Source organism: Telmatherina bonti (assembly GCF_933228915.1).
Source record: "Telmatherina bonti genome assembly, chromosome: 4".
NCBI lineage: Eukaryota > Metazoa > Chordata > Actinopteri > Atheriniformes > Telmatherinidae > Telmatherina > Telmatherina bonti.
In genome coordinates, this window is record NC_136622.1 from 39,496,348 (window position 1) to 39,566,904 (window position 70,557).

Below are 70,557 nucleotides of genomic sequence, written 5' to 3' on the forward strand. Positions count from 1 at the left end.
GGGAAACTGGTCCCAGGCTGGAAACTGGTCCAAGGCAGGAAACTGGTCCCAGGCAGGAAACTGGTCCGAAACTGGTCCCAGACAGGAAACTGGTCCCAGGCAGGAAACTGGTCCCAGGCAGGTAACTGGTCCCAGACAGGAAACTGGTCCCAGGCAGGAAACTGGTCCCAGACAGGAAACTGGTCCCAGGCAGGAAACTGGTCCCAGACAGGAAACTGGTCCCAGACAGGAAACTGGTCCCAGGCAGGAAACTGGTCCCAGACAGGAAACTAGTCCCAGGCAGGAAACTAGTCCCAGACAGGAAACTGGTCCCAGAAAGGAAACTGGTCCCAGGCAGGAAACTGGTCCCAGACAGGAAACTGGTCCCAGACAGGAAACTGGTCCCAGACAGGAAACTGGTCCCAGGCGGGAAACTGGTCCCAGACAGGAAACTGGTCCCAGAAAGGAAACTGGTCCCAGGCGGGAAACTGGTCCCAGGCTGGAAATTGGTCCCAGGCAGGAAACTGGTCCCAGGCAGGAAACTGGTCCCAGACAGGAAACTGGTCGGAAACTGGTCCCAGACAGGAAACTGGTCCCAGACAGGAAACTGGTCCCAGACAGGAAACTGGTCCCAGGCAGGAAACTGGTCGGAAACTGGTCCCAGAAAGGGAAACTGGTCCCAGGCAGGAAACTGGTCCCAGACAGGAAACTGGTCCCAGGCAGAAAACTGGTCCCAGGCAGGAAACTGGTCCCAGACAGGAAACTGGTCCCAGGCAGAAAACTGGTCCCAGACAGGAAACTGGTCCCAGGCAGGAAACTGGTCCCAGACAGGAAACTGGTCCCAGACAGGAAACTGGTCCCAGGCGGGAAACTGGTCCCAGGCAGGAAACTGGTCCCAGACAGGAAACTGGTCCCAGAAAGGAAACTGGTCCCAGGCGGGAAACTGGTCCCAGGCAGGAAACTGGTCCCAGGCGGGAAACTGGTCGGAAACTGGTCCCAGACAGGAAACTGGTCCCAGACAGGAAACTGGTCCCAGAAAGGAAACTGGTCCCAGACAGGAAACTGGTCGGAAACTGGTCCCAGACAGGAAACTGGTCCCAGACAGGAAACTGGTCCCAGGCAGGAAACTGGTCCCAGACAGGAAACTGGTCCCAGAAAGGAAACTGGTCCCAGGCGGGAAACTAGTCCCAGGCAGGAAACTAGTCCCAGACAGGAAACTGGTCCCAGACAGGAAACTGGTCCCAGGCAGGAAACTGGTCCCAGACAGGAAACTGGTCCCAGGCAGGAAACTGGTCCCAGGCAGGAAACTGGTCCCAGACAGGAAACTGGTCCCAGGCAGGAAACTGGTCCCAGACAGGAAACTGGTCCCAGGCAGGAAACTGGTCCCAGACAGGAAACTGGTCCCAGACAGGAAACTGGTCCCAGGCAGGAAACTGGTCCCAGACAGGAAACTAGTCCCAGGCAGGAAACTAGTCCCAGACAGGAAACTGGTCCCAGAAAGGAAACTGGTCCCAGGCAGGAAACTGGTCCCAGACAGGAAACTGGTCCCAGACAGGAAACTGGTCCCAGACAGGAAACTGGTCCCAGGCGGGAAACTGGTCCCAGACAGGAAACTGGTCCCAGAAAGGAAACTGGTCCCAGGCGGGAAACTGGTCCCAGGCTGGAAACTGGTCCAAGGCAGGAAACTGGTCCCAGGCAGGAAACTGGTCCGAAACTGGTCCCAGACAGGAAACTGGTCCCAGGCAGGAAACTGGTCCCAGGCAGGAAACTGGTCCCAGACAGGAAACTGGTCCCAGGCAGGAAACTGGTCCCAGACAGGAAACTGGTCCCAGGCAGGAAACTGGTCCCAGACAGGAAACTGGTCCCAGACAGGAAACTGGTCCCAGGCAGGAAACTGGTCCCAGACAGGAAACTAGTCCCAGGCAGGAAACTAGTCCCAGACAGGAAACTGGTCCCAGAAAGGAAACTGGTCCCAGGCAGGAAACTGGTCCCAGACAGGAAACTGGTCCCAGACAGGAAACTGGTCCCAGACAGGAAACTGGTCCCAGGCGGGAAACTGGTCCCAGACAGGAAACTGGTCCCAGAAAGGAAACTGGTCCCAGGCGGGAAACTGGTCCCAGGCTGGAAATTGGTCCCAGGCAGGAAACTGGTCCCAGGCAGGAAACTGGTCCCAGACAGGAAACTGGTCGGAAACTGGTCCCAGACAGGAAACTGGTCCCAGACAGGAAACTGGTCCCAGACAGGAAACTGGTCCCAGGCAGGAAACTGGTCGGAAACTGGTCCCAGAAAGGGAAACTGGTCCCAGGCAGGAAACTGGTCCCAGACAGGAAACTGGTCCCAGGCAGAAAACTGGTCCCAGGCAGGAAACTGGTCCCAGACAGGAAACTGGTCCCAGGCAGAAAACTGGTCCCAGACAGGAAACTGGTCCCAGGCAGGAAACTGGTCCCAGACAGGAAACTGGTCCCAGACAGGAAACTGGTCCCAGACAGGAAACTGGTCGGAAACTGGTCCCAGACAGGAAACTGGTCCCAGACAGGAAACTGGTCCCAGACAGGAAACTGGTCCCAGGCAGGAAACTGGTCTCAGGCGGGAAACTGGTCCCAGGCGGGAAACTGGTCCCAGAAAGGAAACTGGTCCCAGGCAGGAAACTGGTCCCAGACAGGAAACTGGTCCCAGAATGGAAACTAGTCCCAGGCAGGAAACTAGTCCCAGACAGGAAACTGGTCCCAGGCGGGAAACTGGTCCCAGACAGGAAACTGGTCCCAGACAGGAAACTGGTCCCAGGCAGGAAACTGGTCCCAGACAGGAAACTGGTCCCAGACAGGAAACTGGTCCCAGAATGGAAACTAGTCCAAGGCAGGAAACTAGTCCCAGAAAGGAAACTGGTCCCAGACAGGAAACTGGTCCCAGGCAGGAAACTGGTCCCAGACAGGAAACTGGTCCCAGGTTGGAAACTGGTCCCAGGCAGGAAACTGGTCCCAGACAGGAAACTGGTCCCAGGCAGGAAACTGGTCCCAGACAGGAAACTGGTCCCAGGCAGGAAACTGGTCCCAGACAGGAAACTGGTCGGAAACTGGTCCCAGACAGGAAACTGGTCCCAGGCAGGAAACTGGTCCCAGACAGGAAACTGGTCCCAGACAGGAAACTGGTCCCAGGCAGGAAACTGGTCCCAGACAGGAAACTGGTCCCAGAATGGAAACTGGTCCCAGACAGGAAACTGGTCCCAGACAGGAAACTGGTCCCAGGCGGGAAACTAGTCCCAGGCAGGAAACTAGTCCCAGACAGGAAACTGGTCCCAGACAGGAAACTGGTCCCAGGCAGGAAACTGGTCCCAGACAGGAAACTGGTCCCAGGCAGGAAACTGGTCCCAGGCAGGAAACTGGTCCCAGGCAGGAAACTGGTCCCAGACAGGAAACTGGTCCCAGGCAGGAAACTGGTCCCAGACAGGAAACTGGTCGGAAACTGGTCCCAGACAGGAAACTGGTCCCAGAAAGGAAACTGGTCCTAGGCAGGAAACTGGTCCCAGGCGGGAAACTGGTCCCAGGCAGGAAACTGGTCCCAGAAAGGAAACTGGTCCCAGACAGGAAACTGGTCCCAGGCAGGAAACTGGTCCCAGGCAGGAAACTGGTCTCAGGCGGGAAACTGGTCCCAGGCGGGAAACTGGTCCCAGGCAGGAAACTGGTCCCAGACAGGAAACTGGTCCCAGACAGGAAACTGGTCCCAGACAGGAAACTGGTCCCAGGCGGGAAACTGGTCCCAGGCAGGAAACTGGTCCCAGACAGGAAACTGGTCCCAGACAGGAAACTGGTCCCAGACAGGAAACTGGTCCCAGGCAGGAAACTGGTCCCAGGCAGGAAACTGGTCCCAGACAGGAAACTGGTCCCAGAAAGGAAACTGGTCCCAGGCGGGAAACTGGTCCCAGGCAGGAAACTGGTCCCAGGCAGGAAACTGGTCGGAAACTGGTCCCAGACAGGAAACTGGTCCCAGACAGGAAACTGGTCGGAAACTGGTCCCAGACAGGAAACTGGTCCCAGACAGGAAACTGGTCCCAGACAGGAAACTGGTCCCAGGCAGGAAACTGGTCTCAGGCGGGAAACTGGTCCCAGGCGGGAAACTGGTCCCAGAAAGGAAACTGGTCCCAGGCAGGAAACTGGTCCCAGACAGGAAACTGGTCCCAGAATGGAAACTAGTCCCAGGCAGGAAACTAGTCCCAGACAGGAAACTGGTCCCAGGCGGGAAACTGGTCCCAGACAGGAAACTGGTCCCAGACAGGAAACTGGTCCCAGGCAGGAAACTGGTCCCAGACAGGAAACTGGTCCCAGACAGGAAACTGGTCCCAGAATGGAAACTAGTCCAAGGCAGGAAACTAGTCCCAGAAAGGAAACTGGTCCCAGGCAGGAAACTGGTCCCAGACAGGAAACTGGTCCCAGGCAGGAAACTGGTCCCAGGCAGGAAACTGGTCCCAGACAGGAAACTGGTCCCAGGCAGGAAACTGGTCCCAGACAGGAAACTGGTCCCAGGCAGGAAACTGGTCCCAGACAGGAAACTGGTCGGAAACTGGTCCCAGACAGGAAACTGGTCCCAGGCAGGAAACTGGTCCCAGACAGGAAACTGGTCCCAGACAGGAAACTGGTCCCAGGCAGGAAACTGGTCCCAGACAGGAAACTGGTCCCAGAATGGAAACTGGTCCCAGACAGGAAACTGGTCCCAGACAGGAAACTGGTCCCAGGCGGGAAACTAGTCCCAGGCAGGAAACTAGTCCCAGACAGGAAACTGGTCCCAGACAGGAAACTGGTCCCAGGCAGGAAACTGGTCCCAGACAGGAAACTGGTCCCAGGCAGGAAACTGGTCCCAGGCAGGAAACTGGTCCCAGGCAGGAAACTGGTCCCAGACAGGAAACTGGTCCCAGGCAGGAAACTGGTCCCAGACAGGAAACTGGTCGGAAACTGGTCCCAGACAGGAAACTGGTCCCAGAAAGGAAACTGGTCCTAGGCAGGAAACTGGTCCCAGGCGGGAAACTGGTCCCAGGCAGGAAACTGGTCCCAGAAAGGAAACTGGTCCCAGACAGGAAACTGGTCCCAGGCAGGAAACTGGTCCCAGGCAGGAAACTGGTCTCAGGCGGGAAACTGGTCCCAGGCGGGAAACTGGTCCCAGGCAGGAAACTGGTCCCAGACAGGAAACTGGTCCCAGACAGGAAACTGGTCCCAGACAGGAAACTGGTCCCAGGCGGGAAACTGGTCCCAGGCAGGAAACTGGTCCCAGACAGGAAACTGGTCCCAGACAGGAAACTGGTCCCAGACAGGAAACTGGTCCCAGGCAGGAAACTGGTCCCAGGCAGGAAACTGGTCCCAGAAAGGAAACTGGTCCCAGAAAGGAAACTGGTCCCAGGCGGGAAACTGGTCCCAGGCAGGAAACTGGTCCCAGGCAGGAAAGTGGTCGGAAACTGGTCCCAGACAGGAAACTGGTCCCAGACAGGAAACTGGTCCCAGACAGGAAACTGGTCCCAGACAGGAAACTGGTCGGAAACTGGTTCCAGACAGGAAACTGGTCCCAGACAGGAAACTGGTCCCAGGCAGGAAACTGGTCCCAGACAGGAAACTGGTCCCAGAAAGGAAACTGGTCCCAGGCAGGAAACTAGTCCCAGACAGGAAACTGGTCCCAGGCAGGAAACTAGTCCCAGACAGGAAACTGGTCCCAGACAGGAAACTGGTCCCAGGCAGGAAACTGGTCCCAGACATGAAACTGGTCCCAGGCAGGAAACTGGTCCCAGACAGGAAACTGGTCCCAGACAGGAAACTGGTCCCAGGCAGGAAACTGGTCCCAGACAGGAAACTGGTCCCAGGCAGGAAACTGGTCCCAGAAAGGAAACTGGTCCCAGACAGGAAACTGGTCCCAGGCAGGAAACTGGTCCCAGACAGGAAACTGGTCGGAAACTGGTCCCAGACAGGAAACTGGTCCCAGACAGGAAACTGGTCCCAGGCAGGAAACTGGTCCCAAAAAGGAAACTGGTCCCAGAAAGGAAACTGGTCCCAGGCAGGAAACTGGTCCCAGGCAGGAAACTGGTCCCAGGCAGGAAACTGGTCCCAGACAGGAAACTGGTCCCAGACAGGAAACTGGTCCCAGGCAGGAAACTGGTCCCAGATAGGAAACTGGTCGGAAACTGGTCCCAGACAGGAAACTGGTCCCAGAAAGGAAACTGGTCCTAGGCAGGAAACTGGTCCCAGGCGGGAAACTGGTCCCAGGCAGGAAACTGGTCCCAGAAAGGAAACTGGTCCCAGACAAGAAACTGGTCCCAGGCAGGAAACTGGTCCCAGGCAGGAAACTGGTCTCAGGCGGGAAACTGGTCCCAGGCGGGAAACTGGTCCCAGGCAGGAAACTGGTCCCAGACAGGAAACTGGTCCCAGACAGGAAACTGGTCCCAGACAGGAAACTGGTCCCAGGCGGGAAACTGGTCCCAGGCGGGAAACTGGTCCCAGACAGGAAACTGGTCCCAGACAGGAAACTGGTCCCAGACAGGAAACTGGTCCCAGGCAGGAAACTGGTCCCAGGCAGGAAACTGGTCCCAGACAGGAAACTGGTCCCAGAAAGGAAACTGGTCCCAGGCGGGAAACTGGTCCCAGGCAGGAAACTGGTCCCAGGCAGGAAACTGGTCGGAAACTGGTCCCAGACAGGAAACTGGTCCCAGACAGGAAACTGGTCCCAGACAGGAAACTGGTCCCAGACAGGAAACTGGTCGGAAACTGGTTCCAGACAGGAAACTGGTCCCAGACAGGAAACTGGTCCCAGGCAGGAAACTGGTCCCAGACAGGAAACTGGTCCCAGAAAGGAAACTGGTCCCAGGCAGGAAACTAGTCCCAGACAGGAAACTGGTCCCAGGCAGGAAACTAGTCCCAGACAGGAAACTGGTCCCAGACAAGAAACTGGTCCCAGGCAGGAAACTGGTCCCAGACAGGAAACTGGTCCCAGGCAGGAAACTGGTCCCAGACAGGAAACTGGTCCCAGGCAGGAAACTGGTCCCAAAAAGGAAACTGGTCCCAGAAAGGAAACTGGTCCCAGGCAGGAAACTGGTCCCAGGCAGGAAACTGGTCCCAGACAGGAAACTGGTCCCAGGCAGGAAACTGGTCCCAGGCAGGAAACTGGTCCCAGACAGGAAACTGGTCGGAAACTGGTCCCAGACAGGAAACTGGTCCCAGACAGGAAACTGGTCCCAGGCAGGAAACTGGTCCCAAAAAGGAAACTGGTCCCAGAAAGGAAACTGGTCCCAGGCAGGAAACTGGTCCCAGGCAGGAAACTGGTCCCAGACAGGAAACTGGTCCCAGGCAGGAAACTGGTCCCAGACAGGAAACTGGTCCCAGGCAGGAAACTGGTCCCAGACAGGAAACTGGTCCCAGACAGGAAACTGGTCGGAAACTGGTCCCAGACAGGAAACTGGTCCCAGACAGGAAACTGGTCCCAGGCAGGAAACTGGTCCCAAAAAGGAAACTGGTCCCAGAAAGGAAACTGGTCCCAGGCAGGAAACTGGTCCCAGACAGGAAACTGGTCCCAGGCAGGAAACTGGTCCCAGGCAGGAAACTGGTCCCAGACAGGAAACTGGTCGGAAACTGGTCCCAGAAATGGAAACTGGTCCCAGAAGGGAAACTGGTCCCAGACAGGAAACTGGTCCCAGGCAGGAAACTGGTCCCAGACAGGAAACTGGTCGGAAACTGGTCCCAGGCAGGAAACTGGTCCCAGACAGGAAACTGGTCCCAGGCAGGAAACTGGTCCCAGGCAGGAAACTGGTCCCAGGCAGGAAACTTGTCCCAGACAGGAAACTGGTCCCAGGCAGGAAACTGGTCCAAGACAGGAAACTGGTCCCAGGCAGGAAACTGGTCCCAGACAGGAAACTGGTCCCAGAATGGAAACTGGTCCCAGACAGGAAACTGGTCGGAAACTGGTCCCAGACAGGAAACTGGTCCCAGGCAGGAAACTGGTCCCAGACAGGAAACTGGTTGGAAACTGGTCCCAGACAGGAAACTGGTCCCAGACAGGAAACTGGTCCCAGACAGGAAACTGGTCCCAGGCAGGAAACTGGTCCCAGGCAGGAAACTGGTCCCAGGCAGGAAACTGGTCCCAGAAAGGAAACTGGTCCCAGGCAGGAAACTGGTCCCAGACAGGAAACTGGTCCCAGGCAGGAAACTGGTCCCAGGCAGGAAACTAGTCCCAGACAGGAAACTGGTCCCAGGCAGGAAACTGGTCCCAGAAAGGAAACTGGTCCCAGGCAGGAAACTGGTCCCAGAAAGGAAACTGGTCCCAGGCGGGAAACTAGTCCCAGGCAGGAAACTAGTCCCAGACAGGAAACTGGTCCCAGGCAGGAAACTGGTCCCAGACAGGAAACTGGTCCCAGGCAGGAAACTGGTCCCAGACAGGAAACTGGTCCCAGGCAGGAAACTGGTCCCAGACAGGAAACTGGTCCCAGGCAGGAAACTGGTCCCAGACAGGAAACTGGTCGGAAACTGGTCCCAGACAGGAAACTGGTCCCAGACAGGAAACTGGTCCCAGGCAGGAAACTGGTCCCAGACAGGAAACTGGTCGGAAACTGGTCCCAGACAGGAAACTGGTCCCAGGCAGGAAACTGGTCCCAGGCGGGAAACTTGTCCCAGACAGGAAACTGGTCCCAGGCAGGAAACTGGTCCAAGACAGGAAACTGGTCCCAGGCAGGAAACTGGTCCCAGACAGGAAACTGGTCCCAGAATGGAAACTGGTCCCAGACAGGAAACTGGTCGGAAACTGGTCCCAGACAGGAAACTGGTCCCAGGCAGGAAACTGGTCCCAGACAGGAAACTGGTTGGAAACTGGTCCCAGACAGGAAACTGGTCCCAGACAGGAAACTGGTCCCAGACAGGAAACTGGTCCCAGGCAGGAAACTGGTCCCAGGCAGGAAACTGGTCCCAGGCAGGAAACTGGTCCCAGAAAGGAAACTGGTCCCAGGCAGGAAACTGGTCCCAGACAGGAAACTGGTCCCAGGCAGGAAACTGGTCCCAGGCAGGAAACTAGTCCCAGACAGGAAACTGGTCCCAGGCAGGAAACTGGTCCCAGACAGGAAACTGGTCCCAGGCAGGAAACTGGTCCCAGAAAGGAAACTGGTCCCAGACAGGAAACTAGTCCCAGACAGGAAACTGGTCCCAGGCAGGAAACTGGTCCCAGACAGGAAACTGGTCCCAGGCAGGAAACTGGTCCCAGACAGGAAACTGGTCCCAGGCAGGAAACTGGTCCCAGACAGGAAACTGGTCCCAGGCAGGAAACTGGTCCCAGACAGGAAACTGGTCGGAAACTGGTCCCAGACAGGAAACTGGTCCCAGACAGGAAACTGGTCCCAGGCAGGAAACTGGTCCCAGACAGGAAACTGGTCGGAAACTGGTCCCAGACAGGAAACTGGTCCCAGGCAGGAAACTGGTCCCAGGCGGGAAACTGGTCCCAGGCGGGAAACTGGTCCCAGGCGGGAAACTGGTCCCAGAAAGGAAACTGGTCCCAGACAGGAAACTGGTCCCAGGCAGGAAACTGGTCCCAGACAGGAAACTGGTCGGAAACTGGTCCCAGACAGGAAACTGGTCCCAGACAGGAAACTGGTCCCAGGCAGGAAACTGGTCCCAAAAAGGAAACTGGTCCCAGAAAGGAAACTGGTCCCAGGCAGGAAACTGGTCCCAGGCAGGAAACTGGTCCCAGGCAGGAAACTGGTCCCAGACAGGAAACTGGTCCCAGACAGGAAACTGGTCCCAGGCAGGAAACTGGTCCCAGATAGGAAACTGGTCGGAAACTGGTCCCAGACAGGAAACTGGTCCCAGAAAGGAAACTGGTCCTAGGCAGGAAACTGGTCCCAGGCGGGAAACTGGTCCCAGGCAGGAAACTGGTCCCAGGCAGGAAACTGGTCCCAGACAGGAAACTGGTCCCAGAAAGGAAACTGGTCCCAGGCAGGAAACTAGTCCCAGACAGGAAACTGGTCCCAGGCAGGAAACTAGTCCCAGACAGGAAACTGGTCCCAGACAAGAAACTGGTCCCAGGCAGGAAACTGGTCCCAGACAGGAAACTGGTCCCAGGCAGGAAACTGGTCCCAGACAGGAAACTGGTCCCAGGCAGGAAACTGGTCCCAAAAAGGAAACTGGTCCCAGAAAGGAAACTGGTCCCAGACAGGAAACTGGTCCCAGACAGGAAACTGGTCCCAGGCAGGAAACTGGTCCCAGGCAGGAAACTGGTCCCAGACAGGAAACTGGTCCCAGGCAGGAAACTGGTCCCAGGCAGGAAACTGGTCCCAGACAGGAAACTGGTCGGAAACTGGTCCCAGACAGGAAACTGGTCCCAGACAGGAAACTGGTCCCAGGCAGGAAACTGGTCCCAAAAAGGAAACTGGTCCCAGAAAGGAAACTGGTCCCAGGCAGGAAACTGGTCCCAGGCAGGAAACTGGTCCCAGACAGGAAACTGGTCCCAGGCAGGAAACTGGTCCCAGACAGGAAACTGGTCCCAGGCAGGAAACTGGTCCCAGACAGGAAACTGGTCCCAGACAGGAAACTGGTCGGAAACTGGTCCCAGACAGGAAACTGGTCCCAGACAGGAAACTGGTCCCAGGCAGGAAACTGGTCCCAAAAAGGAAACTGGTCCCAGAAAGGAAACTGGTCCCAGGCAGGAAACTGGTCCCAGACAGGAAACTGGTCCCAGGCAGGAAACTGGTCCCAGGCAGGAAACTGGTCCCAGACAGGAAACTGGTCGGAAACTGGTCCCAGAAATGGAAACTGGTCCCAGAAGGGAAACTGGTCCCAGACAGGAAACTGGTCCCAGGCAGGAAACTGGTCCCAGACAGGAAACTGGTCGGAAACTGGTCCCAGGCAGGAAACTGGTCCCAGACAGGAAACTGGTCCCAGGCAGGAAACTGGTCCCAGGCAGGAAACTGGTCCCAGGCAGGAAACTTGTCCCAGACAGGAAACTGGTCCCAGGCAGGAAACTGGTCCAAGACAGGAAACTGGTCCCAGGCAGGAAACTGGTCCCAGACAGGAAACTGGTCCCAGAATGGAAACTGGTCCCAGACAGGAAACTGGTCGGAAACTGGTCCCAGACAGGAAACTGGTCCCAGGCAGGAAACTGGTCCCAGACAGGAAACTGGTTGGAAACTGGTCCCAGACAGGAAACTGGTCCCAGACAGGAAACTGGTCCCAGACAGGAAACTGGTCCCAGGCAGGAAACTGGTCCCAGGCAGGAAACTGGTCCCAGGCAGGAAACTGGTCCCAGAAAGGAAACTGGTCCCAGGCAGGAAACTGGTCCCAGACAGGAAACTGGTCCCAGGCAGGAAACTGGTCCCAGGCAGGAAACTAGTCCCAGACAGGAAACTGGTCCCAGGCAGGAAACTGGTCCCAGAAAGGAAACTGGTCCCAGGCAGGAAACTGGTCCCAGAAAGGAAACTGGTCCCAGGCGGGAAACTAGTCCCAGGCAGGAAACTAGTCCCAGACAGGAAACTGGTCCCAGGCAGGAAACTGGTCCCAGACAGGAAACTGGTCCCAGGCAGGAAACTGGTCCCAGACAGGAAACTGGTCCCAGGCAGGAAACTGGTCCCAGACAGGAAACTGGTCCCAGGCAGGAAACTGGTCCCAGACAGGAAACTGGTCGGAAACTGGTCCCAGACAGGAAACTGGTCCCAGACAGGAAACTGGTCCCAGGCAGGAAACTGGTCCCAGACAGGAAACTGGTCGGAAACTGGTCCCAGACAGGAAACTGGTCCCAGGCAGGAAACTGGTCCCAGGCGGGAAACTTGTCCCAGACAGGAAACTGGTCCCAGGCAGGAAACTGGTCCAAGACAGGAAACTGGTCCCAGGCAGGAAACTGGTCCCAGACAGGAAACTGGTCCCAGAATGGAAACTGGTCCCAGACAGGAAACTGGTCGGAAACTGGTCCCAGACAGGAAACTGGTCCCAGGCAGGAAACTGGTCCCAGACAGGAAACTGGTTGGAAACTGGTCCCAGACAGGAAACTGGTCCCAGACAGGAAACTGGTCCCAGGCAGGAAACTGGTCCCAGGCAGGAAACTGGTCCCAGGCAGGAAACTGGTCCCAGAAAGGAAACTGGTCCCAGGCAGGAAACTGGTCCCAGACAGGAAACTGGTCCCAGGCAGGAAACTGGTCCCAGGCAGGAAACTAGTCCCAGACAGGAAACTGGTCCCAGGCAGGAAACTGGTCCCAGACAGGAAACTGGTCCCAGGCAGGAAACTGGTCCCAGAAAGGAAACTGGTCCCAGACAGGAAACTAGTCCCAGACAGGAAACTGGTCCCAGGCAGGAAACTGGTCCCAGACAGGAAACTGGTCCCAGGCAGGAAACTGGTCCCAGACAGGAAACTGGTCCCAGGCAGGAAACTGGTCCCAGACAGGAAACTGGTCCCAGGCAGGAAACTGGTCCCAGACAGGAAACTGGTCGGAAACTGGTCCCAGACAGGAAACTGGTCCCAGACAGGAAACTGGTCCCAGGCAGGAAACTGGTCCCAGACAGGAAACTGGTCGGAAACTGGTCCCAGACAGGAAACTGGTCCCAGGCAGGAAACTGGTCCCAGGCGGGAAACTGGTCCCAGGCGGGAAACTGGTCCCAGGCGGGAAACTGGTCCCAGAAAGGAAACTGGTCCCAGACAGGAAACTGGTCCCAGGCAGGAAACTGGTCCCAGACAGGAAACTGGTCCCAGGAAGGAAACTGGTCCCAGGCGGGAAACTGGTCCCAGGCAGGAAACTGGTCCCAGACAGGAAACTGGTCGGAAACTGGTCCCAGACAGGAAACTGGTCCCAGACAGGAAACTGGTCCCAGGCAGGAAACTGGTCCCAAAAAGGAAACTGGTCCCAGAAAGGAAACTGGTCCCAGACAGGAAACTGGTCCCAGGCAGGAAACTGGTCCCAGGCAGGAAACTGGTCCCAGACAGGAAACTGGTCGGAAACTGGTCCCAGAAATGGAAACTGGTCCCAGAAGGGAAACTGGTCCCAGACAGGAAACTGGTCCCAGGCAGGAAACTGGTCCCAGACAGGAAACTGGTCCCAGGCAGGAAACTGGTCCCAGACAGGAAACTGGTCCCAGAATGGAAACTGGTCCCAGACAGGAAACTGGTCGGAAACTGGTCCCAGACAGGAAACTGGTCCCAGGCAGGAAACTGGTCCCAGACAGGAAACTGGTTGGAAACTGGTCCCAGACAGGAAACTGGTCCCAGACAGGAAACTGGTCCCAGACAGGAAACTGGTCCCAGAAAGGAAACTGGTCCCAGGCAGGAAACTGGTCCCAGGCAGGAAACTGGTCCCAGAAAGGAAACTGGTCCCAGGCAGGAAACTGGTCCCAGACAGGAAACTGGTCCCAGGCAGGAAACTGGTCCCAGGCAGGAAACTAGTCCCAGACAGGAAACTGGTCCCAGGCAGGAAACTGGTCGGAAACTGGTCCCAGACAGGAAACTGGTCCCAGACAGGAAACTGGTCCCAGGCAGGAAACTGGTCCCAGACAGGAAACTGGTCCCAGAAAGGAAACTGGTCCCAGGCGGGAAACTAGTCCCAGGCAGGAAACTAGTCCCAGACAGGAAACTGGTCCCAGGCAGGAAACTGGTCCCAGACAGGAAACTGGTCCCAGGCAGGAAACTGGTCCCAGACAGGAAACTGGTCCCAGGCAGGAAACTTGTCCCAGACAGGAAACTGGTCCCAGACAGGAAACTGGTCCCAGGCCGGAAACTGGTCCCAGACAGGAAACTGGTCGGAAACTGGTCCCAGACAGGAAACTGGTCCCAGACAGGAAACTGGTCCCAGGCAGGAAACTGGTCCCAGGCGGGAAACTGGTCCCAGGCGGGAAACTGGTCCCAGACAGGAAACTGGTCCCAGACAGGAAACTGGTCCCAGGCAGGAAACTGGTCCCAGACAGGAAACTGGTCCCAGGCAGGAAACTGGTCCCAAAAAGGAAACTGGTCCCAGAAAGGAAACTGGTCCCAGGCAGGAAACTGGTCCCAGACAGGAAACTGGTCCCAGGCAGGAAACTGGTCCCAGGCAGGAAACTGGTCCCAGACAGGAAACTGGTCGGAAACTGGTCCCAGAAATGGAAACTGGTCCCAGAAGGGAAACTGGTCCCAGACAGGAAACTGGTCCCAGGCAGGAAACTGGTCCCAGAAAGGAAACTGGTCGGAAACTGGTCCCAGGCAGGAAACTGGTCCCAGACAGGAAACTGGTCCCAGGCAGGAAACTGGTCCCAGGCAGGAAACTGGTCCCAGACAGGAAACTGGTCCCAGGCAGGAAACTGGTCCCAGACAGGAAACTGGTCCCAGAATGGAAACTGGTCCCAGAAAGGAAACTGGTCGGAAACTGGTCCCAGACAGGAAACTGGTCCCAGGCAGGAAACTGGTCAGAAACAGGTCCCAGGCAGGAAACTGGTCCCAGGCGGGAAACTGGTCCCAGGCAGGAAACTGGTCCCAGACAGGAAACTGGTCCCAGGCAGGAAACTGGTCCCAGACAGGAAACTGGTCCCAGGCAGGAAACTGGTCCCAGAAAGGAAACTGGTCCCAGACAGGAAACTGGTCCCAGGCAGGAAACTGGTCCCAGACAGGAAACTGGTCCCAGACAGGAAACTGGTCCCAGGCAGGAAACTGGTCCCAGACAGGAAACCGGTCCCAGGCAGGAAACTGGTCCCAGACAGGAAACTGGTCCCAGGCAGGAAACTGGTCCCAGACAGGAAACTGGTCCCAGGCAGGAAACTGGTCCCAGACAGGAAACTGGTCCCAGGCAGGAAACTGGTCCCAGACAGGAAACTGGTCGGAAACTGGTCCCAGACAGGAAACTGGTCCCAGACAGGAAACTGGTCCCAGGCAGGAAACTGGTCCCAGGCGGGAAACTGGTCCCAGGCGGGAAACTGGTCCCAGGCGGGAAACTGGTCCCAGACAGGAAACTGGTCCCAGGCAGGAAACTGGTCCCAGACAGGAAACTGGTCCCAGGAAGGAAACTGGTCCCAGGCGGGAAACTGGTCCCAGACAGGAAACTGGTCCCAGGCAGGAAACTGGTCCCAGGCAGGAAACTGGTCGGAAACTGGTCCCAGGCAGGAAACTGGTCCCAGACAGGAAACTGGTCGGAAACTGGTCCCAGAAATGGAAACTGGTCCCAGAAGGGAAACTGGTCCCAGACAGGAAACTGGTCCCAGGCAGGAAACTGGTCCCAGACAGGAAACTGGTCGGAAACTGGTCCCAGGCAGGAAACTGGTCCCAGACAGGAAACTGGTCCCAGGCAGGAAACTGGTCCCAGGCAGGAAACTGGTCCCAGACAGGAAACTGGTCCCAGGCAGGAAACTGGTCCCAGGCAGGAAACTGGTCCCAGACAGGAAACTGGTCCCAGGCAGGAAACTGGTCCCAGGCAGGAAACTGGTCCCAGACAGGAAACTGGTCCCAGGCAGGAAACTGGTCCCAGACAGGAAACTGGTCCCAGGCAGGAAACTGGTCCCAGGCAGGAAACTGGTCCCAGACAGGAAACTGGTCCCAGGCAGGAAACTGGTCCCAGGCAGGAAACTGGTCCCAGACAGGAAACTGGTCCCAGAATGGAAACTGGTCCCAGAAAGGAAACTGGTCGGAAACTGGTCCCAGACAGGAAACTGGTCCCAGGCAGGAAACTGGTCAGAAACAGGTCCCAGGCAGGAAACTGGTCCCAGGCGGGAAACTGGTCCCAGGCAGGAAACTGGTCCCAGACAGGAAACTGGTCCCAGGCAGGAAAGTGGTCCCAGACAGGAAACTGGTCCCAGGCAGGAAACTGGTCCCAGACAGGAAACTGGTCCCAGGCAGGAAACTGGTCCCAGACAGGAAACTGGTCCCAGACAGGAAACTGGTCCCAGGCAGGAAACTGGTCCCAGACAGGAAACTGGTCGGAAACTGGACCCAGACAGGAAACTGGTCCCAGACAGGAAACTGGTCCCAGGCAGGAAACTGGTCCCAGGCGGGAAACTGGTCCCAGGCGGGAAACTGGTCCCAGGCGGGAAACTGGTCCCAGACAGGAAACTGGTCCCAGGCAGGAAACTGGTCCCAGACAGGAAACTGGTCCCAGGAAGGAAACTGGTCCCAGGCGGGAAACTGGTCCCAGACAGGAAACTGGTCCCAGGCAGGAAACTGGTCCCAGGCAGGAAACTGGTCGGAAACTGGTCCCAGGCAGGAAACTGGTCCCAGACAGGAAACTGGTCGGAAACTGGTCCCAGAAATGGAAACTGGTCCCAGAAGGGAAACTGGTCCCAGACAGGAAACTGGTCCCAGGCAGGAAACTGGTCCCAGACAGGAAACTGGTCGGAAACTGGTCCCAGACAGGAAACTGGTCCCAGAAAGGAAACTGGTCCCAGGCAGGAAACTGGTCCCAGACAGGAAACTGGTCCCAGACAGGAAACTGGTCCCAGACAGGAAACTGGTCCCAGGCGGGAAACTGGTCCCAGACAGGAAACTGGTCCCAGGCGGGAAACTGGTCCCAGGCAGGAAACTGATCCCAGGCAGGAAACTGGTCCCAGGCAGGAAACTGGTCCCAGACAGGAAACTGGTCGGAAACTGGTCCCAGATGGGAACCTGGTCCCAGGCGGGAAACTGGTCCCAGGCAGGAAACTGGTCCCAGGCAGGAAACTGGTCCCAGACAGGAAACTGGTCCCAGGCAGGAAACTGGTCCCAGACAGGAAACTGGTCCCAGAATGGAAACTGGTCCCAGGCAGGAAACTGGTCCCAGACAGGAAACTGGTCGGAAACTGGTCCCAGACAGGAAACTGGTCCCAGAAAGGAAACTGGTCCCAGAAAGGAAACTGGTCCCAGACAGGAAACTGGTCCCAGGCAGGAAACTGGTCCCAGGCAGGAAACTGGTCCCAGGCAGGAAACTGGTCGGAAACTGGTCCCAGACAGGAAACTGGTCCCAGACAGGAAACTGGTCCCAGGCAGGAAACTGGTCCCAGACAGGAAACTGGTCCCAGGCAGGAAACTGGTCCCAGGCAGGAAACTAGTCCCAGACAGGAAACTGGTCCCAGGCAGGAAACTGGTCCCAGACAGGAAACTGGTCCCAGGCAGGAAACTGGTCCCAGAAAGGAAACTGGTCCCAGGCGGGAAACTAGTCCCAGGCAGGAAACTAGTCCCAGACAGGAAACTGGTCCCAGGCAGGAAACTGGTCCCAGACAGGAAACTGGTCCCAGGCAGGAAACTGGTCCCAGACAGGAAACTGGTCCCAGGCAGGAAACTGGTCCCAGACAGGAAACTGGTCCCAGGCAGGAAACTGGTCCCAGACAGGCAACTGGTCGGAAACTGGTCCCAGACAGGAAACTGGTCCCAGACAGGAAACTGGTCCCAGGCAGGAAACTGGTCCCAGACAGGAAACTGGTCCCAGGCAGGAAACTGGTCCCAGGCGGGAAACTGGTCCCAGGTGGGAAACTGGTCCCAGGCGGGAAACTGGTCCCAGACAGGAAACTGGTCCCAGACAGGAAACTGGTCCCAGGCAGGAAACTGGTCCCAGACAGGAAACTGGTCCCAGGAAGGAAACTGGTCCCAGGCGGGAAACTGGTCCCAGGCAGGAAACTGGTCCCAGACAGGAAACTGGTCGGAAACTGGTCCCAGACAGGAAACTGGTCCCAGACAGGAAACTGGTCCCAGGCAGGAAACTGGTCCCAAAAAGGAAACTGGTCCCAGGCAGGAAACTGGTCCCAGGCAGGAAACTAGTCCCAGACAGGAAACTGGTCCCAGGCAGGAAACTGGTCCCAGGCAGGAAACTGGTCCCAGACAGGAAACTGGTCGGAAACTGGTCCCAGAAATGGAAACTGGTCCCAGAAGGGAAACTGGTCCCAGACAGGAAACTGGTCCCAGGAAGGAAACTGGTCCCAGACAGGAAACTGGTCCCAGAATGGAAACTGGTCCCAGACAGGAAACTGGTCGGAAACTGGTCCCAGACAGGAAACTGGTCCCAGGCAGGAAACTGGTCCCAGACAGGAAACTGGTTGGAAACTGGTCCCAGACAGGAAACTGGTCCCAGACAGGAAACTGGTCCCAGGCAGGAAACTGGTCCCAGACAGGAAACTGGTCCCAGGCAGGAAACTGGTCCCAGGCGGGAAACTGGTCCCAGGTGGGAAACTGGTCCCAGGCGGGAAACTGGTCCCAGACAGGAAACTGGTCCCAGGCAGGAAACTGGTCCCAGACAGGAAACTGGTCCCAGGCAGGAAACTGGTCGGAAACTGGTCCCAGACAGGAAACTGGTCCCAGACAGGAAACTGGTCCCAGGCAGGAAACTGGTCCCAGACAGGAAACTGGTCCCAGAAAGGAAACTGGTCCCAGGCGGGAAACTAGTCCCAGGCAGGAAACTAGTCCCAGACAGGAAACTGGTCCCAGGCAGGAAACTGGTCCCAGACAGGAAACTGGTCCCAGGCAGGAAACTGGTCCCAGACAGGAAACTGGTCCCAGGCAGGAAACTGGTCCCAGACAGGAAACTGGTCCCAGGCAGGAAACTGGTCCCAGACAGGAAACTGGTCCCAGAAAGGAAACTGGTCCCAGGCGGGAAACTAGTCCCAGGCAGGAAACTAGTCCCAGACAGGAAACTGGTCCCAGGCAGGAAACTGGTCCCAGACAGGAAACTGGTCCCAGGCAGGAAACTGGTCCCAGACAGGAAACTGGTCCCAGGCAGGAAACTGGTCCCAGACAGGAAACTGGTCCCAGACAGGAAACTGGTCCCAGGCAGGAAACTGGTCCCAGACAGGAAACTGGTCGGAAACTGGTCCCAGACAGGAAACTGGTCCCAGACAGGAAACTGGTCCCAGGCGGGAAACTGGTCCCAGGCGGGAAACTGGTCCCAGGCGGGAAACTGGTCCCAGACAGGAAACTGGTCCCAGACAGGAAACTGGTCCCAGGCAGGAAACTGGTCCCAGACAGGAAACTGGTCCCAGGAAGGAAACTGGTCCCAGGCGGGAAACTGGTCCCAGACAGGAAACTGGTCCCAGGCAGGAAACTGGTCCCAGGCAGGAAACTGGTCCCAGGCAGGAAACTGGTCGGAAACTGGTCCCAGACAGGAAACTGGTCCCAGACAGGAAACTGGTCGGAAACTGGTCCCAGACAGGAAACTGGTCCCAGGCAGGAAACTGGTCCCAAAAAGGAAAGTGGTCCCAGAAAGGAAACTGGTCCCAGGCAGGAAACTGGTCCCAGACAGGAAACTGGTCCCAGGCAGGAAACTGGTCCCAGGCAGGAAACTGGTCCCAGACAGGAAACTGGTCGGAAACTGGTGACAGAAATGGAAACTGGTCCCAGAAGGGAAACTGGTCCCAGACAGGAAACTGGTCCCAGGCAGGAAACTGGTCCCAGAAAGGAAACTGGTCGGAAACTGGTCCCAGGCAGGAAACTGGTCCCAGACAGGAAACTGGTCCCAGGCAGGAAACTGGTCCCAGGCAGGAAACTGGTCCCAGACAGGAAACTGGTCCCAGGCAGGAAACTGGTCCCAGGCAGGAAACTGGTCCCAGACAGGAAACTGGTCCCAGAATGGAAACTGGTCCCAGGCAGGAAACTGGTCAGAAACAGGTCCCAGGCAGGAAACTGGTCCCAGGCGGGAAACTGGTCCCAGGCAGGAAACTGGTCCCAGACAGGAAACTGGTCCCAGGCAGGAAACTGGTCCCAGACAGGAAACTGGTCCCAGGCAGGAAACTGGTCCCAGAAAGGAAACTGGTCCCAGACAGGAAACTGGTCCCAGGCAGGAAACTGGTCCCAGACAGGAAACTGGTCGGAAACTGGTCCCAGACAGGAAACTGGTCCCAGACAGGAAACTGGTCCCAGGCAGGAAACTGGTCCCAGACAGGAAACTGGTCCCAGGCAGGAAACTGGTCCCAGACAGGAAACTGGTCCCAGGCAGGAAACTGGTCCCAGGTGGGAAACTGGTCCCAGGCAGGAAACTGGTCCCAGACAGGAAACTGGTCCCAGACAGGAAACTGGTCCCAGGCAGGAAACTGGTCCCAGACAGGAAACTGGTCGGAAACTGGTCCCAGACAGGAAACTGGTCCCAGACAGGAAACTGGTCCCAGGCAGGAAACTGGTCCCAGGCGGGAAACTGGTCCCAGGCGGGAAACTGGTCCCAGGCGGGAAACTGGTCCCAGACAGGAAACTGGTCCCAGGCAGGAAACTGGTCCCAGACAGGAAACTGGTCCCAGGAAGGAAACTGGTCCCAGGCGGGAAACTGGTCCCAGACAGGAAACTGGTCCCAGGCAGGAAACTGGTCCCAGGCAGGAAACTGGTCGGAAACTGGTCCCAGGCAGGAAACTGGTCCCAGACAGGAAACTGGTCGGAAACTGGTCCCAGAAATGGAAACTGGTCCCAGAAGGGAAACTGGTCCCAGACAGGAAACTGGTCCCAGGCAGGAAACTGGTCCCAGACAGGAAACTGGTCCCAGGCAGGAAACTGGTCCCAGGCAGGAAACTGGTCCCAGACAGGAAACTGGTCCCAGGCAGGAAACTGGTCCCAGGCAGGAAACTGGTCCCAGACAGGAAACTGGTCCCAGGCAGGAAACTGGTCCCAGACAGGAAACTGGTCCCAGAATGGAAACTGGTCCCAGACAGGAAACTGGTCGGAAACTGGTCCCAGACAGGAAACTGGTCCCAGGCAGGAAACTGGTCCCAGACAGGAAACTGGTCCCAGAATGGAAACTGGTCCCAGGCAGGAAACTGGTCCCAGACAGGATACTGGTCCCAGAATGGAAACTGGTCCCAGAATGGAAACTGGTCCCAGAATGGAAACTGGTCCCAGACAGGAAACTGGTCCCAGAATGGAAACTGGTCCCAGGCAGGAAACTGGTCCCAGACAGGAAACTGGTCGGAAACTGGTCCCAGACAGGAAACTGGTCCCAGGCAGGAAACTGGTCCCAGGCAGGAAACTGGTCCCAGACAGGAAACTGGTCCCAGGCAGGAAACTGGTCCCAGACAGGAAACTGGTCGGAAACTGGTCCCAGACAGGAAACTGGTCCCAGACAGGAAACTGGTCCCAGAATGGAAACTGGTCCCAGGCAGGAAACTGGTCCCAGACAGGAAACTGGTCCCAGAAAGGAAACTGGTCCCAGGCGGGAAACTAGTCCCAGGCAGGAAACTAGTCCCAGACAGGAAACTGGTCCCAGGCAGGAAACTGGTCCCAGACAGGAAACTGGTCCCAGGCAGGAAACTGGTCCCAGACAGGAAACTGGTCCCAGGCAGGAAACTGGTCCCAGACAGGAAACTGGTCCCAGACAGGAAACTGGTCCCAGGCAGGAAACTGGTCCCAGACAGGAAACTGGTCGGAAACTGGTCCCAGACAGGAAACTGGTCCCAGACAGGAAACTGGTCCCAGGCGGGAAACTGGTCCCAGGCGGGAAACTGGTCCCAGGCGGGAAACTGGTCCCAGACAGGAAACTGGTCCCAGACAGGAAACTGGTCCCAGGCAGGAAACTGGTCCCAGACAGGAAACTGGTCCCAGGAAGGAAACTGGTCCCAGGCGGGAAACTGGTCCCAGACAGGAAACTGGTCCCAGGCAGGAAACTGGTCCCAGGCAGGAAACTGGTCCCAGGCAGGAAACTGGTCGGAAACTGGTCCCAGACAGGAAACTGGTCCCAGACAGGAAACTGGTCGGAAACTGGTCCCAGACAGGAAACTGGTCCCAGGCAGGAAACTGGTCCCAAAAAGGAAACTGGTCCCAGAAAGGAAACTGGTCCCAGGCAGGAAACTGGTCCCAGACAGGAAACTGGTCCCAGGCAGGAAACTGGTCCCAGACAGGAAACTGGTCGGAAACTGGTGACAGAAATGGAAACTGGTCCCAGAAGGGAAACTGGTCCCAGACAGGAAACTGGTCCCAGGCAGGAAACTGGTCCCAGAAAGGAAACTGGTCGGAAACTGGTCCCAGGCAGGAAACTGGTCCCAGACAGGAAACTGGTCCCAGGCAGGAAACTGGTCCCAGGCAGGAAACTGGTCCCAGACAGGAAACTGGTCCCAGGCAGGAAACTGGTCCCAGGCAGGAAACTGGTCCCAGACAGGAAACTGGTCCCAGGCAGGAAACTGGTCCCAGACAGGAAACTGGTCCCAGGAAGGAAACTGGTCCCAGGCGGGAAACTGGTCCCAGACAGGAAACTGGTCCCAGGCAGGAAACTGGTCCCAGGCAGGAAACTGGTCCCAGACAGGAAACTGGTCGGAAACTGGTCCCAGAAATGGAAACTGGTCCCAGAAGGGAAACTGGTCCCAGACAGGAAACTGGTCCCAGGCAGGAAACTGGTCCCAGACAGGAAACTGGTCCCAGGCAGGAAACTGGTCCCAGGCAGGAAACTGGTCCCAGACAGGAAACTGGTCCCAGGCAGGAAACTGGTCCCAGGCAGGAAACTGGTCCCAGACAGGAAACTGGTCCCAGGCAGGAAACTGGTCCCAGGCAGGAAACTGGTCCCAGACAGGAAACTGGTCCCAGAATGGAAACTGGTCCCAGACAGGAAACTGGTCGGAAACTGGTCCCAGACAGGAAACTGGTCCCAGGCAGGAAACTGGTCCCAGACAGGAAACTGGTCCCAGAATGGAAACTGGTCCCAGGCAGGAAACTGGTCCCAGACAGGATACTGGTCCCAGAATGGAAACTGGTCCCAGAATGGAAACTGGTCCCAGAATGGAAACTGGTCCCAGACAGGAAACTGGTCCCAGAATGGAAACTGGTCCCAGGCAGGAAACTGGTCCCAGACAGGAAACTGGTCGGAAACTGGTCCCAGACAGGAAACTGGTCCCAGGCAGGAAACTGGTCCCAGGCAGGAAACTGGTCCCAGACAGGAAACTGGTCCCAGGCAGGAAACTGGTCCCAGACAGGAAACTGGTCGGAAACTGGTCCCAGACAGGAAACTGGTCCCAGACAGGAAACTGGTCCCAGAATGGAAACTGGTCCCAGGCAGGAAACTGGTCCCAGACAGGAAACTGGTCCCAGGCAGGAAACTGGTCCCAGACAGGAAACTGGTCCCAGAAAGGAAACTGGTCCCAGGCGGGAAACTAGTCCCAGGCAGGAAACTAGTCCCAGACAGGAAACTGGTCCCAGGCAGGAAACTGGTCCCAGACAGGAAACTGGTCCCAGGCAGGAAACTGGTCCCAGACAGGAAACTGGTCCCAGGCAGGAAACTGGTCCCAGACAGGAAACTGGTCCCAGACAGGAAACTGGTCCCAGGCAGGAAACTGGTCCCAGACAGGAAACTGGTCGGAAACTGGTCCCAGACAGGAAACTGGTCCCAGACAGGAAACTGGTCCCAGGCGGGAAACTGGTCCCAGGCGGGAAACTGGTCCCAGGCGGGAAACTGGTCCCAGACAGGAAACTGGTCCCAGACAGGAAACTGGTCCCAGGCAGGAAACTGGTCCCAGACAGGAAACTGGTCCCAGGAAGGAAACTGGTCCCAGGCGGGAAACTGGTCCCAGACAGGAAACTGGTCCCAGGCAGGAAACTGGTCCCAGGCAGGAAACTGGTCCCAGGCAGGAAACTGGTCGGAAACTGGTCCCAGACAGGAAACTGGTCCCAGACAGGAAACTGGTCGGAAACTGGTCCCAGACAGGAAACTGGTCCCAGGCAGGAAACTGGTCCCAAAAAGGAAACTGGTCCCAGAAAGGAAACTGGTCCCAGGCAGGAAACTGGTCCCAGACAGGAAACTGGTCCCAGGCAGGAAACTGGTCCCAGACAGGAAACTGGTCGGAAACTGGTCCCAGGCAGGAAACTGGTCCCAGACAGGAAACTGGTCCCAGGCAGGAAACTGGTCCCAGGCAGGAAACTGGTCGGAAACTGGTCCCAGGCAGGAAACTGGTCCCAGACAGGAAACTGGTCCCAGGCAGGAAACTGGTCGGAAACTGGTCCCAGAAGGGAAACTGGTCCCAGACAGGAAACTGGTCCCAGGCAGGAAACTGGTCCCAGACAGGAAACTGGTCGGAAACTGGTCCCAGACAGGAAACTGGTCCCAGGCAGGAAACTGGTCCCAGGCAGGAAACTGGTCCCAGACAGGAAACTGGTCCCAGGCAGGAAACTGGTCCCAGACAGGAAACTGGTCGGAAACTGGTCCCAGACAGGAAACTGGTCCCAGACAGGAAACTGGTCCCAGAATGGAAACTGGTCCCAGGCAGGAAACTGGTCCCAGACAGGAAACTGGTCCCAGGCAGGAAACTGGTCCCAGACAGGAAACTGGTCCCAGAAAGGAAACTGGTCCCAGGCGGGAAACTAGTCCCAGGCAGGAAACTAGTCCCAGACAGGAAACTGGTCCCAGGCAGGAAACTGGTCCCAGACAGGAAACTGGTCCCAGGCAGGAAACTGGTCCCAGACAGGAAACTGGTCCCAGGCAGGAAACTGGTCCCAGACAGGAAACTGGTCCCAGACAGGAAACTGGTCCCAGGCAGGAAACTGGTCCCAGACAGGAAACTGGTCGGAAACTGGTCCCAGACAGGAAACTGGTCCCAGACAGGAAACTGGTCCCAGGCGGGAAACTGGTCCCAGGCGGGAAACTGGTCCCAGGCGGGAAACTGGTCCCAGACAGGAAACTGGTCCCAGACAGGAAACTGGTCCCAGGCAGGAAACTGGTCCCAGACAGGAAACTGGTCCCAGGAAGGAAACTGGTCCCAGGCGGGAAACTGGTCCCAGACAGGAAACTGGTCCCAGGCAGGAAACTGGTCCCAGGCAGGAAACTGGTCCCAGGCAGGAAACTGGTCGGAAACTGGTCCCAGACAGGAAACTGGTCCCAGACAGGAAACTGGTCGGAAACTGGTCCCAGACAGGAAACTGGTCCCAGGCAGGAAACTGGTCCCAAAAAGGAAACTGGTCCCAGAAAGGAAACTGGTCCCAGGCAGGAAACTGGTCCCAGACAGGAAACTGGTCCCAGGCAGGAAACTGGTCCCAGACAGGAAACTGGTCGGAAACTGGTCCCAGGCAGGAAACTGGTCCCAGACAGGAAACTGGTCCCAGGCAGGAAACTGGTCCCAGGCAGGAAACTGGTCGGAAACTGGTCCCAGGCAGGAAACTGGTCCCAGACAGGAAACTGGTCCCAGGCAGGAAACTGGTCCCAGGCAGGAAACTGGTCCCAGACAGGAAACTGGTCCCAGGCAGGAAACTGGTCCCAGGCAGGAAACTGGTCCCAGACAGGAAACTGGTCCCAGGCAGGAAACTGGTCCCAGACAGGAAACTGGTCCCAGGAAGGAAACTGGTCCCAGGCGGGAAACTGGTCCCAGACAGGAAACTGGTCCCAGGCAGGAAACTGGTCCCAGGCAGGAAACTGGTCGGAAACTGGTCCCAGGCAGGAAACTGGTCCCAGACAGGAAACTGGTCGGAAACTGGTCCCAGAAATGGAAACTGGTCCCAGAAGGGAAACTGGTCCCAGACAGGAAACTGGTCCCAGGCAGGAAACTGGTCCCAGACAGGAAACTGGTCCCAGAATGGAAACTGGTCCCAGGCAGGAAACTGGTCCCAGACAGGAAACTGGTCCCAGGCAGGAAACTGGTCCCAGACAGGAAACTGGTCCCAGAAAGGAAACTGGTCCCAGGCGGGAAACTAGTCCCAGGCAGGAAACTAGTCCCAGACAGGAAACTGGTCCCAGGCAGGAAACTGGTCCCAGACAGGAAACTGGTCCCAGGCAGGAAACTGGTCCCAGACAGGAAACTGGTCCCAGACAGGAAACTGGTCCCAGGCAGGAAACTGGTCCCAGACAGGAAACTGGTCGGAAACTGGTCCCAGACAGGAAACTGGTCCCAGGAAGGAAACTGGTCCCAGGCGGGAAACTGGTCCCAGACAGGAAACTGGTCCCAGGCAGGAAACTGGTCCCAGGCAGGAAACTGGTCGGAAACTGGTCCCAGGCAGGAAACTGGTCCCAGACAGGAAACTGGTCGGAAACTGGTCCCAGAAATGGAAACTGGTCCCAGAAGGGAAACTGGTCCCAGACAGGAAACTGGTCCCAGGCAGGAAACTGGTCCCAGACAGGAAACTGGTCCCAGGCAGGAAACTGGTCCCAGGCAGGAAACTGGTCCCAGACAGGAAACTGGTCCCAGGCAGGAAACTGGTCCCAGGCAGGAAACTGGTCCCAGACAGGAAACTGGTCCCAGGCAGGAAACTGGTCCCAGGCAGGAAACTGGTCCCAGACAGGAAACTGGTCCCAGAATGGAAACTGGTCCCAGACAGGAAACTGGTCGGAAACTGGTCCCAGACAGGAAACTGGTCCCAGGCAGGAAACTGGTCCCAGACAGGAAACTGGTCCCAGAATGGAAACTGGTCCCAGGCAGGAAACTGGTCCCAGACAGGAAACTGGTCCCAGAATGGAAACTGGTCCCAGAATGGAAACTGGTCCCAGGCAGGAAACTGGTCCCAGACAGGAAACTGGTCCCAGAATGGAAACTGGTCCCAGGCAGGAAACTGGTCCCAGACAGGAAACTGGTCGGAAACTGGTCCCAGACAGGAAACTGGTCCCAGGCAGGAAACTGGTCCCAGGCAGGAAACTGGTCCCAGACAGGAAACTGGTCCCAGGCAGGAAACTGGTCCCAGACAGGAAACTGGTCGGAAACTGGTCCCAGACAGGAAACTGGTCCCAGACAGGAAACTGGTCCCAGAATGGAAACTGGTCCCAGGCAGGAAACTGGTCCCAGACAGGAAACTGGTCCCAGGCAGGAAACTGGTCACAGACAGGAAACTGGTCCCAGGCAGGAAACTGGTCCCAGACAGGAAACTGGTCCCAGGCAGGAAACTGGTCCCAGACAGGAAACTGGTCCCAGAAAGGAAACTGGTCCCAGGCGGGAAACTGGTCCCAGAAAGGAAACTGGTCCCAGGCAGGAAACTGGTCCCAGACAGGAAACTGGTCCCAGACAGGAAACTGGTCCCAGGCAGGAAACTGGTACCAGGCAGGAAACTGGTCCCAGGCAGGAAACTGGTCGGAAATTGGTCCCAGACAGGAAACTGGTCCCAGACAGGAAAATGGTCCCAGAAAGGAACCTGGTCCCAGAATGGAAACTGGTCCCAGAAAGGAAACTGGTCCCAGACAGGAAACTGGTCCCAGGCAGGAAACTGGTCCCAGAAAGGAAACTGGTCCCAGGCAGGAAACTGGTCCCAGGCAGGAAACTGGTACCAGGCAGGAAACTGGTCCCAGGCAGGAAACTGGTCGGAAATTGGTCCCAGACAGGAAACTGGTCCCAGACAGGAAACTGGTCCCAGAAAGGAAACTGGTCCCAGGCAGGAAACTGGTCCCAGACAGGAAACTGGTCCCAGGCAGGAAACTGGTCCCAGACAGGAAACTGGTCCCAGGCGGGAAACTGGTCCCAGACAGGAAACTGGTCCCAGGCGGGAAACTGGTCCCAGGCAGGAAACTGATCCCAGGCAGGAAACTGGTCCCAGGCAGGAAACTGGTCCCAGACAGGAAACTGGTCGGAAACTGGTCCCAGACAGGAACCTGGTCCCAGGCGGGAAACTGGTCCCAGGCAGGAAACTGGTCCCAGGCAGGAAACTGGTCCCAGACAGGAAACTGGTCCCAGGCAGGAAACTGGTCCCAGACAGGAAACTGGTCCCAGAATGGAAACTGGTCCCAGGCAGGAAACTGGTCCCAGACAGGAAACTGGTCGGAAACTGGTCCCAGACAGGAAACTGGTCCCAGAAAGGAAACTGGTCCCAGAAAGGAAACTGGTCCCAGACAGGAAACTGGTCCCAGGCAGGAAACTGGTCCCAGGCAGGAAACTGGTCCCAGGCAGGAAACTGGTCGGAAACTGGTCCCAGACAGGAAACTGGTCCCAGACAGGAAACTGGTCCCAGGCAGGAAACTGGTCCGAAACTGGTCCCAGACAGGAAACTGGTCCCAGGCGGGAAACTGGTCCCAGACAGGAAACTGGTCCCAGGCAGGAAACTGGTCCCAGGCAGGAAACTGGTCCCAGGCAGGAAACTGGTCGGAAACTGGTCCCAGACAGGAAACTGGTCCCAGACAGGAAACTGGTCGGAAACTGGTCCCAGACAGGAAACTGGTCCCAGACAGGAAACTGGTCCCAGGCAGGAAACTGGTCCCAGACAGGAAACTGGTCCCAGGCAGGAAACTGGTCCCAGAAAGGAAACTGGTCCCAGGCAGGAAACTGGTCCCAGACAGGAAACTGGTCCCAGGCAGGAAACTGGTCCCAGGCAGGAAACTGGTCCCAGACAGGAAACTGGTCGGAAACTGGTCCCAGAAATGGAAACTGGTCCCAGAAGGGAAACTGGTCCCAGACAGGAAACTGGTCCCAGGCAGGAAACTGGTCCCAGACAGGAAACTGGTCGGAAACTGGTCCCAGGCAGGAAACTGGTCCCAGAAAGGAAACTGGTCCCAGACAGGAAACTGGTCCCAGGCAGGAAACTGGTCCCAGACAGGAAACTGGTCCCAGGCAGGAAACTGGTCCCAGGCAGGAAACTGGTCCCAGACAGGAAACTGGTCCCAGAATGGAAACTGGTCCCAGACAGGAAACTGGTCGGAAACTGGTCCCAGACAGGAAACTGGTCCCAGGCAGGAAACTGGTCAGAAACAGGTCCCAGGCAGGAAACTGGTCCCAGGTGGGAAACTGGTCCCAGACAGGAAACTGGTCCCAGGCAGGAAACTGGTCCCAGACAGGAAACTGGTCCCAGAATGGAAACTGGTCCCAGGCAGGAAACTGGTCCCAGACAGGAAACTGGTCCCAGAATGGAAACTGGTCCCAGAATGGAAACTGGTCCCAGGCAGGAAACTGGTCCCAGACAGGAAACTGGTCCCAGAATGGAAACTGGTCCCAGGCAGGAAACTGGTCCCAGACAGGAAACTGGTCGGAAACTGGTCCCAGACAGGAAACTGGTCCCAGAAAGGAAACTGGTCCCAGGCAGGAAACTGGTCCCAGACAGGAAACTGGTCCCAGGCAGGAAACTGGTCCCAGACAGGAAACTGGTCCCAGAAAGGAAACTGGTCCCAGGCAGGAAACTGGTCCCAGACAGGAAACTGGTCCCAGGCAGGAAACTGGTCCCAGACAGGAAACTGGTCCCAGAATGGAAACTGGTCCCAGGCAGGAAACTGGTCCCAGACAGGAAACTGGTCGGAAACTGGTCCCAGACAGGAAACTGGTCCCAGAATGGAAACTGGTCCCAGGCAGGAACCTGGTCCCAGAATGGAAACTGGTCCCAGAAAGGAAACTGGTCCCAGGCAGGAAACTGGTCCCAGACAGGAAACTGGTCCCAGACAGGAAACTGGTCCCAGAAAGGAAACTGGTCCCAGGCAGGAAACTGGTCCCAGACAGGAAACTGGTCCCAGACAGGAAACTGGTCCCAGACAGGAAACTGGTCCCAGGCAGGAAACTGGTCCCAGATAGGAAACTGGTCCCAGGCGGGAAACTGGTCCCAGACAGGAAACTGGTCCCAGACAGGAATCTGGTCCCAGGCAGGAAACTGGTCCCAGGCAGGAAACTGGTCGGAAACTGGTCCCAGGCAGGAAACTGGTCCCAGATAGGAAACTGGTCCCAGGCGGGAAACTGGTCCCAGACAGGAAACTGGTCCCAGACAGGAATCTGGTCCCAGGCAGGAAACTGGTCCCAGGCAGGAAACTGGTCGGAAACTGGTCCCAGACAGGAAACTGGTCCCAGACAGGAAACTGGTCCCAGAAAGGAAATTGGTCCCAGGCAGGAAACTGGTCCCAGGCAGGAAACTGGTCCCAGACAGGAAACTGGTCCCAGGCAGGAAACTGGTCCCAGATAGGAAACTGGTCCCAGGCGGGAAACTGGTCCCAGGCAGGAAACTGGTCCCAGGCAGGAAACTGGTCCCAGGCAGGAAACTGGTCCCAGACAGGAAACTGGTCGGAAACTGGTCCCAGACAGGAATCTGGTCCCAGAATGGAAACTGGTCCCAGGCAGGAAACTGGTCCCAGGCAGGAAACTGGTCCCAGACAGGAAACTGGTCCCAGACAGGAATCTGGTCCCAGACAGGAATCTGGTCCCAGAATGGAAACTGGTCCCAGGCAGGAAACTGGTCCCAGAATGGAAACTGGTCCCAGGCAGGAAACTGGTCCCAGACAGGAAACTGGTCCCAGGCAGGAAACTGGTCCCAGACAGGAAACTGGTCGGAAACTGGTCCCAGGCAGGAAACTGGTCCCAGAAAGGAAACTGGTCCCAGGCAGGAAACTGGTCCCAGACAGGAAACTGGTCCCAGACAGGAAACTGGTCCCAGGCAGGAAACTGGTCCCAGGCAGGAAACTGGTCCCAGAATGGAAACTGGTCCCAGAATGGAAACTGGTCCCAGAATGGAAACTGGTCGGAAACTGGTCCCAGGCAGGAAACTGGTCAGAAACAGGTCCCAGGCAGGAAACTGGTCCCAGGTGGGAAACTGGTCCCAGACAGGAAACTGGTCCCAGGCAGGAAACTGGTCCCAGACAGGAAACTGGTCCCAGAATGGAAACTGGTCCCAGGCAGGAAACTGGTCCCAGAATGGAAACTGGTCCCAGGCAGGAACCTGGTCCCAGGCAGGAAACTGGTCCCAGAAAGGAAACTGGTCCCAGGCAGGAAACTGGTCCCAGACAGGAAACTGGTCCCAGACAGGAAACTGGTCCCAGAAAGGAAACTGGTCCCAGGCAGGAAACTGGTCCCAGACAGGAAACTGGTCCCAGACAGGAAACTGGTCCCAGACAGGAAACTGGTCCCAGGCAGGAAACTGGTCCCAGATAGGAAACTGGTCCCAGGCGGGAAACTGGTCCCAGACAGGAAACTGGTCCCAGACAGGAATCTGGTCCCAGGCAGGAAACTGGTCCCAGGCAGGAAACTGGTCGGAAACTGGTCCCAGGCAGGAAACTGGTCCCAGATAGGAAACTGGTCCCAGGCGGGAAACTGGTCCCAGGCAGGAAACTGGTCCCAGACAGGAAACTGGTCCCAGGAAGGAAACTGGTCCCAGGCGGGAAACTGGTCCCAGACAGGAAACTGGTCCCAGGCAGGAAACTGGTCCCAGGCAGGAAACTGGTCCCAGGCAGGAAACTGGTCGGAAACTGGTCCCAGACAGGAAACTGGTCCCAGACAGGAAACTGGTCGGAAACTGGTCCCAGACAGGAAACTGGTCCCAGGCAGGAAACTGGTCCCAAAAAGGAAACTGGTCCCAGAAAGGAAACTGGTCCCAGGCAGGAAACTGGTCCCAGACAGGAAACTGGTCCCAGGCAGGAAACTGGTCCCAGGCAGGAAACTGGTCCCAGACAGGAAACTGGTCGGAAACTGGTGACAGAAATGGAAACTGGTCCCAGAAGGGAAACTGGTCCCAGACAGGAAACTGGTCCCAGGCAGGAAACTGGTCCCAGAAAGGAAACTGGTCGGAAACTGGTCCCAGGCAGGAAACTGGTCCCAGACAGGAAACTGGTCCCAGGCAGGAAACTGGTCCCAGGCAGGAAACTGGTCCCAGACAGGAAACTGGTCCCAGGCAGGAAACTGGTCCCAGGCAGGAAACTGGTCCCAGACAGGAAACTGGTCCCAGGCAGGAAACTGGTCCCAGACAGGAAACTGGTCCCAGGAAGGAAACTGGTCCCAGGCGGGAAACTGGTCCCAGACAGGAAACTGGTCCCAGGCAGGAAACTGGTCCCAGGCAGGAAACTGGTCGGAAACTGGTCCCAGGCAGGAAACTGGTCCCAGACAGGAAACTGGTCGGAAACTGGTCCCAGAAATGGAAACTGGTCCCAGAAGGGAAACTGGTCCCAGACAGGAAACTGGTCCCAGGCAGGAAACTGGTCCCAGACAGGAAACTGGTCCCAGAATGGAAACTGGTCCCAGGCAGGAAACTGGTCCCAGACAGGAAACTGGTCCCAGGCAGGAAACTGGTCCCAGACAGGAAACTGGTCCCAGAAAGGAAACTGGTCCCAGGCGGGAAACTAGTCCCAGGCAGGAAACTAGTCCCAGACAGGAAACTGGTCCCAGGCAGGAAACTGGTCCCAGACAGGAAACTGGTCCCAGGCAGGAAACTGGTCCCAGACAGGAAACTGGTCCCAGGCAGGAAACTGGTCCCAGACAGGAAACTGGTCCCAGACAGGAAACTGGTCCCAGGCAGGAAACTGGTCCCAGACAGGAAACTGGTCGGAAACTGGTCCCAGACAGGAAACTGGTCCCAGACGGGAAACTGGTCCCAGGCGGGAAACTGGTCCCAGGCGGGAAACTGGTCCCAGGCGGGAAACTGGTCCCAGACAGGAAACTGGTCCCAGGAAGGAAACTGGTCCCAGGCGGGAAACTGGTCCCAGACAGGAAACTGGTCCCAGGCAGGAAACTGGTCCCAGGCAGGAAACTGGTCGGAAACTGGTCCCAGGCAGGAAACTGGTCCCAGACAGGAAACTGGTCGGAAACTGGTCCCAGAAATGGAAACTGGTCCCAGAAGGGAAACTGGTCCCAGACAGGAAACTGGTCCCAGGCAGGAAACTGGTCCCAGACAGGAAACTGGTCCCAGGCAGGAAACTGGTCCCAGGCAGGAAACTGGTCCCAGACAGGAAACTGGTCCCAGGCAGGAAACTGGTCCCAGGCAGGAAACTGGTCCCAGACAGGAAACTGGTCCCAGGCAGGAAACTGGTCCCAGGCAGGAAACTGGTCCCAGACAGGAAACTGGTCCCAGAATGGAAACTGGTCCCAGACAGGAAACTGGTCGGAAACTGGTCCCAGACAGGAAACTGGTCCCAGGCAGGAAACTGGTCCCAGACAGGAAACTGGTCCCAGAATGGAAACTGGTCCCAGGCAGGAAACTGGTCCCAGACAGGAAACTGGTCCCAGAATGGAAACTGGTCCCAGAATGGAAACTGGTCCCAGGCAGGAAACTGGTCCCAGACAGGAAACTGGTCCCAGAATGGAAACTGGTCCCAGGCAGGAAACTGGTCCCAGACAGGAAACTGGTCGGAAACTGGTCCCAGACAGGAAACTGGTCCCAGGCAGGAAACTGGTCCCAGGCAGGAAACTGGTCCCAGACAGGAAACTGGTCCCAGGCAGGAAACTGGTCCCAGACAGGAAACTGGTCGGAAACTGGTCCCAGGCAGGAAACTGGTCCCAGAAAGGAAACTGGTCCCAGAAAGGAAACTGGTCCCAGACAGGAAACTGGTCCCAGGCAGGAAACTGGTCCCAGGCAGGAAACTGGTCCCAGGCAGGAAACTGGTCGGAAACTGGTCCCAGACAGGAAACTGGTCCCAGACAGGAAACTGGTCCCAGGCAGGAAACTGGTCCGAAACTGGTCCCAGACAGGAAACTGGTCCCAGGCGGGAAACTGGTCCCAGACAGGAAACTGGTCCCAGGCAGGAAACTGGTCCCAGGCAGGAAACTGGTCCCAGGCAGGAAACTGGTCGGAAACTGGTCCCAGACAGGAAACTGGTCCCAGACAGGAAACTGGTCGGAAACTGGTCCCAGACAGGAAACTGGTCCCAGACAGGAAACTGGTCCCAGGCAGGAAACTGGTCCCAGACAGGAAACTGGTCCCAGGCAGGAAACTGGTCCCAGAAAGGAAACTGGTCCCAGGCAGGAAACTGGTCCCAGACAGGAAACTGGTCCCAGGCAGGAAACTGGTCCCAGGCAGGAAACTGGTCCCAGACAGGAAACTGGTCGGAAACTGGTCCCAGAAATGGAAACTGGTCCCAGAAGGGAAACTGGTCCCAGACAGGAAACTGGTCCCAGGCAGGAAACTGGTCCCAGACAGGAAACTGGTCGGAAACTGGTCCCAGGCAGGAAACTGGTCCCAGAAAGGAAACTGGTCCCAGACAGGAAACTGGTCCCAGGCAGGAAACTGGTCCCAGACAGGAAACTGGTCCCAGGCAGGAAACTGGTCCCAGGCAGGAAACTGGTCCCAGACAGGAAACTGGTCCCAGAATGGAAACTGGTCCCAGACAGGAAACTGGTCGGAAACTGGTCCCAGACAGGAAACTGGTCCCAGGCAGGAAACTGGTCAGAAACAGGTCCCAGGCAGGAAACTGGTCCCAGGTGGGAAACTGGTCCCAGACAGGAAACTGGTCCCAGGCAGGAAACTGGTCCCAGACAGGAAACTGGTCCCAGAATGGAAACTGGTCCCAGGCAGGAAACTGGTCCCAGACAGGAAACTGGTCCCAGAATGGAAACTGGTCCCAGAATGGAAACTGGTCCCAGGCAGGAAACTGGTCCCAGACAGGAAACTGGTCCCAGAATGGAAACTGGTCCCAGGCAGGAAACTGGTCCCAGACAGGAAACTGGTCCCAGGCAGGAAACTGGTCCCAGACAGGAAACTGGTCCCAGAATGGAAACTGGTCCCAGACAGGAAACTGGTCGGAAACTGGTCCCAGACAGGAAACTGGTCCCAGGCAGGAAACTGGTCAGAAACAGGTCCCAGGCAGGAAACTGGTCCCAGGTGGGAAACTGGTCCCAGACAGGAAACTGGTCCCAGGCAGGAAACTGGTCCCAGACAGGAAACTGGTCCCAGAATGGAAACTGGTCCCAGGCAGGAAACTGGTCCCAGACAGGAAACTGGTCCCAGAATGGAAACTGGTCCCAGAATGGAAACTGGTCCCAGGCAGGAAACTGGTCCCAGACAGGAAACTGGTCCCAGAATGGAAACTGGTCCCAGGCAGGAAACTGGTCCCAGACAGGAAACTGGTCGGAAACTGGTCCCAGACAGGAAACTGGTCCCAGAAAGGAAACTGGTCCCAGGCAGGAAACTGGTCCCAGACAGGAAACTGGTCCCAGGCAGGAAACTGGTCCCAGACAGGAAACTGGTCCCAGAAAGGAAACTGGTCCCAGGCAGGAAACTGGTCCCAGACAGGAAACTGGTCCCAGGCAGGAAACTGGTCCCAGACAGGAAACTGGTCCCAGAATGGAAACTGGTCCCAGGCAGGAAACTGGTCCCAGACAGGAAACTGGTCGGAAACTGGTCCCAGACAGGAAACTGGTCCCAGAATGGAAACTGGTCCCAGGCAGGAACCTGGTCCCAGAATGGAAACTGGTCCCAGAAAGGAAACTGGTCCCAGGCAGGAAACTGGTCCCAGACAGGAAACTGGTCCCAGACAGGAAACTGGTCCCAGAAAGGAAACTGGTCCCAGGCAGGAAACTGGTCCCAGACAGGAAACTGGTCCCAGACAGGAAACTGGTCCCAGGCAGGAAACTGGTCCCAGATAGGAAACTGGTCCCAGGCGGGAAACTGGTCCCAGACAGGAAACTGGTCCCAGACAGGAATCTGGTCCCAGGCAGGAAACTGGTCCCAGGCAGGAAACAGGTCGGAAACTGGTCCCAGGCAGGAAACTGGTCCCAGATAGGAAACTGGTCCCAGACAGGAAACTGGTCCCAGACAGGAAACTGGTCCCAGAAAGGAAATTGGTCCCAGGCAGGAAACTGGTCCCAGGCAGGAAACTGGTCCCAGACAGGAAACTGGTCCCAGGCAGGAAACTGGTCCCAGATAGGAAACTGGTCCCAGGCGGGAAACTGGTCCCAGGCAGGAAACTGGTCCCAGGCAGGAAACTGGTCCCAGGCAGGAAACTGGTCCCAGACAGGAAACTGGTCGGAAACTGGTCCCAGACAGGAATCTGGTCCCAGAATGGAAACTGGTCCCAGGCAGGAAACTGGTCCCAGGCAGGAAACTGGTCCCAGACAGGAAACTGGTCCCAGACAGGAATCTGGTCCCAGACAGGAATCTGGTCCCAGAATGGAAACTGGTCCCAGGCAGGAAACTGGTCCCAGAATGGAAACTGGTCCCAGGCAGGAAACTGGTCCCAGACAGGAAACTGGTCCCAGGCAGGAAACTGGTCCCAGACAGGAAACTGGTCGGAAACTGGTCCCAGGCAGGAAACTGGTCCCAGAAAGGAAACTGGTCCCAGGCAGGAAACTGGTCCCAGACAGGAAACTGGTCCCAGACAGGAAACTGGTCCCAGGCAGGAAACTGGTCCCAGGCAGGAAACTGGTCCCAGAATGGAAACTGGTCCCAGAATGGAAACTGGTCCCAGAATGGAAACTGGTCGGAAACTGGTCCCAGGCAGGAAACTGGTCAGAAACAGGTCCCAGGCAGGAAACTGGTCCCAGGTGGGAAACTGGTCCCAGACAGGAAACTGGTCCCAGGCAGGAAACTGGTCCCAGACAGGAAACTGGTCCCAGAATGGAAACTGGTCCCAGGCAGGAAACTGGTCCCAGACAGGAAACTGGTCCCAGAATGGAAACTGGTCCCAGAATGGAAACTGGTCCCAGGCAGGAAACTGGTCCCAGACAGGAAACTGGTCCCAGAATGGAAACTGGTCCCAGGCAGGAAACTGGTCCCAGACAGGAAACTGGTCGGAAACTGGTCCCAGACAGGAAACTGGTCCCAGACAGGAAACTGGTACCAGACAGGAAACTGGTCCCAGAAAGGAAACTGGTCCCAGGCAGGAAACTGGTCCCAGACAGGAAACTGGTCCCAGACAGGAAACTGGTCCCAGGCAGGAAACTGGTCCCAGAAAGGAAACTGGTCCCAGGCAGGAAACTGGTCCCAGGCAGGAAACTGGTACCAGGCAGGAAACTGGTCCCAGGCAGGAAACTGGTCGGAAATTGGTCCCAGACAGGAAACTGGTCCCAGACAGGAAACTGGTCCCAGAAAGGAAACTGGTCCCAGGCAGGAAACTGGTCCCAGACAGGAAACTGGTCCCAGGCAGGAAACTGGTCCCAGATAGGAAACTGGTCCCAGGCGGGAAACTGGTCCCAGACAGGAAACTGGTCCCAGACAGGAATCTGGTCCCAGGCAGGAAACTGGTCCCAGGCAGGAAACTGGTCGGAAACTGGTCCCAGACAGGAAACTGGTCCCAGACAGGAAACTGGTCCCAGAAAGGAAATTGGTCCCAGGCAGGAAACTGGTCCCAGGCAGGAAACTGGTCCCAGACAGGAAACTGGTCCCAGGCAGGAAACTGGTCCCAGATAGGAAACTGGTCCCAGGCGGGAAACTGGTCCCAGGCAGGAAACTGGTCCCAGGCAGGAAACTGGTCCCAGGCAGGAAACTGGTCCCAGACAGGAAACTGGTCGGAAACTGGTCCCAGACAGGAACCTGGTCCCAGAATGGAAACTGGTCCCAGGCAGGAAACTGGTCCCAGGCAGGAAACTGGTCCCAGACAGGAAACTGGTCCCAGGCAGGAAACTGGTCCCAGACAGGAAACTGGTCCCAGAATGGAAACTGGTCCCAGGCAGGAAACTGGTCCCAGACAGGAAACTGGTCGGAAACTGGTCCCAGACAGGAAACTGGTCCCAGAAAGGAAACTGGTCCCAGAAAGGAAACTGGTCCCAGGCAGGAAACTGGTCCCAGACAGGAAACTGGTCCCAGGCAGGAAACTGGTCCCAGGCAGGAAACTGGTCCCAGGCAGGAAACTGGTCGGAAACTGGTCCCAGACAGGAAACTGGTCCCAGACAGGAAACTGGTCCCAGAAAGGAAATTGGTCCCAGGCAGGAAACTGGTCCCAGGCAGGAAACTGGTCCCAGACAGGAAACTGGTCCCAGACAGGAAACTGGTCCCAGAAAGGAAATTGGTCCCAGGCAGGAAACTGGTCCCAGGCAGGAAACTGGTCCCAGACAGGAAACTGGTCCCAGACAGGAAACTGGTCGGAAACTGGTCCCAGACAGGAAACTGGTCCCAGAAAGGAATCTGGTCCAAGACAGGAAACTGGTCCAAGACAGGAATCTGGTCCCAGAATGGAAACTGGTCCCAGGCAGGAAACTGGTCCCAGACAGGAAACTGGTCCCAGGCAGGAAACTGGTCCCAGACAGGAATCTGGTCCCAGAATGGAAACTGGTCCCAGGCAGGAAACTGGTCCCAGGCAGGAAACTGGTCCCAGACAGGAAACTGGTCCCAGACAGGAATCTGGTCCCAGACAGGAATCTGGTCCCAGAATGGAAACTGGTCCCAGGCAGGAAACTGGTCCCAGAATGGAAACTGGTCCCAGGCAGGAAACTGGTCCCAGACAGGAAACTGGTCCCAGGCAGGAAACTGGTCCCAGACAGGAAACTGGTCGGAAACTGGTCCCAGGCAGGAAACTGGTCCCAGAAAGGAAACTGGTCCCAGGCAGGAAACTGGTCCCAGACAGGAAACTGGTCCCAGACAGGAAACTGGTCCCAGGCAGGAAACTGGTCCCAGGCAGGAAACTGGTCCCAGAATGGAAACTGGTCCCAGAATGGAAACTGGTCCCAGAATGGAAACTGGTCGGAAACTGGTCCCAGGCAGGAAACTGGTCAGAAACAGGTCCCAGGCAGGAAACTGGTCCCAGGTGGGAAACTGGTCCCAGACAGGAAACTGGTCCCAGGCAGGAAACTGGTCCCAGACAGGAAACTGGTCCCAGAATGGAAACTGGTCCCAGGCAGGAAACTGGTCCCAGACAGGAAACTGGTCCCAGAATGGAAACTGGTCCCAGAATGGAAACTGGTCCCAGGCAGGAAACTGGTCCCAGACAGGAAACTGGTCCCAGAATGGAAACTGGTCCCAGGCAGGAAACTGGTCCCAGACAGGAAACTGGTCGGAAACTGGTCCCAGACAGGAAACTGGTCCCAGAAAGGAAACTGGTCCCAGGCAGGAAACTGGTCCCAGACAGGAAACTGGTCCCAGGCAGGAAACTGGTCCCAGACAGGAAACTGGTCCCAGAAAGGAAACTGGTCCCAGGCAGGAAACTGGTCCCAGACAGGAAACTGGTCCCAGGCAGGAAACTGGTCCCAGACAGGAAACTGGTCCCAGAATGGAAACTGGTCCCGGGCAGGAAACTGGTCCCAGACAGGAAACTGGTCGGAAACTGGTCCCAGAAAGGAAACTGGTCCCAGAAAGGAAACTGGTCCCAGGCAGGAAACTGGTCCCAGACAGGAAACTGGTCCCAGGCAGGAAACTGGTCCCAGGCAGGAAACTGGTCCCAGACACGAAACTGGTCCCAGACAGGAAACTGGTCCCAGAAAGGAAACTGGTCCCAGGCAGGAAACTGGTCCCAGACAGGAAACTGGTCCCAGGCAGGAAACTGGTCCCAGAAAGGAAACTGGTCCCAGGCAGGAAACTGGTCCCAGGCAGGAAACTGGTACCAGGCAGGAAACTGGTCCCAGGCAGGAAACTGGTCGGAAATTGGTCCCAGACAGGAAACTGGTCCCAGACAGGAAACTGGTCCCAGAAAGGAAACTGGTCCCAGGCAGGAAACTGGTCCCAGACAGGAAACTGGTCCCAGGCAGGAAACTGGTCCCAGATAGGAAACTGGTCCCAGGCGGGAAACTGGTCCCAGACAGGAAACTGGTCCCATGCGGGAAACTGGTCCCAGGCAGGAAACTGGTCCCAGGCAGGAAACTGGTCCCAGGCAGGAAACTGGTCCCAGGCAGGAAACTGGTCGGAAACTGGTCCCAGACAGGAACCTGGTCCCAGAATGGAAACTGGTCCCAGGCAGGAAACTGGTCGGAAACTGGTCCCAGACAGGAACCTGGTCCCAGAATGGAAACTGGTCCCAGGCAGGAAACTGGTCCCAGGCAGGAAACTGGTCCCAGACAGGAAACTGGTCCCAGGCAGGAAACTGGTCCCAGACAGGAAACTGGTCCCAGAATGGAAACTGGTCCCAGGCAGGAAACTGGTCCCAGACAGGAAACTGGTCCCAGACAGGAAACTGGTCGGAAACTGGTCCCAGACAGGAAACTGGTCCAAGAAAGGAAACTGGTCCCAGAAAGGAAACTGGTCCCAGACAGGAAACTGGTCCCAGACAGGAAACTGGTCCCAGGCAGGAAACTGGTCCCAGGCAGGAAACTGGTCGGAAACTGGTCCCAGACAGGAAACTGGTCCAAGAAAGGAAACTGGTCCCAGAAAGGAAACTGGTCCCAGGCAGGAAACTGGTCCCAGACAGGAAACTGGTCCCAGGCAGGAAACTGGTCCCAGGCAGGAAACTGGTCGGAAACTGGTCCCAGACAGGAAACTGGTCCCAGACAGGAAACTGGTCCCAGAAAGGAAATTGGTCCCAGGCAGGAAACTGGTCCCAGGCAGGAAACTGGTCCCAGACAGGAAACTGGTCCCAGGCAGGAAACTGGTCGGAAACTGGTCCCAGACAGGAAACTGGTCCCAGACAGGAAACTGGTCGGAAACTGGTCCCAGACAGGAAACTGGTCCCAGAAAGGAATCTGGTCCAAGACAGGAAACTGGTCCAAGACAGGAATCTGGTCCCAGAATGGAAACTGGTCCCAGGCAGGAAACTGGTCCCAGACAGGAAACTGGTCCCAGGCAGGAAACTGGTCCCAGACAGGAATCTGGTCCCAGAATGGAAACTGGTCCCAGGCAGGAAACTGGTCCCAGGCAGGAAACTGGTCCCAGACAGGAAACTGGTCCCAGACAGGAATCTGGTCCCAGACAGGAATCTGGTCCCAGAATGGAAACTGGTCCCAGGCAGGAAACTGGTCCCAGACAGGAAACTGGTCCCAGGCACGAAACTGGTCCCAGACAGGAAACTGGTCCCAGACAGGAAACTGGTCCCAGACAGGAAACTGGTCCCAGAAAGGAATCTGGTCCCAGACAGGAATCTGGTCCCAGACAGGAAACTGGTCCAAGACAGGAATCTGGTCCCAGAATGGAAACTGGTCCCAGGCAGGAAACTGGTCCCAGACAGGAAACTGGTCCCAGAATGGAAACTGGTCCCAGACAGGAATCTGGTCCCAGAATGGAAACTGGTCCCAGACAGGAAACTGGTCCCAGGCAGGAAACTGGTCCCAGACAGGAAACTGGTCCCAGACAGGAATCTGGTCCCAGACAGGAAACTGGTCCCAGGCAGGAAACTGGTCCCAGGCAGGAAACTGGTCCCAGACAGGAATCTGGTCCCAGGCAGGAAACTGGTCCCAGGCAGGAAACTGGTCCCAGACAGGAAACTGGTCCCAGACAGGAAACTGGTCCCAGGCAGGAAACTGGTCGGAAACTGGTCCCAGACAGGAAACTGGTCCCAGACAGGAAACTGGTCCCAGGCAGGAAACTGGTCCCAGGCAGGAAACTGGTCCCAGACAGGAATCTGGTCCCAGACAGGAATCTGGTCCCAGAATGGAAACTGGTCCCAGGCAGGAAACTGGTCCCAGGCAGGAAACTGGTCCCAGACAGGAAACTGGTCCCAGACAGGAAACTGGTCCCAGACAGGAAACTGGTCCCAGAAAGGAAACTGGTCCCAGACAGGAAACTGGTCCCAGACAGGAAACTGGTCCCAGGCAGGAAACTGGTCCCAGAATGGAAATTAGTCCCAGGCAGGAAACTAGTCCCAGACAGGAAACTGGTCCCAGACAGGAAACTGGTCCCAGGCAGGAAACTGGTCCCAGACAGGAAACTGGTCCCAGGCAGGAAACTGGTCCCAGACAGGAAACTGGTCCCAGACAGGAAACTGGTCCCAGACAGGAAACTGGTCCCAGAATGGAAACTAGTCCCAGGCAGGAAACTAGTCCCAGACAGGAAACTGGTCCCAGACAGGAAACTGGTCCCAGACAGGAAACTGGTCCCAGGCAGGAAACTGGTCCCAGACAGGAAACTGGTCCCAGGCAGGAAACTGGTCCCAGACAGGAAACTGGTCCCAGGCAGGAAACTGGTCCCAGGCAGGAAACTGGTCCCAGACAGGAAACTGGTCCCAGACAGGAAACTGGTCCCAGGCAGGAAACTGGTCCCAGACAGGAAACTGGTCCCAGACAGGAAACTGGTCCCAGAATGGAAACTAGTCCCAGGCAGGAAACTAGTCCCAGACAGGAAACTGGTCCCAGACAGGAAACTGGTCCCAGGCAGGAAACTGGTCCCAGACAGGAAACTGGTCCCAGGCAGGAAACTGGTCCCAGGTGGGAAACTGGTCCCAGACAGGAAACTGGTCCCAGGCAGGAAACTGGTCCCAGGCAGGAAACTGGTCCCAGGCAGGAAACTGGTCCCAGACCGGAAACTGGTCCCAGGCAGGAAACTGGTCCCAGACAGGAAACTGGTCGGAAACTGGTCCCAGACAGGAAACTGGTCCCAGGCAGGAAACTGGTCCCAGGCAGGAAACTGGTCCCAGACAGGAAACTGGTCCCAGGCAGGAAACTGGTCCCAGACAGGAATCTGGTCCCAGAATGGAAACTGGTCCCAGGCAGGAAACTGGTCCCAGGCAGGAAACTGGTCCCAGACAGGAAACTGGTCCCAGACAGGAATCTGGTCCCAGACAGGAATCTGGTCCCAGAATGGAAACTGGTCCCAGGCAGGAAACTGGTCCCAGGCAGGAAACTGGTCCCAGACAGGAAACTGGTCCCAGGCAGGAAACTGGTCCCAGAATGGAAACTGGTCCCAGACAGGAAACTGGTCCCAGACAGGAAACTGGTCCCAGACAGGAAACTGGTCCCAGACAGGAATCTGGTCCCAGACAGGAAACTGGTCCAAGACAGGAATCTGGTCCCAGAATGGAAACTGGTCCCAGGCAGGGAACTGGTCCCAGACAGGAAACTGGTCCCAGAATGGAAACTGGTCCCAGACAGGAATCTGGTCCCAGAATGGAAACTGGTCCCAGGCAGGAAACTGGTCCCAGGTAGGAAACTGGTCCCAGACAGGAAACAGGTCCCAGACAGGAATCTGGTCCCAGACAGGAAACTGGTCCCAGCCAGGAAACTGGTCCCAGGCAGGAAACTGGTCCCTGACAGGAATCTGGTCCCAGACAGGAAACTGGTCCCAGGCAGGAAACTGGTCCCAGACAGGAAACTGGTCCCAGGCAGGAAACTGGTCCCAGACAGGAAACTGGTCCCAGGCAGGAAACTGGTCCCAGACAGGAAACTGGTCCTAGACAGGAAACTGGTCACAGACAGGAAACTGGTCCCAGGCAGGAAACTGGTCCCAGAATGGAAACTAGTCCCAGGCAGGAAACTAGTCCCAGACAGGAAACTGGTCCCAGACAGGAAACTGGTCCCAGGCAGGAAACTGGTCCCAGGCAGGAAACTGGTCCCAGACAGGAAACTGGTCCCAGGCAGGAAACTGGTCCCAGACAGGAAACTGGTCCCAGACAGGAAACTGGTCCCAGAATGGAAACTAGTCCCAGGCAGGAAACTAGTCCCAGACAGGAAACTGGTCCCAGACAGGAAACTGGTCCCAGGCAGGAAACTGGTCCCAGGCAGGAAACTGGTCCCAGACAGGAAACTGGTCCCAGACAGGAAACTGGTCCCAGACAGGAAACTGGTCCCAGGCAGGAAACTGGTCCCAGACAGGAATCTGGTCCCAGACAGGAAACTGGTCCCAGACAGGAAACTGGTCCCAGACAGGAAACTGGTCGGAAACTGGTCCCAGACAGGAAACTGGTCCCAGACAGGAAACTGGTCCCAGGCAGGAAACTGGTCCCAGACAGGAAACTGGTCCCAGACAGGAAACTGGTCGGAAACTGGTCCCAGACAGGAAACTGGTCCCAGACAGGAAACTGGTCCCAGGCAGGAAACTGGTCCCAGGCGGGAAACTGGTCTCAGGTGGGAAACTGGTCCCAGGCGGGAAACTGGTCCCAGGCAGGAAACTGGTCCCAGACAGGAAACTGGTCCCAGACAGGAAACTGGTCCCAGGCGGGAAACTGGTCCCAGACAGGAAACTGGTCCCAGAAAGGAAACTGGTCCCAGGCGGGAAACTGGTCCCAGACAGGAAACTGGTCCCAGGCAGGAAACTGGTCCCAGGCAGGAAACTGGTCGGAAACTGGTCCCAGACAGGAAACTGGTCCCAGACAGGAAACTGGTCCCAGACAGGAAACTGGTCCCAGGCAGGAAACTGGTCCCAGAAAGGAAACTGGTCCCAGGCAGGAAACTGGTCCCAGACAGGAAACTGGTCCCAGGCAGGAAACTGGTCCCAGAATGGAAACTAGTCCCAGGCAGGAAACTAGTCCCAGACAGGAAACTGGTCCCAGACAGGAAACTGGTCCCAGGCAGGAAACTGGTCCCAGACAGGAAACTGGTCCCAGGCAGGAAACTGGTCCCAGACAGGAAACTGGTCCCAGACAGGAAACTGGTCCCAGAATAAAAACTAGTCCCAGGCAGGAAACTAGTCCCAGACAGGAAACTGGTTCCAGACAGGAAACTGGTCCCAGGCAGGAAACTGGTCCCAGACAGGAAACTGGTCCCAGGCAGGAAACTGGTCCCAGACAGGAAACTGGTCCCAGGCAGGAAACTGGTCCCAGACAGGAAACTGGTCCCAGGCAGGAAACTGGTCCCAGACAGGAAACTGGTCCCAGACAGGAAACTGGTCCCAGAATGGAAACTAGTCCCAGGCAGGAAACTAGTCCCAGACAGGAAACTGGTCCCAGGCAGGAAACTGGTCCCAGACAGGAAACTGGTCCCAGGCAGGAAACTGGTCCCAGACAGGAAACTGGTCGGAAACTGGTCCCAGACAGGAAACTGGTCCCAGGCAGGAAACTGGTCCCAGGCAGGAAACTGGTCCCAGACAGGAAACTGGTCCCAGGCAGGAAACTGGTCCCAGACAGGAAACTGGTCCCAGAATGGAAACTGGTCCCAGGCAGGAAACTGGTCCCAGGCAGGAAACTGGTCCCAGACAGGAAACTGGTCCCAGACAGGAATCTGGTCCCAGAATGGAAACTGGTCCCAGGCAGGAAACTGGTCCCAGGCAGGAAACTGGTCCCAGACAGGAAACTGGTCCCAGACAGGAATCTGGTCCCAGACAGGAATCTGGTCCCAGAATGGAAACTGGTCCCAGACAGGAAACTGGTCGGAAACTGGTCCCAGACAGGAAACTGGTCCCAGAATGGAAACTGGTCCCAGGCAGGAAACTGGTCCCAGGCAGGAAACTGGTCCCAGACAGGAAACTGGTCCCAGACAGGAATCTGGTCCCAGAATGGAAACTGGTCCCAGGCAGGAAACTGGTCCCAGGCAGGAAACAGGTCCCAGACAGGAAACTGGTCCCAGACAGGAATCTGGTCCCAGAATGGAAACTGGTCCCAGGCAGGAAACTGGTCCCAGGCAGGAAACTGGTCCCAGACAGGAATCTGGTCCCAGAATGGAAACTGGTCCCAGGCAGGAAACTGGTCCCAGGTAGGAAACTGGTCCCAGACAGGAAACAGGTCCCAGACAGGAATCTGGTCCCAGACAGGAAACTGGTCCCAGGCAGGAAACTGGTCCCAGACAGGAATCTGGTCCCAGGCAGGAAACTGGTCCCAGACAGGAAACTGGTCCCAGACAGGAAACTGGTCCCAGGCAGGAAACTGGTCGGAAACTGGTCCCAGACAGGAAACTGGTCCCAGACAGGAAACTGGTCCCAGACAGGAAACTGGTCCCAGGCAGGAAACTGGTCCCAGACAGGAATCTGGTCCCAGACAGGAAACTGGTCCCAGAATGGAAACTGGTCCCAGGCAGGAAACTGGTCCCAGACAGGAAACTGGTCCCAGGCAGGAAACTGGTCCCAGACAGGAAACTGGTCCCAGACAGGAAACTGGTCCCAGAAAGGAAACTGGTCCCAGACAGGAAACTGGTCCCAGACAGGAAACTGGTCCCAGGCAGGAAACTGGTCCCAGAATGGAAACTAGTCCCAGGCAGGAAACTAGTCCCAGACAGGAAACTGGTCCCAGACAGGAAACTGGTCCCAGGCAGGAAACTGGTCCCAGACAGGAAACTGGTCCCAGGCAGGAAACTGGTCCCAGACAGGAAACTGGTCCCAGACAGGAAACTGGTCCCAGGCAGGAAACTGGTCCCAGACAGGAAACTGGTCCCAGACAGGAAACTGGTCCCAGAATGGAAACTAGTCCCAGACAGGAAACTGGTCCCAGACAGGAAACTGGTCCCAGGCAGGAAACTGGTCCCAGACAGGAAACTGGTCCCAGGCAGGAAACTGGTCCCAGGTGGGAAACTGGTCCCAGACAGGAAACTGGTCCCAGACAGGAAACTGGTCCCAGGCAGGAAACTGGTCCCAGACAGGAAACTGGTCCCAGACAGGAAACTGGTCCCAGACAGGAAACTGGTCCCAGACAGGAAACTGGTCCCAGGCAGGAAACTGGTCCCAGGCAGGAAACTGGTCCCAGGCAGGAAACTGGTCCCAGACCAGAAACTGGTCCCAGGCAGGAAACTGGTCCCAGACAGGAAACTGGTCGGAAACTGGTCCCAGACAGGAAACTGGTCCCAGGCAGGAAACTGGTCCCAGGCAGGAAACTGGTCCCAGACAGGAAACTGGTCCCAGGCAGGAAACTGGTCCCAGACAGGAATCTGGTCCCAGAATGGAAACTGGTCCCAGGCAGGAAACTGGTCCCAGGCAGGAAACTGGTCCCAGACAGGAAACTGGTCCCAGACAGGAATCTGGTCCCAGACAGGAATCTGGTCACAGAATGGAAACTGGTCCCAGGCAGGAAACTGGTCCCAGGCAGGAAACTGGTCCCAGACAGGAAACTGGTCCCAGACAGGAAACTGGTCCCAGGCAGGAAACTGGTCCCAGACAGGAAACTGGTCCCAGACAGGAAACTGGTCCCAGACAGGAAACTGGTCCCAGACAGGAATCTGGTCCCAGACAGGAAACTGGTCCAAGACAGGAATCTGGTCCCAGAATGGAAACTGGTCCCAGGCAGGGAACTGGTCCCAGACAGGAAACTGGTCCCAGAATGGAAACTGGTCCCAGACAGGAAACAGGTCCCAGACAGGAATCTGGTCCCAGACAGGAAACTGGTCCCAGCCAGGAAACTGGTCCCAGGCAGGAAACTGGTCCCAGACAGGAATCTGGTCCCAGACAGGAATCTGGTCCCAGAATGGAAACTGGTCCCAGGCAGGAAACTGGTCCCAGACAGGAAACTGGTCCTAGGCAGGAAACTGGTCCCAGGCAGGAAACTGGTCCCAGACAGGAATCTGGTCCCAGACAGGAATCTGGTCCCAGAATGGAAACTGGTCCCAGGCAGGAAACTGGTCCCAGGCAGGAAACTGGTCCCAGACAGGAAACTGGTCCCAGGCAGGAAACTGGTCCCAGACAGGAAACTGGTCCCAGGCAGGAAACTGGTCACAGACAGGAAACTGGTCCCAGGCAGGAAACTGGTCCCAGAATGGAAACTAGTCCCAGGCAGGAAACTAGTCCCAGACAGGAAACTGGTCCCAGACAGGAAACTGGTCCCAGGCAGGAAACTGGTCCCAGAAAGGAAACTGGTCCAAGGCAGGAAACTGGTCCCAGACAGGAAACTGGTCCCAGACAGGAAACTGGTCCCAGAATGGAAACTAGTCCCAGGCAGGAAACTAGTCCCAGACAGGAAACTGGTCCCAGACAGGAAACTGGTCCCAGGCAGGAAACTGGTCCCAGGCAGGAAACTGGTCCCAGACAGGAAACTGGTCCCAGGCAGGAAACTGGTCCCAGACAGGAAACTGGTCCCAGAAAGGAAACTGGTCCCAGAATGGAAACTAGTCCCAGGCAGGAAACTAGTCCCAGACAGGAAACTGGTCCCAGACAGGAAACTGGTCCCAGGCAGGAAACTGGTCCCAGGCAGGAAACTGGTCCCAGACAGGAAACTGGTCCCAGGCAGGAAACTGGTCCCAGACAGGAAACTGGTCCCAGACAGGAAACTGGTCCCAGGCAGGAAACTGGTCCCAGACAGGAATCTGGTCCCAGACAGGAAACTGGTCCCAGACAGGAAACTGGTCCCAGACAGGAAACTGGTCGGAAACTGGTCCCAGACAGGAAACTGGTCCCAGACAGGAAACTGGTCCCAGGCAGGAAACTGGTCCCAGACAGGAAACTGGTCCCAGACAGGAAACTGGTCGGAAACTGGTCCCAGACAGGAAACTGGTCCCAGACAGGAAACTGGTCCCAGGCAGGAAACTGGTCCCAGGCGGGAAACTGGTCTCAGGTGGGAAACTGGTCCCAGGCGGGAAACTGGTCCCAGGCAGGAAACTGGTCCCAGACAGGAAACTGGTCCCAGACAGGAAACTGGTCCCAGGCGGGAAACTGGTCCCAGACAGGAAAATGGTCCCAGAAAGGAAACTGGTCCCAGGCGGGAAACTGGTCCCAGACAGGAAACTGGTCCCAGGCAGGAAACTGGTCCCAGGCAGGAAACTGGTCGGAAACTGGTCCCAGACAGGAAACTGGTCCCAGACAGGAAACTGGTCCCAGACAGGAAACTGGTCCCAGGCAGGAAACTGGTCCCAGAAAGGAAACTGGTCCCAGGCAGGAAACTGGTCCCAGACAGGAAACTGGTCCCAGGCAGGAAACTGGTCCCAGAATGGAAACTAGTCCCAGGCAGGAAACTAGTCCCAGACAGGAAACTGGTCCCAGACAGGAAACTGGTCCCAGGCAGGAAACTGGTCCCAGACAGGAAACTGGTCCCAGGCAGGTAACTGGTCCCAGACAGGAAACTGGTCCCAGACAGGAAACTGGTCCCAGAATGGAAACTAGTCCCAGGCAGGAAACTAGTCCCAGACAGGAAACTGGTCCCAGACAGGAAACTGGTCCCAGGCAGGAAACTGGTCCCAGACAGGAAACTGGTCCCAGGCAGGAAACTGGTCCCAGACAGGAAACTGGTCCCAGACAGGAAACTGGTCCCAGAATGGAAACTAGTCCCAGGCAGGAAACTGGTCCCAGGCAGGAAACTGGTCCCAGACAGGAAACTGGTCCCAGACAGGAAACTGGTCCCAGGCAGGAAACTGGTCCCAGACAGGAAACTGGTCCCAGAATGGAAACTGGTCCCAGGCGGGAAACTGGTCCCAGACAGGAAACTGGTCCCAGGCAGGAAACTGGTCCCAGGCAGGAAACTGGTCCCAGACAGGAAACTGGTCCCAGGCAGGAAACTGGTCCCAGACAGGAAACTGGTCGGAAACTGGTCCCAGACAGGAAACTGGTCCCAGGCAGGAAACTGGTCCCAGGCAGGAAACTGGTCCCAGACAGGAAACTGGTCCCAGGCAGGAAACTGGTCCCAGACAGGAAACTGGTCCCAGAATGGAAACTGGTCCCAGGCAGGAAACTGGTCCCAGACAGGAAACTGGTCCCAGACAGGAATCTGGTCCCAGAATGGAAACTGGTCCCAGGAAGGAAACTGGTCCCAGGCAGGAAACTGGTCCCAGACAGGAAACTGGTCCCAGACAGGAATCTGGTCCCAGACAGGAATCTGGTCCCAGAATGGAAACTGGTCCCAGGCAGGAAACTGGTCCCAGGCAGGAAACTGGTCCCAGACAGGAAACTGGTCCCAGACAGGAATCTGGTCCCAGAATGGAAACTGGTCCCAGGCAGGAAACTGGTCCCAGGCAGGAAACTGGTCCCAGACAGGAATCTGGTCCCAGAATGGAAACTGGTCCCAGGCAGGAAACTGGTCCCAGGTAGGAAACTGGTCCCAGACAGGAAACAGGTCCCAGACAGGAATCTGGTCCCAGACAGGAAACTGGTCCCAGGCAGGAAACTGGTCCCAGACAGGAATCTGGTCCCAGGCAGGAAACTGGTCCCAGGCAGGAAACTGGTCCCAGACAGGAAACTGGTCCCAGACAGGAAACTGGTCCCAGGCAGGAAACTGGTCGGAAACTGGTCCCAGACTTGAAACTGGTCCCAGACAGGAAACTGGTCCCAGACAGGAAACTGGTCCCAGACAGGAAACTGGTCCCAGGCAGGAAACTGGTCCCAGACAGGAATCTGGTCCCAGACAGGAAACTGGTCCCAGAATGGAAACTGGTCCCAGGCAGGAAACTGGTCCCAGACAGGAAACTGGTCCCAGGCAGGAAACTGGTCCCAGACAGGAAACTGGTCCCAGACAGGAAACTGGTCCCAGAAAGGAAACTGGTCCCAGACAGGAAACTGGTCCCAGACAGGAAACTGGTCCCAGGCAGGAAACTGGTCCCAGAATGGAAACTAGTCCCAGGCAGGAAACTAGTCCCAGACAGGAAACTGGTCCCAGACAGGAAACTGGTCCCAGGCAGGAAACTGGTCCCAGACAGGAAACTGGTCCCAGGCAGGAAACTGGTCCCAGACAGGAAACTGGTCCCAGACAGGAAACTGGTCCCAGACAGGGAACTGGTCCCAGAATGGAAACTAGTCCCAGGCAGGAAACTAGTCCCAGACAGGAAACTGGTCCCAGACAGGAAACTGGTCCCAGACAGGAAACTGGTCCCAGGCAGGAAACTGGTCCCAGACAGGAAACTGGTCCCAGGCAGGAAACTGGTCCCAGACAGGAAACTGGTCCCAGAAAGGAAACTGGTCCCAGAATGGAAACTAGTCCAAGGCAGGAAACTAGTCCCAGACAGGAAACTGGTCCCAGACAGGAAACTGGTCCCAGGCAGGAAACTGGTCCCAGACAGGAAACTGGTCCCAGGCAGGAAACTGGTCCCAGGTGGGAAACTGGTCCCAGACAGGAAACTGGTCCCAGGCAGGAAACTGGTCCCAGGCAGGAAACTGGTCCCAGGCAGGAAACTGGTCCCAGACAGGAAACTGGTCCCAGGCAGGAAACTGGTCCCAGACAGGAAACTGGTCGGAAACTGGTCCCAGACAGGAAACTGGTCCCAGGCAGGAAACTGGTCCCAGGCAGGAAACTGGTCCCAGACAGGAAACTGGTCCCAGGCAGGAAACTGGTCCCAGACAGGAATCTGGTCCCAGAATGGAAACTGGTCCCAGGCAGGAAACTGGTCCCAGACAGGAATCTGGTCCCAGACAGGAATCTGGTCCCAGAATGGAAACTGGTCCCAGGCAGGAAACTGGTCCCAGGCAGGAAACTGGTCCCAGACAGGAAACTGGTCCCAGACAGGAAACTGGTCCCAGGCAGGAAACTGGTCCCAGAATGGAAACTGGTCCCAGACAGGAAACTGGTCCCAGACAGGAAACTGGTCCCAGACAGGAATCTGGTCCAAGACAGGAAACTGGTCCCAGAATGGAAACTGGTCCCAGGCAGGAAACTGGTCCCAGGCAGGAAACTGGTCCCAGACAGGAAACTGGTCCCAGACAGGAAACTGGTCCCAGGCAGGAAACTGGTCCCAGAATGGAAACTGGTCCCAGACAGGAAACTGGTCCCAGACAGGAAACTGGTCCCAGAAGGGAATCTGGTCCCAGACAGGAATCTGGTCCCAGACAGGAAACTGGTCCAAGACAGGAATCTGGTCCCAGAATGGAAACTGGTCCCAGGCAGGTAACTGGTCCCAGACAGGAAACTGGTCCCAGAATGGAAACTGGTCCCAGAATGGAAACTGGTCCCAGGCAGGTAACTGGTCCCAGACAGGAAACTGGTCCCAGAATGGAAACTGGTCCCAGACAGGAATCTGGTCCCAGAATGGAAACTGGTCCCAGGCAGGAAACTGGTCCCAGGTAGGAAACTGGTCCCAGACAGGAAACAGGTCCCAGACAGGAATCTGGTCCCAGACAGGAAACTGGTCCCAGGCAGGAAACTGGTCCCAGGCAGGAAACTGGTCCCAGACAGGAATCTGGTCCCAGACAGGAATCTGGTCCCAGAATGGAAACTGGTCCCAGGCAGGAAACTGGTCCCAGGCAGGAAACTGGGGCCAGACAGGAAACTGGTCCCAGACAGGAAACTGGTCCTAGGCAGGAAACTGGTCCCAGGCAGGAAACTGGTCCCAGACAGGAAACTGGTCCCAGACAGGAATCTGGTCCCAGACAGGAATCTGGTCCCAGAATGGAAACTGGTCCCAGGCAGGAAACTGGTCCCAGGCAGGAAACTGGTCCCAGACAGGAAACTGGTCCCAGGCAGGAAACTGGTCCCAGACAGGAAACTGGTCCCAGGCAGGAAACTGGTCCCAGACAGGAAACTGGTCCCAGGCAGGAAACTGGTCCCAGAATGGAAACTAGTCCCAGGCAGGAAACTAGTCCCAGACAGGAAACTGGTCCCAGACAGGAAACTGGTCCCAGGCAGGAAACTGGTCCCAGACAGGAAACTGGTCCAAGGCAGGAAACTGGTCCCAGACAGGAAACTGGTCCCAGACAGGAAACTGGTCCCAGAATGGAAACTAGTCCCAGGCAGGAAACTAGTCCCAGACAGGAAACTGGTCCCAGACAGGAAACTGGTCCCAGGCAGGAAACTTGTCCCAGGCAGGAAACTGGTCCCAGACAGGAAACTGGTCCCAGGCAGGAAACTGGTCCCAGACAGGAAACTGGTCCCAGACAGGAAACTGGTCCCAGAATGGAAACTAGTCCCAGGCAGGAAACTGGTCCCAGACAGGAAACTGGTCCCAGAATGGAAACTAGTCCCAGGCAGGAAACTGGTCCCAGACAGGAAACTGGTCCCAGACAGGAAACTGGTCCCAGGCAGGAAACTGGTCCCAGGCAGGAAACTGGTCCCAGACAGGAAACTGGTCCCAGGCAGGAAACTGGTCCCAGACAGGAAACTGGTCCCAGACAGGAAACTGGTCCCAGACAGGAATCTGGTCCCAGACAGGAATCTGGTCCCAGAATGGAAACTGGTCCCAGGCAGGAAACTGGTCCCAGGCAGGAAACTGGTCCCAGACAGGAAACTGGTCCCAGACAGGAAACTGGTCCCAGGCAGGAAACTGGTCCCAGAATGGAAACTGGTCCCAGACAGGAAACTGGTCCCAGACAGGAAACTGGTCCCAGACAGGAATCTGGTCCAAGACAGGAATCTGGTCCCAGAATGGAAACTGGTCCCAGGCAGGAAACTGGTCCCAGGCAGGAAACTGGTCCCAGACAGGAAACTGGTCCCAGACAGGAAACTGGTCCCAGGCAGGAAACTGGTCCCAGAATGGAAACTGGTCCCAGACAGGAAACTGGTCCCAGACAGGAAACTGGTCCCAGAAGGGAATCTGGTCCCAGACAGGAATCTGGTCCCAGACAGGAAACTGGTCCAAGACAGGAATCTGGTCCCAGAATGGAAACTGGTCCCAGGCAGGGAACTGGTCCCAGACAGGAAACTGGTCCCAGAATGGAAACTGGTCCCAGACAGGAATCTGGTCCCAGAATGGAAACTGGTCCCAGGCAGGAAACTGGTCCCAGACAGGAAACTGGTCCCAGGCAGGAATCTGGTCCCAGACAGGAAACTGGTCCCAGGCAGGAAACTGGTCCCAGACAGGAATCTGGTCCCAGAATGGAAACTGGTCCCAGACAGGAATCTGGTCCCAGAATGGAAACTGGTCCCAGACAGGAAACTGGTCCCAGACAGGTAACTGGTCCCAGACAGGAAACTGGTCCCAGGCAGGAAACTGGTCCCAGACAGGAAACTGGTCCCAGACAGGAAACTGGTCGGAAACTGGTCCCAGGCAGGAAACTGGTCCCAGACAGGAAACTGGTCCAAGAAAGGAAACTGGTCCAAGGCGGGAAACTGGTCTCAGGTGGGAAACTGGTCCCAGGCGGGAAACTGGTCCCAGGCAGGAAACTGGTCCCAGACAGGAAACTGGTCCCAGACAGGAAACTGGTCCCAGGCGGGAAACTGGTCCCAGACAGGAAACTGGTCCCAGAAAGGAAACTGGTCCCAGGCGGGAAACTGGTCCCAGACAGGAAACTGGTCCCAGGCAGGAAACTGGTCCCAGGCAGGAAACTGGTCGGAAACTGGTCCCAGACAGGAAACTGGTCCCAGACAGGAAACTGGTCCCAGACAGGAAACTGGTCCCAGGCAGGAAACTGGTCCCAGGCAGGAAACTGGTCCCAGAATGGAAACTAGTCCCAGGCAGGAAACTAGTCCCAGACAGGAAACTGGTCCCAGACAGGAAACTGGTCCCAGGCAGGAAACTGGTCCCAGACAGGAAACTGGTCCCAGGCAGGAAACTGGTCCCAGACAGGAAACTGGTCCCAGAATGGAAACTAGTCCCAGGCAGGAAACTAGTCCCAGACAGGAAACTGGTCCCAGACAGGAAACTGGTCCCAGACAGGAAACTGGTCCCAGGCAGGAAACTGGTCCCAGACAGGAAACTGGTCCCAGGCAGGAAACTGGTCCCAGACAGGAAACTGGTCCCAGACAGGAAACTGGTCCCAGGCAGGAAACTGGTCCCAGGTGGGAAACTGGTCCCAGACAGGAAACTGGTCCCAGGCAGGAAACTGGTCCCAGGCAGGAAACTGGTCCCAGACAGGAAACTGGTCCCAGGCAGGAAACTGGTCCCAGAATGGAAACTGGTCCCAGACAGGAAACTGGTCCCAGACAGGAAACTGGTCCCAGACAGGAATCTGGTCCAAGACAGGAATCTGGTCCCAGAATGGAAACTGGTCCCAGGCAGGAAACTGGTCCCAGGCAGGAAACTGGTCCCAGACAGGAAACTGGTCCCAGAAAGGAAACTGGTCCCAGGCGGGAAACTGGTCCCAGACAGGAAACTGGTCCCAGGCAGGAAACTGGTCCCAGGCAGGAAACTGGTCGGAAACTGGTCCCAGACAGGAAACTGGTCCCAGACAGGAAACTGGTCCCAGACAGGAAACTGGTCCCAGGCAGGAAACTGGTCCCAGGCAGGAAACTGGTCCCAGAATGGAAACTAGTCCCAGGCAGGAAACTAGTCCCAGACAGGAAACTGGTCCCAGACAGGAAACTGGTCCCAGGCAGGAAACTGGTCCCAGACAGGAAACTGGTCCCAGGCAGGAAACTGGTCCCAGAATGGAAACTAGTCCCAGGCAGGAAACTAGTCCCAGACAGGAAACTGGTCCCAGACAGGAAACTGGTCCCAGGCAGGAAACTGGTCCCAGAAAGGAAACTGGTCCAAGGCAGGAAACTGGTCCCAGACAGGAAACTGGTCCCAGACAGGAAACTGGTCCCAGAATGGAAACTAGTCCCAGGCAGGAAACTAGTCCCAGACAGGAAACTGGTCCCAGACAGGAAACTGGTCCCAGGCAGGAAACTGGTCCCAGGCAGGAAACTGGTCCCAGAATGGAAACTGGTCCCAGGCAGGAAACTGGTCCCAGACAGGAAACTGGTCCCAGACAGGAAACTGGTCCCAGAATGGAAACTAGTCCCAGGCAGGAAACTAGTCCCAGACAGGAAACTGGTCCCAGACAGGAAACTGGTCCCAGGCAGGAAACTGGTCCCAGACAGGAAACTGGTCCCAGACAGGAAACTGGTCCCAGAATGGAAACTAGTCCCAGGCAGGAAACTGGTCCCAGACAGGAAACTGGTCCCAGAATGGAAACTAGTCCCAGGCAGGAAACTGGTCCCAGACAGGAAACTGGTCCCAGGCAGGAAACTGGTCCCAGGCAGGAAACTGGTCCCAGACAGGAAACTGGTCCCAGGCAGGAAACTGGTCCCAGACAGGAAACTGGTCCCAGACAGGAAACTGGTCCCAGACAGGAATCTGGTCCCAGACAGGAATCTGGTCCCAGAATGGAAACTGGTCCCAGGCAGGAAACTGGTCCCAGGCAGGAAACTGGTCCCAGACAGGAAACTGGTCCCAGACAGGAAACTGGTCCCAGGCAGGAAACTGGTCCCAGAATGGAAACTGGTCCCAGACAGGAAACTGGTCCCAGACAGGAATCTGGTCCAAGACAGGAATCTGGTCCCAGAATGGAAACTGGTCCCAGGCAGGAAACTGGTCCCAGGCAGGAAACTGGTCCCAGACAGGAAACTGGTCCCAGACAGGAAACTGGTCCCAGGCAGGAAACTGGTCCCAGAATGGAAACTGGTCCCAGACAGGAAACTGGTCCCAGACAGGAAACTGGTCCCAGAAGGGAATCTGGTCCCAGACAGGAATCTGGTCCCAGACAGGAAACTGGTCCAAGACAGGAATCTGGTCCCAGAATGGAAACTGGTCCCAGGCAGGGAACTGGTCCCAGACAGGAAACTGGTCCCAGAATGGAAACTGGTCCCAGACAGGAATCTGGTCCCAGAATGGAAACTGGTCCCAGGCAGGAAACTGGTCCCAGACAGGAAACTGGTCCCAGGCAGGAATCTGGTCCCAGACAGGAAACTGGTCCCAGGCAGGAAACTGGTCCCAGACAGGAATCTGGTCCCAGAATGGAAACTGGTCCCAGACAGGAATCTGGTCCCAGAATGGAAACTGGTCCCAGAAGGGAATCTGGTCCCAGACAGGAATCTGGTCCCAGACAGGAAACTGGTCCAAGACAGGAATCTGGTCCCAGAATGGAAACTGGTCCCAGGCAGGGAACTGGTCCCAGACAGGAAACTGGTCCCAGAATGGAAACTGGTCCCAGACAGGAATCTGGTCCCAGAATGGAAACTGGTCCCAGGCAGGAAACTGGTCCCAGACAGGAAACTGGTCCCAGGCAGGAATCTGGTCCCAGACAGGAAACTGGTCCCAGGCAGGAAACTGGTCCCAGAAAGGAATCTGGTCCCAGAATGGAAACTGGTCCCAGACAGGAATCTGGTCCCAGAATGGAAACTGGTCCCAGACAGGAAACTGGTCCCAGACAGGTAACTGGTCCCAGACAGGAAACTGGTCCCAGGCAGGAAACTGGTCCCAGACAGGAAACTGGTCCCAGACAGGAAACTGGTCGGAAACTGGTCCCAGGCAGGAAACTGGTCCCAGACAGGAAACTGGTCCCAGAAAGGAAACTGGTCCAAGGCGGGAAACTGGTCTCAGGTGGGAAACTGGTCCCAGGCGGGAAACTGGTCCCAGACAGGAAACTGGTCCCAGACAGGAAACTGGTCCCAGGCAGGAAACTGGTCCCAGACAGGAAACTGGTCCCAGACAGGAAACTGGTCCCAGAAAGGAAACTGGTCCCAGACAGGAAACTGGTCCCAGACAGGAAACTGGTCCCAGGCAGGAAACTGGTCCCAGAATGGAAACTAGTCCCAGGCAGGAAACTAGTCCCAGACAGGAAACTGGTCCCAGACAGGAAACTGGTCCCAGGCAGGAAACTGGTCCCAGACAGGAAACTGGTCCCAGGCAGGAAACTGGTCCCAGACAGGAAACTGGTCCCAGACAGGAAACTGGTCCCAGACAGGGAACTGGTCCCAGAATGGAAACTAGTCCCAGGCAGGAAACTAGTCCCAGACAGGAAACTGGTCCCAGACAGGAAACTGGTCCCAGACAGGAAACTGGTCCCAGGCAGGAAACTGGTCCCAGACAGGAAACTGGTCCCAGGCAGGAAACTGGTCCCAGACAGGAAACTGGTCCCAGAAAGGAAACTGGTCCCAGAATGGAAACTAGTCCAAGGCAGGAAACTAGTCCCAGACAGGAAACTGGTCCCAGACAGGAAACTGGTCCCAGGCAGGAAACTGGTCCCAGACAGGAAACTGGTCCCAGGCAGGAAACTGGTCCCAGGTGGGAAACTGGTCCCAGACAGGAAACTGGTCCCAGGCAGGAAACTGGTCCCAGGCAGGAAACTGGTCCCAGGCAGGAAACTGGTCCCAGACAGGAAACTGGTCCCAGGCAGGAAACTGGTCCCAGACAGGAAACTGGTCGGAAACTGGTCCCAGACAGGAAACTGGTCCCAGGCAGGAAACTGGTCCCAGGCAGGAAACTGGTCCCAGACAGGAAACTGGTCCCAGGCAGGAAACTGGTCCCAGACAGGAATCTGGTCCCAGAATGGAAACTGGTCCCAGGCAGGAAACTGGTCCCAGACAGGAATCTGGTCCCAGACAGGAATCTGGTCCCAGAATGGAAACTGGTCCCAGGCAGGAAACTGGTCCCAGGCAGGAAACTGGTCCCAGACAGGAAACTGGTCCCAGACAGGAAACTGGTCCCAGGCAGGAAACTGGTCCCAGAATGGAAACTGGTCCCAGACAGGAAACTGGTCCCAGACAGGAAACTGGTCCCAGACAGGAATCTGGTCCAAGACAGGAAACTGGTCCCAGAATGGAAACTGGTCCCAGGCAGGAAACTGGTCCCAGGCAGGAAACTGGTCCCAGACAGGAAACTGGTCCCAGACAGGAAACTGGTCCCAGGCAGGAAACTGGTCCCAGAATGGAAACTGGTCCCAGACAGGAAACTGGTCCCAGACAGGAAACTGGTCCCAGAAGGGAATCTGGTCCCAGACAGGAATCTGGTCCCAGACAGGAAACTGGTCCAAGACAGGAATCTGGTCCCAGAATGGAAACTGGTCCCAGGCAGGTAACTGGTCCCAGACAGGAAACTGGTCCCAGAATGGAAACTGGTCCCAGAATGGAAACTGGTCCCAGGCAGGTAACTGGTCCCAGACAGGAAACTGGTCCCAGAATGGAAACTGGTCCCAGACAGGAATCTGGTCCCAGAATGGAAACTGGTCCCAGGCAGGAAACTGGTCCCAGGTAGGAAACTGGTCCCAGACAGGAAACAGGTCCCAGACAGGAATCTGGTCCCAGACAGGAAACTGGTCCCAGGCAGGAAACTGGTCCCAGGCAGGAAACTGGTCCCAGACAGGAATCTGGTCCCAGACAGGAATCTGGTCCCAGAATGGAAACTGGTCCCAGGCAGGAAACTGGTCCCAGGCAGGAAACTGGGGCCAGACAGGAAACTGGTCCCAGACAGGAAACTGGTCCTAGGCAGGAAACTGGTCCCAGGCAGGAAACTGGTCCCAGACAGGAAACTGGTCCCAGACAGGAATCTGGTCCCAGACAGGAATCTGGTCCCAGAATGGAAACTGGTCCCAGGCAGGAAACTGGTCCCAGGCAGGAAACTGGTCCCAGACAGGAAACTGGTCCCAGGCAGGAAACTGGTCCCAGACAGGAAACTGGTCCCAGGCAGGAAACTGGTCCCAGACAGGAAACTGGTCCCAGGCAGGAAACTGGTCCCAGAATGGAAACTAGTCCCAGGCAGGAAACTAGTCCCAGACAGGAAACTGGTCCCAGACAGGAAACTGGTCCCAGGCAGGAAACTGGTCCCAGAAAGGAAACTGGTCCAAGGCAGGAAACTGGTCCCAGACAGGAAACTGGTCCCAGACAGGAAACTGGTCCCAGAATGGAAACTAGTCCCAGGCAGGAAACTAGTCCCAGACAGGAAACTGGTCCCAGACAGGAAACTGGTCCCAGGCAGGAAACTTGTCCCAGGCAGGAAACTGGTCCCAGACAGGAAACTGGTCCCAGGCAGGAAACTGGTCCCAGACAGGAAACTGGTCCCAGACAGGAAACTGGTCCCAGAATGGAAACTAGTCCCAGGCAGGAAACTGGTCCCAGACAGGAAACTGGTCCCAGAATGGAAACTAGTCCCAGGCAGGAAACTGGTCCCAGACAGGAAACTGGTCCCAGACAGGAAACTGGTCCCAGGCAGGAAACTGGTCCCAGGCAGGAAACTGGTCCCAGACAGGAAACTGGTCCCAGGCAGGAAACTGGTCCCAGACAGGAAACTGGTCCCAGACAGGAAACTGGTCCCAGACAGGAATCTGGTCCCAGACAGGAATCTGGTCCCAGAATGGAAACTGGTCCCAGACAGGAAACTGGTCCCAGGCAGGAAACTGGTCCCAGGCAGGAAACTGGTCCCAGACAGGAAACTGGTCCCAGGCAGGAAACTGGTCCCAGGTGGGAAACTGGTCCCAGACAGGAAACTGGTCCCAGGCAGGAAACTGGTCCCAGGCAGGAAACTGGTCCCAGGCAGGAAACTGGTCCCAGACAGGAAACTGGTCCCAGGCAGGAAACTGGTCCCAGACAGGAAACTGGTCGGAAACTGGTCCCAGACAGGAAACTGGTCCCAGGCAGGAAACTGGTCCCAGGCAGGAAACTGGTCCCAGACAGGAAACTGGTCCCAGGCAGGAAACTGGTCCCAGACAGGAATCTGGTCCCAGAATGGAAACTGGTCCCAGGCAGGAAACTGGTCCCAGACAGGAATCTGGTCCCAGACAGGAATCTGGTCCCAGAATGGAAACTGGTCCCAGGCAGGAAACTGGTCCCAGGCAGGAAACTGGTCCCAGACAGGAAACTGGTCCCAGACAGGAAACTGGTCCCAGGCAGGAAACTGGTCCCAGACAGGAAACTGGTCCCAGACAGGAAACTGGTCCCAGACAGGAAACTGGTCCCAGACAGGAATCTGGTCCAAGACAGGAAACTGGTCCCAGAATGGAAACTGGTCCCAGGCAGGAAACTGGTCCCAGGCAGGAAACTGGTCCCAGACAGGAAACTGGTCCCAGACAGGAAACTGGTCCCAGGCAGGAAACTGGTCCCAGAATGGAAACTGGTCCCAGACAGGAAACTGGTCCCAGACAGGAAACTGGTCCCAGAAGGGAATCTGGTCCCAGACAGGAATCTGGTCCCAGACAGGAAACTGGTCCAAGACAGGAATCTGGTCCCAGAATGGAAACTGGTCCCAGGCAGGTAACTGGTCCCAGACAGGAAACTGGTCCCAGAATGGAAACTGGTCCCAGAATGGAAACTGGTCCCAGGCAGGTAACTGGTCCCAGACAGGAAACTGGTCCCAGAATGGAAACTGGTCCCAGACAGGAATCTGGTCCCAGAATGGAAACTGGTCCCAGGCAGGAAACTGGTCCCAGGTAGGAAACTGGTCCCAGACAGGAAACAGGTCCCAGACAGGAATCTGGTCCCAGACAGGAAACTGGTCCCAGGCAGGAAACTGGTCCCAGGCAGGAAACTGGTCCCAGACAGGAATCTGGTCCCAGACAGGAATCTGGTCCCAGAATGGAAACTGGTCCCAGGCAGGAAACTGGTCCCAGGCAGGAAACTGGGGCCAGACAGGAAACTGGTCCCAGACAGGAAACTGGTCCTAGGCAGGAAACTGGTCCCAGGCAGGAAACTGGTCCCAGACAGGAAACTGGTCCCAGACAGGAATCTGGTCCCAGACAGGAATCTGGTCCCAGAATGGAAACTGGTCCCAGGCAGGAAACTGGTCCCAGGCAGGAAACTGGTCCCAGACAGGAAACTGGTCCCAGGCAGGAAACTGGTCCCAGACAGGAAACTGGTCCCAGGCAGGAAACTGGTCCCAGACAGGAAACTGGTCCCAGGCAGGAAACTGGTCCCAGAATGGAAACTAGTCCCAGGCAGGAAACTAGTCCCAGACAGGAAACTGGTCCCAGACAGGAAACTGGTCCCAGGCAGGAAACTGGTCCCAGAAAGGAAACTGGTCCAAGGCAGGAAACTGGTCCCAGACAGGAAACTGGTCCCAGACAGGAAACTGGTCCCAGAATGGAAACTAGTCCCAGGCAGGAAACTAGTCCCAGACAGGAAACTGGTCCCAGACAGGAAACTGGTCCCAGGCAGGAAACTTGTCCCAGGCAGGAAACTGGTCCCAGACAGGAAACTGGTCCCAGGCAGGAAACTGGTCCCAGACAGGAAACTGGTCCCAGACAGGAAACTGGTCCCAGAATGGAAACTAGTCCCAGGCAGGAAACTGGTCCCAGACAGGAAACTGGTCCCAGAATGGAAACTAGTCCCAGGCAGGAAACTGGTCCCAGACAGGAAACTGGTCCCAGACAGGAAACTGGTCCCAGGCAGGAAACTGGTCCCAGGCAGGAAACTGGTCCCAGACAGGAAACTGGTCCCAGGCAGGAAACTGGTCCCAGACAGGAAACTGGTCCCAGACAGGAAACTGGTCCCAGACAGGAATCTGGTCCCAGACAGGAATCTGGTCCCAGAATGGAAACTGGTCCCAGGCAGGAAACTGGTCCCAGGCAGGAAACTGGTCCCAGACAGGAAACTGGTCCCAGACAGGAAACTGGTCCCAGGCAGGAAACTGGTCCCAGAATGGAAACTGGTCCCAGACAGGAAACTGGTCCCAGACAGGAAACTGGTCCCAGACAGGAATCTGGTCCAAGACAGGAATCTGGTCCCAGAATGGAAACTGGTCCCAGGCAGGAAACTGGTCCCAGGCAGGAAACTGGTCCCAGACAGGAAACTGGTCCCAGACAGGAAACTGGTCCCAGGCAGGAAACTGGTCCCAGAATGGAAACTGGTCCCAGACAGGAAACTGGTCCCAGACAGGAAACTGGTCCCAGAAGGGAATCTGGTCCCAGACAGGAATCTGGTCCCAGACAGGAAACTGGTCCAAGACAGGAATCTGGTCCCAGAATGGAAACTGGTCCCAGGCAGGGAACTGGTCCCAGACAGGAAACTGGTCCCAGAATGGAAACTGGTCCCAGACAGGAATCTGGTCCCAGAATGGAAACTGGTCCCAGGCAGGAAACTGGTCCCAGACAGGAAACTGGTCCCAGGCAGGAATCTGGTCCCAGACAGGAAACTGGTCCCAGGCAGGAAACTGGTCCCAGACAGGAATCTGGTCCCAGAATGGAAACTGGTCCCAGACAGGAATCTGGTCCCAGAATGGAAACTGGTCCCAGACAGGAAACTGGTCCCAGACAGGTAACTGGTCCCAGACAGGAAACTGGTCCCAGGCAGGAAACTGGTCCCAGACAGGAAACTGGTCCCAGACAGGAAACTGGTCGGAAACTGGTCCCAGGCAGGAAACTGGTCCCAGACAGGAAACTGGTCCCAGAAAGGAAACTGGTCCAAGGCGGGAAACTGGTCTCAGGTGGGAAACTGGTCCCAGGCGGGAAACTGGTCCCAGGCAGGAAACTGGTCCCAGACAGGAAACTGGTCCCAGACAGGAAACTGGTCCCAGGCGGGAAACTGGTCCCAGACAGGAAACTGGTCCCAGAAAGGAAACTGGTCCCAGGCGGGAAACTGGTCCCAGACAGGAAACTGGTCCCAGGCAGGAAACTGGTCCCAGGCAGGAAACTGGTCGGAAACTGGTCCCAGACAGGAAACTGGTCCCAGACAGGAAACTGGTCCCAGACAGGAAACTGGTCCCAGGCAGGAAACTGGTCCCAGGCAGGAAACTGGTCCCAGAATGGAAACTAGTCCCAGGCAGGAAACTAGTCCCAGACAGGAAACTGGTCCCAGACAGGAAACTGGTCCCAGGCAGGAAACTGGTCCCAGACAGGAAACTGGTCCCAGGCAGGAAACTGGTCCCAGACAGGAAACTGGTCCCAGAATGGAAACTAGTCCCAGGCAGGAAACTAGTCCCAGACAGGAAACTGGTCCCAGACAGGAAACTGGTCCCAGACAGGAAACTGGTCCCAGGCAGGAAACTGGTCCCAGACAGGAAACTGGTCCCAGGCAGGAAACTGGTCCCAGACAGGAAACTGGTCCCAGACAGGAAACTGGTCCCAGGCAGGAAACTGGTCCCAGGTGGGAAACTGGTCCCAGACAGGAAACTGGTCCCAGGCAGGAAACTGGTCCCAGGCAGGAAACTGGTCCCAGACAGGAAACTGGTCCCAGGCAGGAAACTGGTCCCAGAATGGAAACTGGTCCCAGACAGGAAACTGGTCCCAGACAGGAAACTGGTCCCAGACAGGAATCTGGTCCAAGACAGGAATCTGGTCCCAGAATGGAAACTGGTCCCAGGCAGGAAACTGGTCCCAGGCAGGAAACTGGTCCCAGACAGGAAACTGGTCCCAGAAAGGAAACTGGTCCCAGGCGGGAAACTGGTCCCAGACAGGAAACTGGTCCCAGGCAGGAAACTGGTCCCAGGCAGGAAACTGGTCGGAAACTGGTCCCAGACAGGAAACTGGTCCCAGACAGGAAACTGGTCCCAGACAGGAAACTGGTCCCAGGCAGGAAACTGGTCCCAGGCAGGAAACTGGTCCCAGAATGGAAACTAGTCCCAGGCAGGAAACTAGTCCCAGACAGGAAACTGGTCCCAGACAGGAAACTGGTCCCAGGCAGGAAACTGGTCCCAGACAGGAAACTGGTCCCAGGCAGGAAACTGGTCCCAGAATGGAAACTAGTCCCAGGCAGGAAACTAGTCCCAGACAGGAAACTGGTCCCAGACAGGAAACTGGTCCCAGGCAGGAAACTGGTCCCAGAAAGGAAACTGGTCCAAGGCAGGAAACTGGTCCCAGACAGGAAACTGGTCCCAGACAGGAAACTGGTCCCAGAATGGAAACTAGTCCCAGGCAGGAAACTAGTCCCAGACAGGAAACTGGTCCCAGACAGGAAACTGGTCCCAGGCAGGAAACTGGTCCCAGGCAGGAAACTGGTCCCAGAATGGAAACTGGTCCCAGGCAGGAAACTGGTCCCAGACAGGAAACTGGTCCCAGACAGGAAACTGGTCCCAGAATGGAAACTAGTCCCAGGCAGGAAACTAGTCCCAGACAGGAAACTGGTCCCAGACAGGAAACTGGTCCCAGGCAGGAAACTGGTCCCAGACAGGAAACTGGTCCCAGACAGGAAACTGGTCCCAGAATGGAAACTAGTCCCAGGCAGGAAACTGGTCCCAGACAGGAAACTGGTCCCAGAATGGAAACTAGTCCCAGGCAGGAAACTGGTCCCAGACAGGAAACTGGTCCCAGGCAGGAAACTGGTCCCAGGCAGGAAACTGGTCCCAGACAGGAAACTGGTCCCAGGCAGGAAACTGGTCCCAGACAGGAAACTGGTCCCAGACAGGAAACTGGTCCCAGACAGGAATCTGGTCCCAGACAGGAATCTGGTCCCAGAATGGAAACTGGTCCCAGGCAGGAAACTGGTCCCAGGCAGGAAACTGGTCCCAGACAGGAAACTGGTCCCAGACAGGAAACTGGTCCCAGGCAGGAAACTGGTCCCAGAATGGAAACTGGTCCCAGACAGGAAACTGGTCCCAGACAGGAAACTGGTCCCAGACAGGAAACTGGTCCCAGAATGGAAACTAGTCCCAGACAGGAAACTGGTCCCAGACAGGAAACTGGTCCCAGAATGGAAACTAGTCCAAGACAGGAATCTGGTCCCAGAATGGAAACTGGTCCCAGGCAGGAAACTGGTCCCAGGCAGGAAACTGGTCCCAGACAGGAAACTGGTCCCAGACAGGAAACTGGTCCCAGGCAGGAAACTGGTCCCAGAATGGAAACTGGTCCCAGACAGGAAACTGGTCCCAGACAGGAAACTGGTCCCAGAAGGGAATCTGGTCCCAGACAGGAATCTGGTCCCAGACAGGAATCTGGTCCCAGAATGGAAACTGGTCCCAGGCAGGAAACTGGTCCCAGGCAGGAAACTGGTCCCAGACAGGAAACTGGTCCCAGACAGGAAACTGGTCCCAGGCAGGAAACTGGTCCCAGAATGGAAACTGGTCCCAGACAGGAAACTGGTCCCAGGCAGGGAACTGGTCCCAGGCAGGAAACTGGTCCCAGACAGGAAACTGGTCCCAGGCAGGAAACTGGTCCCAGAATGGAAACTAGTCCCAGGCAGGAAACTAGTCCCAGACAGGAAACTGGTCCCAGACAGGAAACTGGTCCCAGGCAGGAAACTGGTCCCAGAAAGGAAACTGGTCCAAGGCAGGAAACTGGTCCCAGACAGGAAACTGGTCCCAGACAGGAAACTGGTCCCAGAATGGAAACTAGTCCCAGGCAGGAAACTAGTCCCAGACAGGAAACTGGTCCCAGACAGGAAACTGGTCCCAGGCAGGAAACTGGTCCCAGGCAGGAAACTGGTCCCAGAATGGAAACTGGTCCCAGGCAGGAAACTGGTCCCAGACAGGAAACTGGTCCCAGACAGGAAACTGGTCCCAGAATGGAAACTAGTCCCAGGCAGGAAACTAGTCCCAGACAGGAAACTGGTCCCAGACAGGAAACTGGTCCCAGGCAGGAAACTGGTCCCAGACAGGAAACTGGTCCCAGACAGGAAACTGGTCCCAGAATGGAAACTAGTCCCAGGCAGGAAACTGGTCCCAGACAGGAAACTGGTCCCAGAATGGAAACTAGTCCCAGGCAGGAAACTGGTCCCAGACAGGAAACTGGTCCCAGGCAGGAAACTGGTCCCAGGCAGGAAACTGGTCCCAGACAGGAAACTGGTCCCAGGCAGGAAACTGGTCCCAGACAGGAAACTGGTCCCAGACAGGAAACTGGTCCCAGACAGGAATCTGGTCCCAGACAGGAATCTGGTCCCAGAATGGAAACTGGTCCCAGGCAGGAAACTGGTCCCAGGCAGGAAACTGGTCCCAGACAGGAAACTGGTCCCAGACAGGAAACTGGTCCCAGGCAGGAAACTGGTCCCAGAATGGAAACTGGTCCCAGACAGGAAACTGGTCCCAGACAGGAAACTGGTCCCAGACAGGAATCTGGTCCAAGACAGGAATCTGGTCCCAGAATGGAAACTGGTCCCAGGCAGGAAACTGGTCCCAGGCAGGAAACTGGTCCCAGACAGGAAACTGGTCCCAGACAGGAAACTGGTCCCAGGCAGGAAACTGGTCCCAGAATGGAAACTGGTCCCAGACAGGAAACTGGTCCCAGACAGGAAACTGGTCCCAGAAGGGAATCTGGTCCCAGACAGGAATCTGGTCCCAGACAGGAAACTGGTCCAAGACAGGAATCTGGTCCCAGAATGGAAACTGGTCCCAGGCAGGGAACTGGTCCCAGACAGGAAACTGGTCCCAGAATGGAAACTGGTCCCAGACAGGAATCTGGTCCCAGAATGGAAACTGGTCCCAGGCAGGAAACTGGTCCCAGACAGGAAACTGGTCCCAGGCAGGAATCTGGTCCCAGACAGGAAACTGGTCCCAGGCAGGAAACTGGTCCCAGACAGGAATCTGGTCCCAGAATGGAAACTGGTCCCAGACAGGAATCTGGTCCCAGAATGGAAACTGGTCCCAGACAGGAAACTGGTCCCAGACAGGTAACTGGTCCCAGACAGGAAACTGGTCCCAGGCAGGAAACTGGTCCCAGACAGGAAACTGGTCCCAGACAGGAAACTGGTCGGAAACTGGTCCCAGGCAGGAAACTGGTCCCAGACAGGAAACTGGTCCCAGAAAGGAAACTGGTCCAAGGCGGGAAACTGGTCTCAGGTGGGAAACTGGTCCCAGGCGGGAAACTGGTCCCAGGCAGGAAACTGGTCCCAGACAGGAAACTGGTCCCAGACAGGAAACTGGTCCCAGGCGGGAAACTGGTCCCAGACAGGAAACTGGTCCCAGAAAGGAAACTGGTCCCAGGCGGGAAACTGGTCCCAGACAGGAAACTGGTCCCAGGCAGGAAACTGGTCCCAGGCAGGAAACTGGTCGGAAACTGGTCCCAGACAGGAAACTGGTCCCAGACAGGAAACTGGTCCCAGACAGGAAACTGGTCCCAGGCAGGAAACTGGTCCCAGGCAGGAAACTGGTCCCAGAATGGAAACTAGTCCCAGGCAGGAAACTAGTCCCAGACAGGAAACTGGTCCCAGACAGGAAACTGGTCCCAGGCAGGAAACTGGTCCCAGACAGGAAACTGGTCCCAGGCAGGAAACTGGTCCCAGACAGGAAACTGGTCCCAGAATGGAAACTAGTCCCAGGCAGGAAACTAGTCCCAGACAGGAAACTGGTCCCAGACAGGAAACTGGTCCCAGACAGGAAACTGGTCCCAGGCAGGAAACTGGTCCCAGACAGGAAACTGGTCCCAGGCAGGAAACTGGTCCCAGACAGGAAACTGGTCCCAGACAGGAAACTGGTCCCAGGCAGGAAACTGGTCCCAGGTGGGAAACTGGTCCCAGACAGGAAACTGGTCCCAGGCAGGAAACTGGTCCCAGGCAGGAAACTGGTCCCAGACAGGAAACTGGTCCCAGGCAGGAAACTGGTCCCAGAATGTAAACTGGTCCCAGACAGGAAACTGGTCCCAGACAGGAAACTGGTCCCAGACAGGAATCTGGTCCAAGACAGGAATCTGGTCCCAGAATGGAAACTGGTCCCAGGCAGGAAACTGGTCCCAGGCAGGAAACTGGTCCCAGACAGGAAACTGGTCCCAGAAAGGAAACTGGTCCCAGACAGGAAACTAGTCCCAGACAGGAAACTGGTCCCAGACAGGAAACTGGTCCCAGACAGGAAACTGGTCCCAGAATGGAAACTAGTCCCAGGCAGGAAACTGGTCCCAGGCAGGAAACTGGTCCCAGGCAGGAAACTGGTCGGAAACTGGTCCCAGACAGGAAACTGGTCCCAGACAGGAAACTGGTCCCAGGCAGGAAACTGGTCCCAGGCAGGAAACTGGTCCCAGAATGGAAACTAGTCCCAGGCAGGAAACTAGTCCCAGACAGGAAACTGGTCCCAGACAGGAAACTGGTCCCAGGCAGGAAACTGGTCCCAGACAGGAAACTGGTCCCAGGCAGGAAACTGGTCCCAGAATGGAAACTAGTCCCAGGCAGGAAACTAGTCCCAGACAGGAAACTGGTCCCAGACAGGAAACTGGTCCCAGGCAGGAAACTGGTCCCAGAAAGGAAACTGGTCCAAGGCAGGAAACTGGTCCCAGACAGGAAACTGGTCCCAGACAGGAAACTGGTCCCAGAATGGAAACTAGTCCCAGGCAGGAAACTAGTCCCAGACAGGAAACTGGTCCCAGACAGGAAACTGGTCCCAGGCAGGAAACTGGTCCCAGGCAGGAAACTGGTCCCAGAATGGAAACTGGTCCCAGGCAGGAAACTGGTCCCAGACAGGAAACTGGTCCCAGACAGGAAACTGGTCCCAGAATGGAAACTAGTCCCAGGCAGGAAACTAGTCCCAGACAGGAAACTGGTCCCAGACAGGAATCTGGTCCCAGAATGGAAACTGGTCTCAGGCAGGAAACTGGTCCCAGGTAGGAAACTGGTCCCAGGCAGGAAACTGGTCCCAGACAGGAAACTGGTCCCAGACAGGAAACTGGTCCCAGAATGGAAACTAGTCCCAGGCAGGAAACTGGTCCCAGGCAGGAAACTGGTCCCAGGCAGGAAACTGGTCCCAGACAGGAAACTTGTCCCAGAATGGAAACTAGTCCCAGGCAGGAAACTGGTCCCAGGCAGGAAACTGGTCCCAGGCAGGAAACTGGTCCCAGACAGGAAACTGGTCCCAGGCAGGAAACTGGTCCCAGACAGGAAACTGGTCCCAGACAGGAATCTGGTCCCAGACAGGAAACTGGTCCCAGACAGGAAACTGGTCCCAGACAGGAAACTGGTCGGAAACTGGTCCCAGACAGGAAACTGGTCCCAGACAGGTAACTGGTCCCAGACAGGAAACTGGTCCCAGGCAGGAAACTGGTCCCAGACAGGAAACTGGTCCCAGACAGGAAACTGGTCGGAAACTGGTCCCAGGCAGGAAACTGGTCCCAGACAGGAAACTGGTCCCAGAAAGGAAACTGGTCCAAGGCGGGAAACTGGTCTCAGGTGGGAAACTGGTCCCAGGCGGGAAACTGGTCCCAGGCAGGAAACTGGTCCCAGACAGGAAACTGGTCCCAGACAGGAAACTGGTCCCAGGCGGGAAACTGGTCCCAGACAGGAAACTGGTCCCAGAAAGGAAACTGGTCCCAGGCGGGAAACTGGTCCCAGACAGGAAACTGGTCCCAGGCAGGAAACTGGTCCCAGGCAGGAAACTGGTCGGAAACTGGTCCCAGACAGGAAACTGGTCCCAGACAGGAAACTGGTCCCAGACAGGAAACTGGTCCCAGGCAGGAAACTGGTCCCAGGCAGGAAACTGGTCCCAGAATGGAAACTAGTCCCAGGCAGGAAACTAGTCCCAGACAGGAAACTGGTCCCAGACAGGAAACTGGTCCCAGACAGGAAACTGGTCCCAGGCAGGAAACTGGTCCCAGACAGGAAACTGGTCCCAGGCAGGAAACTGGTCCCAGACAGGAAACTGGTCCCAGAATGGAAACTAGTCCCAGGCAGGAAACTAGTCCCAGACAGGAAACTGGTCCCAGACAGGAAACTGGTCCCAGACAGGAAACTGGTCCCAGGCAGGAAACTGGTCCCAGACAGGAAACTGGTCCCAGGCAGGAAACTGGTCCCAGACAGGAAACTGGTCCCAGACAGGAAACTGGTCCCAGGCAGGAAACTGGTCCCAGGTGGGAAACTGGTCCCAGACAGGAAACTGGTCCCAGGCAGGAAACTGGTCCCAGGCAGGAAACTGGTCCCAGACAGGAAACTGGTCCCAGACAGGAAACTGGTCCCAGAATGGAAACTAGTCCCAGGCAGGAAACTAGACCCAGGCAGGAAACTGGTCCCAGACAGGAAACTGGTCCCAGGCAGGAAACTGGTCCCAGACAGGAAACTGGTCCCAGGCAGGAAACTGGTCCCAGACAGGAAACTGGTCCCAGAATGGAAACTAGTCCCAGGCAGGAAACTAGTCCCAGACAGGAAACTGGTCCCAGACAGGAAACTGGTCCCAGACAGGAAACTGGTCCCAGGCAGGAAACTGGTCCCAGACAGGAAACTGGTCCCAGGCAGGAAACTGGTCCCAGACAGGAAACTGGTCCCAGACAGGAAACTGGTCCCAGGCAGGAAACTGGTCCCAGGTGGGAAACTGTTCCCAGACAGGAAACTGGTCCCAGGCAGGAAACTGGTCCCAGGCAGGAAACTGGTCCCAGACAGGAAACTGGTCCCAGGCAGGAAACTGGTCCCAGAATGGAAACTGGTCCCAGACAGGAAACTGGTCCCAGACAGGAAACTGGTCCCAGACAGGAATCTGGTCCAAGACAGGAATCTGGTCCCAGAATGGAAACTGGTCCCAGGCAGGAAACTGGTCCCAGGCAGGAAACTGGTCCCAGACAGGAAACTGGTCCCAGAAAGGAAACTGGTCCCAGGCGGGAAACTGGTCCCAGACAGGAAACTGGTCCCAGGCAGGAAACTGGTCCCAGGCAGGAAACTGGTCGGAAACTGGTCCCAGACAGGAAACTGGTCCCAGACAGGAAACTGGTCCCAGACAGGAAACTGGTCCCAGGCAGGAAACTGGTCCCAGGCAGGAAACTGGTCCCAGAATGGAAACTAGTCCCAGGCAGGAAACTAGTCCCAGACAGGAAACTGGTCCCAGACAGGAAACTGGTCCCAGGCAGGAAACTGGTCCCAGACAGGAAACTGGTCCCAGGCAGGAAACTGGTCCCAGAATGGAAACTAGTCCCAGGCAGGAAACTAGTCCCAGACAGGAAACTGGTCCCAGACAGGAAACTGGTCCCAGGCAGGAAACTGGTCCCAGGCAGGAAACTGGTCCCAGAAAGGAAACTGGTCCAAGGCAGGAAACTGGTCCCAGACAGGAAACTGGTCCCAGACAGGAAACTGGTCCCAGAATGGAAACTAGTCCCAGGCAGGAA